Consider the following 72,089-nt stretch of genomic DNA (forward strand, 5'->3'; position numbering starts at 1 on the left):
TTTTTCACAAGTTCAAGGAGTTGACTACGATGAGACATTCTCACCCGTAGCGATGCTTAAGTCCGTCAGAATCATGTTAGCAATAGCTGCATTTTTCGTTTATGAAATCTGGCAGATGGATGTCAAAACGGCATTCCTTAACGGTTTCCTTAAGGAAGAGTTGTATATGATGCAACCCGAAGGTTTTGTCGATCCTAAAAATGCTAAAAAGGTATGCAAGCTCCATCGATCCATTTATAGACTGGTGCAAGCATCTCGGAGTTGGAATAAACGCTTTGATGAGGTGATCAAAGCATTTGGGTTTATACAAGTGGTTGGAGAATCTTGTATTTACAATGAAGTGAGTGGGAGCTCTGTGGCGTTTCTAATATTATATGTGGATGACATATTGCTGATTGGAAACAACGTATAGTTTTTGGAGAGCATAAATGATTACTTGAATAAAAGTTTCTCTATGAAGGACCTAGGAGAAGTTGCTTACATTCTAGGCATTAAGATCAATAGGGATAGATCGAAACGCCTGATAGGAAATTCACAAAGCACATACCTTGATAAAGTTTTGAAAAGGTTCAAAATGGAACAGTCCAAGAAGGGGTTCTTGCCAGTTTTACAAGTTACGAGATTGAGTAAGACTCAGTGCCCAGCAACTGATAAAGATAGAGAGCATATGAGCACCGTCCCCTATGCTTCAGCCATAGGATCTATCATGTATGCAATGCTGTGCACTAGACCGGACGTTAGCCTGGCCATAAGTATGGCACGCAGGTTCGAGAGTAATCCAGGAGTGGATCACTGGAGGCGGTCAAGAATATCCTGAAGTACCTGATAAGGACTAAGGAGATGTTTCTCGTGTATGGAGGTCACGAAGAGCTCGCCGTAAAGGGTTACGTCGATGCAAGGTTTGACACAGATCCGAACAACTCTAAGTCGCAGACCGGATACGTATTTATTCTTAATGGGGGTGCGGTAAGCTGGTGTTGTTCCAAGCAAAGCGTCGTAGCTGATTCTACATGTGAAGCAGAGTACATGGCCGCCTCGGAGGCGGCTAAGGAGTGTGTCTGGATGAAGCAGTTCATGACGGATCTTGGAGTGGTGCCAAGCGCACTCAATCCAATAACCCTGTTCTATGACAACACGGGTGCCATTGCCTTAGCAAAGGAACCACAGTTTCACAAGAAGACCAGACACATCAAACGACGCTTCAACCTCATCCGCGACTACGTCGAAGGGGAGGACGTAAATATATGCAAAGTGCATACGGATCTGAATGTAGCAGACCCGTTGACTAAACCTCTTTCACGGGCAAAGCATGATCAACACCAGAACTGTATGGGTGCTAGATTTATTACAATGTAATTCGCATGGTGATGTGAGGGCTAGATTATTGACTCTAGTGCAAGTGGGAGACTGTTGGAATTATGCCCTAGAGGAACTAATTAATATATTTATTATTATAATTCCTGTATCAATATAATTGTTTATTATCCATGCTATAATTGTATTGAATGAAGACTTATATGCATGTGTGGATACATAGACAAAACACTGTCCCTAGCAAGCCTCTGGTTGGCTAGCGAGTTGATCAAAGATAGTCAGGGTCTTCTGACTATGTACAAGGTGTTGTTGCTTGATAACTGGACCACATCATTAGGAGAATCACGTGATGAACTAGACAAAAACAAATAGACGTAGCATGTTGATCGTGTCATTTTGTTGCTACTGTTTTCTGCGTGTCAAGTATTTGTTCCTATGACCATGAGATCCTATAACTCACTGACACCGGAGGAATGCTTTGTGTGTATCAAACGTCGCAACGTAACTGGGTGACTATAAAGATGCTCTACAGGTATTTCTGGAGGTGTTTGTTGAGTTAGTACGGTTCGAGACTGGGATTTGTCACTCCGTGTGACGGAGAGGTATCTCGGGGCCCACTCGGTAATACAACATCACACACAAGCCTTGCAAGCAATGTAACTTAGTGTAAGTTGCAGGATCTTGTATTACGGAACGAGTAAAGAGACTTGCCAGTGAACGATATTGAAATAGGTATGCGGATACTGACGATTGAATCTCGGGCAAGTAAGATACCGAAGGACAAAGGGAATGACATACGGGATTATATGAATCCTACGCACTGAGGTTCAAACGATAAGATCTTCGTAGAATATGTAGGATCCAATATGGGCATCCGGATCCCGCTGTTGGATAATGACCGAGGAGTCACTCGAGTCATGTCTACATAGTTCTCGAACCCGCAGGGTCTGCACACTTAAGGTCCGACGTTGTTTTATTTGTATTTGAGTCATATGGTTGGTTACCGAATGTTGTTCGGAGTCCAAGATGAGATCACAGACGTCACAACGGTTTCCGGAATGGTCCGGAAACGAAGATTGATATATAGTATGACCTCATTTGATTACCGGAAGGTTTTCGGAGTTACCAGGAATGTACCGGGAATGACGAATGGGTTTCGGATGTTCACCGGGGGGGGGGGGGCAGCCCACCCCAGGGAAGCCCATAGGCCTTGGGGGTGGCGCACCAGCCCTTGGTGGGTTGGTGGGACAGCCCAAGAAGGCCCTATGCGCCATAGATAGAAAATCAAAGAGAAAAGAAAAAAAGGAGGTGGGAAGGAAGAGAAGGACTCCACCTTCCAATCCTAGTTGGACTAGGATTGGAGGAGGGCTCCTCCTCCCCTTGGTGTGCAGCCCTTGGGTCACCTTGAGCCTCAAGGCAAGCCTCCCGTCCCTTCTCCTATATATATGGAGCTATTAGGGCTGATTTGAGACAACTTTTCCAAGGCAGCCCGACCACATACCACCACGGTTTTACCTCTAGATCGCGTTTCTGCGGAGCTCGGGCGGAGCCCTGCTGAGATTAGATCACCACCAACCTCCGGAGCGCCGTCACGCTGCCGAGAACTCATCTACCTCTCCGTCTCTCTTGCTGGATCAAGAAGGCCGAGATCATCATCGAGGTGTATGTGTGCTGAACGCGGAGGTGCCGTCCGTTCGGCACTAGATCGTTGGACGGATCGCGGGACGGTTCGTGGGACGGTTTGCGGGGCAGATAGAGGGACGCGAGGACGTTCCACTACATCAACCGCGTTCACTAACGCTTCTGGTGTGCGATCTACAAGGGTACGTAGATCGGAAATCCCGTCTCGTGGATGGACATCACCATGATAGGTCTTCGTGCGCGTAGGAAACTTTTTTGTTTCCCATGTGACGTTCCCCAATAGCCCCTCCCCCCGGTCCTCCTCCGGTCCGCCACCGGCTCCCGTGTCCCGTGACGCCACCGCCGCTTCACGGTGGCACCCCTACGTCATCGGTCAACACCTCGACCACCGTGCCGGCTCCTCCGTCGCCCCGGGCTTCTTACTGCACCACCGCACCTCCGTTCGTCGTCGAGCCCCCATCGAGCCCACGGTTCACACCTACAGGGGTCGGTGAGCTACCCCGTTTCCTTCTTTCCCCTCCCCGGTTCCATTCCGGCAACTATCGCCGCGTTCCGACGCCGTTAGGTTCCTATAGGAGGAGGTGGAGTTTTCCTCCTCTCTCTGTGTTGAGAGGCTCATGTGGGACAAGTCCAGGAGGTTGGATATGAGAGAGATGTTTGGAACAAAAAAAAAGAATTATTTATAATGCTTGTATGTATTGCGTATGTAAGTATCCCGTATTGATGTATGAAATATTATGGTGTAGGCATGTATGTAAGGGAAATACTTTATGTATATGTGTGGTTAGTGGCCTATGTCACTTACCGGTGGGGCCAAACCCCGCACTCCCACTTACACGGAGGCCCCACACACTATTTAGAAAAATGAAAATGAAAATATAAAAATAACAATATGTTCTATTAAATAAATAAATAGATATATTATTGAATTATTTAGTTAATTAATTAAATAGGTAATTAGAATAATTAGAGCATGCCACGTGGGTCCCACACTAAATTAATCTGGTTAATTAATAATTAAACCTAATTAAAAACTTGTGTTTATGACGCTCGGGACCCACTGGTCAGTTGACCAGTCAACTGCTGATGTCAGCGTGACATCGTGCTGATGTGATAAGAGCTTTTAATTAAATTAATTAAATCTACTTTTAATTAGTAAATAATGAATAAAACTTTTAAAATTAATATGAATTAATCCGTAAGTCAGATCAAATTTTTTTCAACATGAAAGTTGATCAGCAGAACGAGATGAACGCCGATACACGATCCATTCGTTTGTCACGCGTCCCTAGCATAGCAAATGTGGAACATTTCCATTGTGTTCCATCTGACCGGTAGTAGCCAGAGACCCGGAAAATATCGTGAGATATTCTTCCGACCTGTCTATGACGGATGTTGCTGCGTTAGCTCATGTCTACCCTGCATCTTGCCATGTCATGCATTGCGTTGCACCGTTGCTATTATTTATTGTTTCTTCCCCTTCTTCTTATCGGTAGATCCCGAGACTAACGCTGCTGTCGGGTACATCTACGACCCTGCCGATCAGTCCTTTGCCACAGAGCAGCAAGGCAAGCAAACCCCACTTGATCTTTCCTATATCGCCTATGTCTTTCTTCCTACTGCTTGCATTAGTATTTTGCTACTATTATAGATAGCTCCTATATCTGATGCATATCCTGTTTTTGATGAACTGCGACTTTCAGTATTGTACTTTAAATCTACTTAGTGTAGGTGGAGCAGTCATCCCCTCTGACCCCGTAGTCCAGTTGCCCCGCTTGTTTTCAAATCTCGATCCCTGATCGACGAGCGAGACCCGGCATAGCACATACACCCCCCTTAGTTGTACGACGTTATAGAGATACCATCGAGTAACGAGGGTGACACCTCGCTAAGTACTCCTGATAATATCTCTGTAGTATAACTAGTCGGTCGTAGTTATCGAGTGCGATTCCTCTTTCACCATTCCTGACGATGCCTCTGTCGCGTAACCCCTCAAGTGTGGGACCCCCGAGTGTGATTCCTCTAAGCCCACCTTGACGGATACATCGTTCGGAATCCAACGTGGGTGATACCTTGGATTCCCCCCAATATTACAACCAGGCAGTTACTCGACCATGTTACTGGGATCATTGGTGATTAGTTGATAAGACGGGTGGATTCCCGCGAGATTGTGTCGATGGCCTAATTAAAATGATAATGGATTTGGGAATTTGATCTGGGTTGGTCAGAAGGCCTTATTACGCACTAACCGTGTGCGTGGGAAGAATTATGGGTACTCGACGTTGTGGTATCAGCCGAAGCTCTTCAGACGTCACCGATGTAGCAACGCGCGCCCGAGTGGTCCCGAGATGCATCACGCTTGTGATTAAGGGGTGCTAGGAATGACAGCGGCCGCCCTCGCATCGTGCAGTAGTGGGAGGGGAACTGGGCCCATGAACCCTTTGTGCTTAGAATTTAGACCGGTAGGCTGGCCTCTCTGTTGAGCTTAGGTGGGGCTGCGACATGTTGATATTCTGAGGCCGGCAGGACCGAGAAAAGTGTGTCCGGCCAGAGTGTTATGGATCGCGTCGGGACATGTGGTGCACCCCTGCAGGGATGAAAATTAACTATTCGAATAGCCATGTCCATGGTTACAGGACGACTTGGAGTTGTGCCCTGATCTTATAGAACTACAATTGTTACTTAACTGGAAATTAGTTGCCTCGGGATTGCTTCCTCGCAGGGGGTCGAGGGGGGATCTCTGGGTGTGACCTTACTTTAATATTGCTGCAACAATATGACTATTAATTGTGTTACCTTGCACTATTCTCGTCTACTGCTGCAAGAGCCTGAAGATGCTAGTCTTCGATAGGACTAGGCCTTCTCTCTCTCTTCTTGCATTGTTCCAGTCAGTGCACATATAACCACCCCCTTCTTTGATACTGATGCATACTTAGAATAGTTCTAATGTAAGACTTGCAAGTAGTTTGGATGAGTACTCACCGTTGCTTTGCTCCCCTTTGTCCCCTTGATCCGTTGCTGCGACCAGATGATGGAGCCCAGGAGATGGAGTTTCCTGCCAACGACTGCCACCCCATTGGTGACTTCTTCGTGGAGGCCGCTGAAGAATAGAAGTAGTTAGGAGGTTCCCAGGCAGGAGGCCTCGCCTTGTTCGATCGTGTTCCTTTTGTGCTAGCCTTCTCTAAGTTGTCTTGTAATATGAAGCTTGTTTTATTTTTAGTTGTGTCCAGAGTTGTGTTGTGATATGTTCCCGTGAGTCCTTGGGTTTGATCGTACGCATTTGCGTGTATGCTTAGCGTATGATTAAACCGAGGGCATCACAAGTTGGTATCAGAGTCGACTGCCTGTAGGTAGCCCCCTTCCCAACTTCTTGGCGAAGTTGAGTCTAGTGTTTGAAAAGCCTTACTAACACTGATGTTGTGGCTTAGGAGCCCACGTCTCAATCGGGTGGTATAAGTATGTTTTACTCCTTTCCTACACTCTGGGTTCTACTCTCTATTCTCTTTCGGGTTAAAGATTTTGCTAACTCTAACACTAGGTTCTCGTAACTAATTCCTCCCAGAGAGCCCCGTATTACGGACGATGGCTTTCTCCGTCAGAAGAATTGCAGTTACTCTTCGATGTTCTCTTAAGAACTTGTGCTCATCGCTTATGCGATTTCCCTTCCTCCGTCAACCCCTATGGATAACAACATACAAATGTCGTTCATAGTTTCTTCTCCAATTGCTCTTGTTTTACGAGATGCAACAAACTATCTTATCGGGGATTCGTCCATTATCATTTGTCATGGGTTTCGAAAGTTCTTCGAATGTCCATTCGATCTTTCGGAACCCCAGGAACCTTACTCACCTTCTTGTGCTATGGTTAAATCCGTATGTCTCGCAGCATCCACTAAAATCCTTTGTGATTTTCCTGTGATCTTATTGATTCTACATTTGTGTGCCTGCACACAATCATATGTTGTGTCTCATAAATTATCTGCCGGCTCAGACGTCCTTCCAGACAGAGCTGGTTCTCGAAAAAGCAACTTTGGTTGGTGATGGGGTTATAGTCCCAGGGTAGGGTCATAGGTCTGCTCTATAGGTCCTATCCAAGGACTACCCTTCATAGAAGACAAGGCCCTTAGACAGTTCCGACTGAACTAAGGACGCCCCCATCATCGAGTCGGCGACGATCCACTTGGAGCGTATCTAACGTACCGACTAGAATCCACTCGATACATCGTAACCTCTCACGAGGACAACGGTCATACGTTTTCATACACCATTATTAGCATTTAAAGCTTACGTTACTTGTAACATAAGCGTTACTCGCCACTATTCCACCCCTGTCTACCGGGCCATTATGAAGGGCAGCGCACTCTATATAAGCCGCCCTTCACCACTGGTACGGGGGTAGGCACTTGCTGTAATCTCACAATTCACTCGACACAAAGCTCCCAAGAGCACTGAGACGTAGGGCTTTTACCTCCACCGTAGAGGGGCCTGAACTCATACATCCTCGCCGTAGCTAAGGCTCTGCCCATATACTTTCGTACCCCATACTTCTACTGTCAGACTTATACCCACGACAGTTGGCGCCCACCATGGTGCAGGTGTCTAAGCGACTTCCGGCGAGTTTGTGATTTCATATTTTCGTCATGTCATCCGGCGGAGATCTGTGCATGGGTCGTGAGATCCTCTTCGGTGCACTCTCCTTCATCGCCGACGATTCGGCATGGCTTCGGGATGCGCCCCTCGACGTCAAGATGCTTCCGAGTCGCGGGGCTACGCACTTCCGTGCCAGCACCTGCGGCGTTCTTCTCCTCCAGCCATCGACCCCGGTGTCGACCTTCGCCCCCATCACGCGCCGCAATAGGCGATCCGGTCGTTCGCGGCTCCAGCGTTGGGTGCGACACGCCTTAGCGCGACAAAACGCGTCCTCTCAAGTGGCGGTGCTCGAGTCGGTTGTGGTCCCGCCATCATCCCAGTGCTTGGAGTCAGTTCCGACTGAACTACCTTCCGAGTATCACGGTCACGGGCCTGCAGCCGAAGTACTCATGGCCGATTCCCACGAAAGTCCCCTCGGGACTGGTCGGAACGAGCGTGAGTTCGGAGAATTATTCGGCGCTCGTCGTCAGCATCATGGTTCTTCCAGTAGACGCACTCGCCAGAGCAACGCCGAGGTGTTCCGTACACCCATCCTCAACTTGGCTTCAGCCGCCAGGATAGCTGATTCTCTCCAGCCGACTGATTCGGAGGCTGGTAGAGGAATCGAGCAGATCCGTGCCTTGTTGCACACGGCGCAGCAGCAAAACTCAGCAGTCTTCCAGTCGCACAATAAGATCCACAAAAATTTCGTTCAGGCGAACACACATCGGTCGGTTTTTAGTACCGACTCTCACCAGCGACGCAGAGGGGGCAACCGTTCCAGGGACCCGAGTCGGAATACGCTTTCCATTCGGTCTCATCCCGAAGATCGTCGCCGTTCACGTACTCCTCCGCGGAGTGGACCTTACGGACCCCGACATTACGATGATCGTTGTTCGGGCGGTGGGGCGCATGATCCAAGGCCTGATGCAAGAGGGTACATCGCTCAGAAGAAGGTCGATAGAAGTCGAGCCCACCGTGATGGTCACGATAGAGACCGTCCGAGTGGAAGCAGGACCGTTGTTTCTGGTCCCGAGTGCTTCAGTCGGGCCATCTGCTCGGTTGATATCCCTCCCAACTTCCGATTGGCGACGGGAATCAGCAAATTCATAGGAGAGTCCAAACCAGAAACTTGGTTAGACGACTACAGAGTGGCGGTCCAGATCGGTGGCGGAGATGACCATGTCGCCATGAAACATCTCCCACTGATGCTCGACGGTTCGGCTCGAGCTTGGCTAATCCAGTTAGCCCCTTCAAGCATTTACAGTTGGGCAGATCTGTCCCGAGTCTTCATCAGGACCTTCGAGGGTATGTGCAAACGCCCTGCTGGCCTCGTAGAGCTTCAGCACTGTGTCCAGAAGCAGAACGAGCCCTTGCGCGATTTCATCTAGCGTTGGACGACCCTCTACCACATGGTGGAGAATGTTACAGAGCACCAAGCAGTCTGCGCCTTCAAGGCAGGCGTTCGGTACAGAGATCTGTACCTGAAGTTTGGTCGGACAGGCGACATCTCCATGAGCAAGAAGATGGAGATAGCCGCGCGCTATGCAAATGGCGAAGAGGAGGACCGCATACGTAACGGCAAGCATAAGACAGTCGCCGATGGAGATGGGAACAACAGTCGGAAGCAGAAACAGAAAGCTCAATCCACTTCGCAAGCAGAGGCAGCAGTCGTTACAAATGCTAAGTTCAAAGGCAAGGGGAAGCACAGTACACCCCCAAAAGTTGACTAAAGCTGGTCAACAGGGAGGTAAACATGGCAACCCCATCCACTCCCACGTTCCTCAAGTGGTCACAGACTGCAATCACCTTTCATCAGTCAGACCACCCAGCACACGTACCCACCCCAAGGAGGCAAGCTCTGGTCGTCGACCCGGTGGTGGAAGGAGTTAGGCTGCGCAAAGTCCTCATGGACGGCGGCAACGGCTTGAATATCATGTACGCCGATACTCTCAAGGGAATGGGTATTCCGATGTCCAGACTTAGCGAGAGCAGTATGCAGTTCCACGGAGTCGTCCCATGAAGAAAGGCCAAATCACTCGGCCAGATTGCGTTGGATGTTATTTTCGGCTCCGACAAGAACTTCCTCAAAGAGAAGTTAACATTCGAGGTGGTAGACTTCCAGAGTGCATACCATGCGATTCTGGGTCGTCCGGCATATGCGCGTTTCATGGCCCGTCCATGTTACGTCTATTTGAAGCTGAAGATGCCCGGTCCCAAAGGTGTGATTATTGTCACAGGCAATCGGCAGCGGGCCGAGGAGTGTTTGCAGTAGGTGTCGAGAATTGCAGATCATCAGATGGCGGTACTCGAGTTGGATGAGTACAAGAAGACTGCCGACCACGCTGACCTGATGCATTCAAAGAAGCCAGCTTCCGAGTCCGCATTCCAGTCGGCGGGAGACACGAAGAAAGTAAGCATCCACCCGACGGATGCCACCGCCACCCCAACAAACATCTCCACCACCCTCGATCCAAAATAGGAAGCCGAGCTCATCCAATTCCTCCATGAGAACTAGGACATTTTTGCATGGAAGCTTGCTGACATGCCAGGTGTACCCAGGGAGTTGGCTAAGCACCGACTGCATGTGGATCCTGCCGCTCGGCCCGTCCGAGAACGCCTGCGTCGGTCCGCTGCGCACAAGAGGAAAGCAATTGGAGAGGAGGTGGCTAACTTTTCGCAGCCAACTTCATTCGCGAGGTACACCACTCCGAGTGGCTCGCTAATGTTGTCATGGTGCCCAAGAAGGACAAGTCTCTCCGTATGTGCATCGATTTCAAGCATCTTAATAAGGTTTGTCCGAAAGACCACTTCCAGCTCCCCCGCATTGATCAAATCGTTCATTCGACTGCGGGTTGCGAGCGCTTATCCTTCCTTGATGTTTATTCGGGTTATCATCAGATCTGTCTGTATGGTCCAGATGAATTAAAAACAGCCTTCATCACCCCATTCGGGTGTTTCTGTTACATCACTATGCCGTTCAGTTTGAAGAATGCAGGAGCAACTTTTATGCGAATGATCCAAAAATGCCTCCTAGACCAGATCGGTCCAAATGTGGAGGCATATATGGACGATATCGTAGTCAAGTCACGCAAAGGTTCCGACCTGTTTTCTGACTTAGCAGAAACATTCGCCAACCTACGAAGGTACAATATCAAGCTCAACCCAGCCAAGTGTTCATTCGGCGTTCCCAGTGGGAAGTTACTCGGTTTCTTCATTTCCGAATGAGGGATGGATGTCAACCCCGAAAAGATTGGGACCATTGTTCGAATGGAGCGGCCGGTAAGACTACATGATGTTCAAAATCTCACAGGTTGCCTAGCGGCTTTGAGCAGGTTTATCGCTCGACTCGTCGAGAAGGCGTTACCTCTGTACCGGCTCATGAAGAAGTCAGATACCTTCGAGTGGACAGACGAAGCCCAAATCGCATTCGACGACCTCAAAGCCCTGCTTTCCACCCAGCCGGTTCTTACTGCCCCGCTCAGTAAAGAACCCCTTCTTTTGTACATCGCGGCTACAAATCAAGTCGTCAACACCGTTCTGACAGTCGAACGCGAAGAAGAAGGCAAAGCGTACAAGGTTGAGCGGCCAGTATATTATGTTTCCGAATTCCTCACTCCTTCCAAGCAGAGGTATCCCCATTATCAGAAGCTTATTTATGGGATCTACATGACTGCAAAGAAGGTGGCTCATTATTTCCAAGACCACTCGGTATCAGTCATATCTGATGCTCCATTGTCAGAAATTCTCCACAATCGGGACGCATCAAGCCGAGTGGCGAAGTGGGCAATGGAGATGCTATACTGCGACATCAAGTTCGAAGCCAAGAAAGCTATAAAGTCTCAAGCTCTTGCTGACTTCATAGTAGAATGGGTAGAACAACAGCAACCGACTCACATCTACTCGGCTCATTGGACCATGTTCTTCGATGGGTCCAAGATGTTGAATGGCTCCGGCGCCGGCGTAGTGCTCATATCCCTGAAAGGTGATAAACTCAAGTATGTGTTGCAGATCCATTTTGATTCTTCCAACAACGAAGCAGAGTACGAAGCCCTCCTTTACGGGTTGCGCATGGCCATCACACTCGGCGTCCGTCGCCTGATGGTCTATGGCGACTCAGATCTTGTGGTTAATCAGGTAATGAAGGAGTGGGATGTAAGGAACCCCACCATGACTGCATACTGCAACGCAATAAGGAAGCTCGAGAAGAAGTTAGAAGGTCTGGAACTTCACCATGTTCCCCGATTGAAAAACCAAGCAGCAGATGAATTGGCAAAACTTGGATCCACACGGAGACCGGTCCCGAGTGATGTCTGCCTCGAGCACCTACACCTCCCCTCAATAAAAGAAGATCCTTTTACAGAGGAACCTGTACAACCGAAGAGCTCAACAGGTCAGACTGAAGTCGAGGTTCCCGCTGTGGTTGACTTGATCATGGAGATTCTAGCTCTCATTCCCGAATGAACTGTGCCATTCATTGCGTATATCATGAGGCAAGAGTTACCGGAAGATGAAGTCCAAGCTAGGCAGATCGTTCGCAGGTCGAAGTCCTTCACCGTCATTGATGACCAGTTATACAGGGAAAGTGTTTCAGGCGTCCTTCAGCGGTGTATCTCTCCTGAGGAAGGGCAGTTAGTTTTGGAAGAAATTCATTCGGGAATCTGTGGCCATCATGCCTCCTCAAGGGCAATCGTCGCCAAAGCATTCAGAGCTGGTTTCTTCTGGTTGCAGGCGAATGAAATGGCAAAAGATATAGTCGACCATTGCGAAGGTTGTCAGTTCTATTCAAACAAGTCCCACAAGCCAACGTCTGCGCTGAAGACAATTCCTCTTGCTTGGCCATTCGCCGTGTGGGGATTAGATACAGTCGGACCATTCAGAACAGGCCAAGGAGGATTCACCCATCAGCTGGTAGCAGTCGACAAATTTACCAGGTGGACTGAAGCCAAACATATCAAGAAGCTTGATGCCCTTACGGCCAACAAATTTATCAGAGACATCATCGCCATATACGGGGGTTCCACACAACATAATCACCGACAATGGCACAAACTTTGACTCGAACAGGTTCAAAAGTTTTTGCGCAGGCCAAGATATCCGAGTGGATTTTGCATCCGTTGCAAACCCCCAAACAAACGGGCAATCGGAGCGGGAGAATGGACTTATTCTTCAAGGGTTGAAGCCTCGACTCCAGCGGGAAGTTGGGCATGCCGCCGGCTCATGGGTCACCGAGCTGCCTTCGGTGTTGTGGAGCCTCCGAACAACTCGGAATAGATCAACAGGGCGATCCCCATTTTTCCTCGTTTATGGAGCAGAGGCAGTCCTTCCGAGTGACTTGCTTCACAACTCTCCACGAGTCGAACTCTTCTCCGAAGCCGAAGCAGAGCAAGCCAGGCAAGACGGAGTGGACCTTTTAGAAGAGGAGCGCGAGATGGCACTGATCCATTCAACAATTTATCAACCAGATGTGCGGCGATCTCATGCGTGGCACGTCAGGAGCCGCACGTTCCAAGCAGGCGACCTGGTGCTCCGAGTGGATCAACAGAGACCACACAAGTTGGCTCCCGCCTGGGAAGGACCGTTCATCATTTCTAAGGTGCTGAACAATGGAGCATATCGACTCTACAACCTCGATAGGGAAACGGACGAGCCGCGAGCATGGAATGGAGATCTACTGAAGCGCTTCTACACATAACCGCCGACAGATACAATGTAAAGAACAAGTATCATCGAAGTAATACAAAGCGGATTAATTTCTTGCCGATTCAAAATTCTTCCGCGTTTGCAGACTCCGGTCTAAAAAACTAACTCCGAGTGTGCGCGAAAATCACACTCGGGGACTTAGCTACGACCCAGAGTCGCCTAAGTAAAAACTCGCTCCGAGTGTGCACTAAAAGTCACACTCGGGGACTTAGCTGCAACCCAGAGTCGCCTAAGTAAAAAACTAACTCCGAGTGTGCGCCAACAGTTACACTCGGAGACTTAGCTGCGACCCGGAGTCGCCTAAGTAAAAAATCGCTCCGAGTGTGCACTAGAAGTCACACTCGGGGACTTAGCTGCGACGCAGAGTCGCCTAAGTAAGAACTCGCTCCGAGTGTGCACTAAAAGTCACACTCGGGGACTTAGCTGCGACCCAGTGTCGCCTAAGTAAAACAACTCGCTCCGAGTGTGCACTAAAAGTCACACTCGGGGACTTAGCTGCGACCCAGAGTCGCCTAAGTAAAAACTCGCTCGGAGTGTGCACTAAATGTCACATTCGGGGACTTAGTTGCGACCCAGAGTGGCCTAAGTAAAAAACTAACTCCGAGCGTGCGCCAAAAGTCACACTCGGAGACTTGGTTGCGACCCAGAGTCGCTTAAGTAAAAACTCGCTCCGAGTGTGCACTAAAAGGCACACTCGGGGACTGAGCTGCGACCCAGAGTCGTCTAAGTAAAAAACTAACTCCGAGTGTGTGCCAAAAGTCACACTCGTAGACTTAGCTGTGACCCAGAGTCGCCTAAGTAAAAACTCACTCTGAGTGTGCACTAAAAGTAACACTCGGGGACTTAGCTGCGACCCAGAGTCGCCTAAGTAAAAATTTGCTCCGAGCGTGCACTAAAAGTCACACTCAGGGACTTAGCTGCGACCCAGAGTCGCCTAAGTAAAAGCTCGCTCCGAGTGTGCACCGAAAGTCACACTCGGAGACTTAGCTCCGACCCAGAGTCGCCTAAGTAAAAACTCGCTCCGAGTGTGCACCAAAAGTCACACTCGGGGACTTAGCTACGACTCACGGTCGCCTAAGTAAACAACTCACTCCGAGTGTGCATTTCAAGTCACACTCGGAGACTTAGCTGTGAACCAGAGTCGCCTAAGTAAAAAGCTTCCTCCGAGTGGGCACTCGAGATACACTCGGAGGCTTAGCAGACCCTCATTGAGGCTCATGTGGATGTGAAGACAACTGACAACTACATGCTCCGCATGTTTGCCATTGGCTTCACCAGGAGACGCCCAAACAAAAACCACGAGTCAAAAGCGTGTCAAAAAAACTCAGCGAAAGAAGAGCAAAAGATCCGGTTCGAATTCGAATTGGTTCTACGACCAGTCGGCTCGGTGTGAATCAAGTTTATCCACACCGAGCCAAGAATGTACCAGCCAACAACAGTGGCCAAAGTTTAATACAGACTACACTCGGCATACCGAGGTAAATGCACGTTCAGCATAAAGTTTATCAAGCGTCGCCGGGGCTGGCAGGCTCCACAAAGGTGTCGAGGTCGATTCCATCTGCAATCCGAGTGGCTGTGTCGAGGAAGGTCTCCATGAAATCTTCAAATCGAAGCTTCTTGGTGTTGGCGACCTGCAACGTCTTCAGCTTGTCTTCACGGGCTTCCTTGCAGTGCACTCGGACCAGAGACAGCGCCACGTCCGCGCCACACCGAGCGGCAGACGTCTTCCATGCCTGCACTCTGCTTGGAACGTCCTCCAGTCGAGTCATCAACCCCTCTATCTTGTTTCGGGAGTCATCTTCAGGCCACAGCTCTTTGTCGATTCAGCCGACAACTCCTCTTAGGCGACCAATGAAGGGACCCACCTTGTTAAGGCGGGAATTCACTCGGAACATGTCCCAGTTAGCTTCATCTCCAAGTGGAACATTCGGTTGCCCAAGCGACCGTTCCATTTCAGCAGTTTCGGCTTCAACGTCCCGACAGAAATCTGCAAAGAAAAGACAGGGAGAAAATAAGCGCGAAGTGAACTCCAAAGTCAAAGAGCACTCGGCAAGCAACTTACCCCCAAGCAGTGCGACCATCTTCTTCGCCCAGTCGCCGACGTAATTCTCCTGCGCTCTGCACTGAGTGTTCATTAACTTCAGCTGGCCCATCCAGTCAGATCTCTCTTCTTCATTTTTTCTACCTCGGCTACCAGTGCCTTGTTAGTCTCCCGAGATTCCTCCAAAGATTTCTCTCATTCAGCGAGAGCCTTCTTCATGCCAGTCAGATCATTCACAGCCTCGAAGTCCGCAGCAAGTTGAGTCTTCTCAGCCTTCAGAGCATTACAGGCCGATCCCATTTCACAAGTCTTCTGTCGAAGAGACACAAAAGGAGCATCAGCCATATTCAACAAGGAAAAAGTCTCGACAGATATGACAAAACAATCAAAACTCGAAATTCTTCAGAGCCCTGACGATGCAAGCAATCGACAGCGGTCTCGGGGACTACACCCAGTGGGTTCACTGAGAGTGACCCCACTGGTATGAAGCTCGAACATGTTGGTCCCGTTGAGCTCCATAGCGAACAAACAACACTATGAGATTACTATTACTCGACCCGAGTGACACTAATCTCGGAGACTACACATAGTGGGTGCACCCGGCGTGCCCCCATTGGTACCATTCGGGCAGATCAGCTCTAATCTGTAGATATTATGGAAAGTACATATAAAGACAACTGCCAGTGCAAGCACTCCACAGATGTCTCGGGGACTACACCCACTGGGTTCACATGGAGTGAACCCACTTGAAAATCAACCTACTGTATCCGAGTATCTCGCTGAAACACCCAGTGGGTTCCAAGAGGAATGTAAACACTTACTAGCACACTTACTCGGATATCATCCCGAAGCTCCCAGCTCTTCTTGTAGAGGGACGCGATGGAGTCATATGCTCCCTTGGCATCGCCCACCATCAGGTCCACTTGCATAAAGGCGTCCTTGGCGGCTCCTACCTGATCTTCCGGGAGGCGTCGGGCGTCATATTGAACAGCCGACGGACCCGGCGTGGCAGAAGGCTCCCTGGGCATCCCGAGCTCTGCTCCAGTCGGTTCCGCCTTGAGGTCCACCGTCTCAGTCGGCGGCACGTTCATGGCGGGATTGGCAGCAGGTTGGATGACCCGAGGGATAGGCGCCAAAGCTGGTTCCGACCTCCATTGGTCGTCGTCGTCCAGATGGATCACCTCCGAAGGAAGCTCGACTGAACAAAATAAAAATGCAGAAAAAGGTCAAGATCAAAGACAACGTACCTTGTTGGGACATTGCGGCGTTATCAGTGTCCGTGGGATCATCATCCTGACGTGGCAGAGAGGTGGCGGAGGTAGCAGCTCTGTTTAGTGAATTCCACTCGACGGGTAAATATGAATTCCCGAAAAGAAGAGTCCAATCGCATACTGAAGGAAGTTGGAAGAGCAAAGACACTTACGCTGAGGCGACCAGAACAGCGATCCTCATCCGGGGCAAGGCTTTCTGAGGTTTAGACCCGCTAGGTTTAGCCACCTTGGACGGCTGGTTCACGGGCTCGGCAGAAGCACCCCTAGTTCTCTTCACACTCTGGGCACTCGGAGCCACGGGAGGAGCGCCGGAGCAGTGGGGTCATGACGGCGCTTGGTTCGGTGTTCTGGTCGTGAGGGTGACGAGCTCTGCTCTCCACTCTCCTCCTCCTCCTCTTCTGTCTCCTCCTCCGTCTCCCCACTATAAGAGACGTACTCGGCGCTATCCGCACTGCCCTACATGCTGCCTTCCTCTTCCTCGACTGAGTTCCCATTCGAGACTTCAGAATGCCAGTTCGTCCACTCCTGCACAAAACACAGTCGGTAACGTCAGCCAGCGAGACAAGAAAAGCAATAAAACTGAGAAGGTTAAAAGCACTCGACGACATGTACTCACCTCATTCGGAGGAGGATTTTCGGCGCGGAAGGACTTCACCCGTCGAGCTCCCACGAGGTTATCACATGTGCCCGTGATGCTGCGGACCCAGGCGCTCATAGTCTCCTCGTTCACGTCTTCAGGATGAGACCGAGTGGTATCCGAAGGCCCCGTGTAATGCCACATAGCGTGGTCTCGGGCCTGCAGTGGCTGGATGCGCCGACCCAGAAAAGTCTCCAGCAAGTCCATGTCGGTGACTCCCCTCCGAACGACGGCTATCAGCGCGTTAACCAAAGTCTAGATCTGGGTTCTTTCTCCCTTAGAGAGCGCTAGCTTCCTAGGAGGTCCCGGACGGTCTAAACTAAAAGGTGGCAACCCACTCGAGGCATTCGGGCAGGCAATGTCCTGGCAATAGAACCAGGACGATTACCAGTTCCCAACCGACTCGGATAGCTGGAGGGAGGGATGAATGCGGAAAGATGAGCTATCGCATTCGGAGGAAAGTGATGGAGATGCGCCCCAAAGTAATTCATGATACCTCGGAAGAAAGGATGGGGAGGCAAGGAGAAACCTCTGGCCACGTGGCTGAGCAGCAGAACACGCTCCCCCTCCTTAGGCGCCGGCTCCGTCTCGCCTTCCGGCAGCCTCCAGGACTTGTTGACGACCATGTCGTGCTCCACCAGCTCCAGCACGTCGTTCTTCGTCACCGAGGAGGGGAGGAAATCCCCCTGAATCCAGCCCGCCGGCAACGCCCGCTGCCACCGCTCAGTGGAGGCCGCCCCCTTCTTCTTCTTCTTCGCCTGGAGCTTGCTGGTCTGTCCCTTCGTCATGGCGAGGGCGACGGATCCGCAGAGGAGGAGAGGAAGGAGGTGGCTAGAGGTGCACAAGGAGTTGCGGGAGAGGGCGAGATTAACGGGAGGAGGATGAGCAACGCAACACGAAGGTCCGCCGGGGAAGCTTTAATAGGCCTCCGACTGAGTCACCTACAGGTGGGCCCAGGATCTTATCCCCCCAACCAGCCGCTGCAAGATTAGTGGAGGAGATAACGGTGCTGTCAGTATGACCGGTCACGTCGAAAGATTCCGCGGAAGCATTCGGTCCCTCACGGTTCGTTTCACTGGCATATTCACTTGGATCACTAGCTGAAAAGATAAAATGGATCGAGCCAAACAACGCTAAAGTCACCTCAATACCAGGCTTTTCCAAACTCCAGACATCACTTCATCGTTCCAACCCCGATCCATTCGGGGACTAATGTTGGGCATATAGTCCCATGGTAGGGTCATAGGTCTGCCCTATAGGTCCTACCCAAGGACTACCCTTCATAGAAGACAAGGCCCTTAGATAGTTCCGCTTGAACTAAGGACACCCCCATCATCCAGTCGGCGACGATCCACTCGGAGCGTATCTAACGTACCAACTGGAATCCACTCTGTACATCGTAACCTCCCAGGAGGACAACGGTCATACGTTTTCATACACCATTATTAGCATTTAAAGCTTACATTACTTGTAACGTAAGCGTTACCCGCAACTATTCCACCCCTGTCCACCGGGCCATTATGAAGGGCAGCGCGAGTACATCGATAACTGAATCAAGTATGCACTACGGTTCAGCAACTTTTCGTAATCTTCCTTGTTTACGAGTTTTACTCGATCATGTCATTCCAAGCTGTTGAGCTACATCATCGTCATGTTGGAGCTCGACCATGCTATCTATACCCTTCATCCCTCAAACACAATTCCAACTATGTGTTAATCTTGCATCGAGATTTCAACATCTTGCTGGTTGTTGTGAAAGGCAATCATAATTCTAAGCTACCAGCCTTATCTGTGATTCCGACAACCTCTTGCTTCATCATTCCCTCGCTTGATGTCGTCACTGAACGATTACATCTTCGTGAAGTTTCTCGACAAAAGTGTCGTGCTCATCATCAACATTCTGAGCTCTTGCAGGGTATCCATTGAATGCATGATGAGAAAACACCATCCTTGCCCCTCGATGGTTTGTGTTTTCATCGGCAACCTTTTTGCCTTCCCTCCAACACAAACATGTTCATGTTTTGTGTTGTCCCTTGAGTTCCTTGCTAGTTCAGCTTATGTTATGTTCTACCTTGGAGTATTACTATCTTTTATGTCAAGGATGTCGTGCAACTTGCACACGTCTTAAGAATTCTTGATATAGTAATACTTCTCGCCATCACCCTTCATTTCTTGGTCCCATGTTGTTTCAAACCGGAATACCAACAAGTGAACTCTGATGTGTGATCCCAATACTTCTGGCAACCCTTTTTCCTTGAGGTTAACAACTGATTGTTTCATTCATAGTGTGTTGGGTGTTAACTCATCATTTTTTATATTGGTTATGCTACTCCGTCCTTATTTCCGAGTGCACCCTTCAATCAATGTTTAATTGTTATTGTTCCCTCGAGCATATGACATTAGACCAATTGATTTGACAAATGCTATCTCCTTGATATTATAATTTTGGGAATTCAACCCTATCTAAACCTTGAGGGATTGTTGTTGAGCCCATCAGCCACACCCTCCCCTGCTCCATGTTTCATGATGAAGCTCTTGAAAGCATTATCCTTGTGCCTAGCTCATGAAGAATATGTTGGATAGAAGAAGTGTATTTCCCAATGTTCACGTGCACTTTTTTCCGCCGTGAATTTGTGAAATACCAAATCATTCATGCATGTGCGAAGTGTTATATGTTTTGAAGATTTGTTATCTTCACTCCATATAACTTCTCTTAGCACGCCAAACAACTAACTGATTTGATCAAGGGAAAAGAAGTTCCTTCATAAGAGCTAATCCAGACTTACACATGGAGCCTTGTTATTCTCGATGATGGTTTCCAAATGAGAACTCAGTTGCACTTTGACGTAAGAATTCTATGTGGGCACGAATGTCTTTTCATTGTGTTCATATGTCTTACATGTGAACTCATGATTTAAGAATTGCTTGTGCAACTCAGATCATGAAAATCTTGCATCTTCATTTTCTTCTCGCGCATCCTGAGTCCGAGGGTCCCGACACCAATCAAATCTGAATCTCGGGCATATATGATGGTTGGAACATTTCCCAATAATTATAACTTTGGTCTTTAGGTAAACCAGTGCGGTGCTATCTTTCCAACACACTGGGTCGAAGGACCTATTGTTATACATTCTCCCATATGTAGGATTCACCATATTCCATGCGGAAACTATATGATTTATTTTATAAGTTGTTTTTGGTGGATCCCCTTGTGTACCCCAAAGTCCACCCCTTACGTGATGACCATGTCGATGCTACACTGAAGCACGGATGTGGTACTTCAAATTTCAACAGGAACATTTGAAGCGCCATGCTAAATTGTTCCGGATCAATTATCTAGACCGCGTGGTATGGGTAAACATCATGATTCTCTTTGCCTTTTAGTCTTAATGGTTATGTACTTGATGACCTATCATGCATACCATACTCTATGTTTTCCTCGGGAATGGTATACTTTAAATTCTTGTGTGCTTGAACACATTCTCATTCCCATTGGTCTGTTAGACCTTTCTTGTGGCATTACTTTTCTAAGCAGTGTTAATTCCCTGCTTAGGTAAAAAACTTTGGGTACAACTCTGTCGGTAAGACCCTCTTACTATTGTGGATAACATTCCGGTGGCCACCGGTGGACGAGAGCCTTGCCTATTGGCCCGCGTCGTTGTAACGACGAGGAATATGGTTCTATTCGTTTCCCGCCCTTGGTACCGACGTTGATGCCAACATAACTGACAGACTACCTCTAACATGTCTTGCTACCAAGACCGTATAATATGTCACCCATCTGCCTACTTTCGGCCCACATGGTGGACCCATAACCCAAAGTTCCACAGGATTGAAACCAGACTCTCCTGTACATCTTTGACTATAAAGTATCCTTACACTTGGCTTCGTATGGAATTCCAGAGCCACCGTTCAATGGACCAATCACTCTTCGGTCCGGATATCATCCAACATACTATATATCAAGTCTGCATTATTCATGCGAATCTGAAGGCTGCTCAGTTTCATTAGAAGAGTCAGTATGACCGTCATCATCAAGATATGGTCTATCAACCTGGCGAAAAGGCTTATCTTCATGTCACACCAATGAGAGGTGCACATCGTTTTGAGATCAACGGCGAGTTAGCACCTTGCTATATTGGTCCTATTCACTGTTCTCAAAAAGCGTGGAAGGGTGGCATATCAATTGGAACTCCCGACGAACCTTTCTCAGGTTCACGATGTCTTCCATGTTTCTCAGCTCCGCCGCTGCTTCAAGGATCATAGTCGTGCAGTGGATCATGATATGCTTGAGATGCAACAAGACCTCTCTTACAAAGAGCATCCGGTCCGCATTCTCGACCAAGCTGAACGTAAGACTCGTCGAAAAGTCACCAAGTTCCTTGAAGTGCAGTGGTCAAATCATTTTGAAGCTGAAGCCACTTGGGAACGCGAGGATCATCTTTGTGATGAATACCACGAGCTATTTCCTGTTACATCTTAATTCTCGGGACGGGAATTCTTGTTAGTAGGGGAGAGTTGTGACATCCTCGACCTTTGCTAGTGTGATGATTGTAATTAAGTGACAGTGATCCCGCGCTAATGGTGCCACGTCACCGTTAATTATATTAATGATATCGTGTTAGTTGAAACCGAATCAAAATTCGAAACTTAAAATTAAAGTCGAACGAGAGAGGTTTTATGTTGTTAAAATAAAGACGTCAGGGAGTTCTAAAAATCTTCTAACGAATTATAAATGTGAATCGGGCGCTTTTGAAATTATTAGGTAATCCCTATATATTTAAAAGAGGAGCTTTGAATAAAATAAATAAAGGAAATATAGTAAATAAAAATAAATAAATAAAACAAATTATTAAAAAAATTGTAAAATAATATTGTGAATAAAAGTAAATAATCAAAAAAGGGAAAAAGACCCCCTGGCCCGAATTGGGCCTACCAGCCCACTCCCATTCGGCCCACCCTTCCGTGGGGTATAAAGCCTCCCAGGGGGGCTAACCCTAATCGGCTCCCTGCCCATCCCACTGGCCGCCGCGACTCTTCCACCCCGTCGGCCCCCCACCTACCGCAACACTCCACTCCCACCTACCGGGCCACCCCCGCACCAACCCCCCCCCCCCCGCGAGACCCCTTCCTCCCCACGACAGCACGCCCACCTCCCTCTCTCTTGGTCTCTCTCCCTTTCTCTCGTCCTCCCAGAGACCGAGGGCCTCACCCTCCTGCTCCCCACCGAGAGCCCAGATCCCTCCCGTCGGCCTCGCCCTCCTCTCGCCTCCCTCCCATCACCTGCCGGCAGTCTCCGCATCTCGCCGGCCCCCACCTCTCCTCCCGCCTCGGTCTCCCTCTCCCCCTCCCCACCGGCCCGAGCACATCCCCCCTCCGGAACCGGGCGGCCCCCTCCTCCTCGGCGAGCACCTCCCCGGTGGACGCCCCTCCCATGCCTCAGCCGGGGCCCCATCGGCCACGGCGGCCCTGCCACCGGGCCCCTCCCCGTCGGTCCTCCTTCGGTCCGCCACCGGCTCCCGCGCCCCGTGACACCACCGCCGCTTCACCGGCGGCACCCCTACGTCATCGGTCAACACCTCGACCACCGCGCTGGCTCCTCCGTCGCCCCGGGCTTCTTACTGCACCACCGCACCTCTGTTCGTTGTCAACATGTCGCTCCACCGAGCCCCCCTCGAGCCCACGTTGCACACCTACAGGGCTCGGTGAGCTACCCTATTTCCTTCTTTCCCCGCCCCGGTTCCATTCCGGCAACTATCGCCGCGTTCCGACACCGTTAGGTTCGTGTAGGAGGAGGTGGAGTTTTCCTCCTCTCTCTCTGTTGAGAAGCTCGTGTGAGACATGTCCACGAGGTTGGAGATCAGAGAGATGTTTGGAAAAAAATAGAATTATGTATAATGCCTGTATGTATTGCATATGTATGTATCCCGTATTGATGTATGAAATATTATGTTGCATGCATGTATATAAGGGAAAAACTTTATGTATATGTGTGGTTTGTGGCCTATGTCACTTACCGGTGGGGCCAAACCCCCCACTCCCACTTACAAGGAGGACCCACACGCTATTCAGAAAAATGATAATTAATATATAAAAATGAAAATATGTCTTATTAAATAAATAAATTGATATATTATTTAATTATTTAGTTAATTCATTAAATAGTTAATTAGAATAATTAGAGCATGCCTCGTGGGTCCCCCACTAAATTAATCTGGATAATTAATAATCAAACATAATAAAAAACTTGTGTCTATGACGCTCGGGGCCAACTAGTGAGTTGACAAGTCAATTGCTAATGTCAGCGTGACATCATGCTGATGTCATAATAGCTTTTAATTAAATTAATTAAATCTGTTTTGAATTACTAAATAATGAATAAAACTTTCAAAATTAATATAAATTAATCCATAAGTCAGATGAGATTATTTTCAACGTGAAAGTTGATCATCAGAACGAGACGAACCCGGATACACGGTCCATTCGTTTATCACGCGTCCCTAGCATAGCAAACGTGGAACATTTCCATCGTTTTCCATCTGACCGGTAGTAGCCAGAGACCCGAAAAATATCATGAGATATTCTTCCGACCCGTCTATGACGGATGTTGCTGCGTTAGCTCATGTCTAGCCTACATCTTGCGATGTCACGCGTTGTGTGGCACCGTTGCTATTATTTATTGTTTCTTCCCCCTCTTCTTACCGGTAGACCCCGAGACTGACGCTGCTCTCGGGTACATCTACGACCCTGTCAATCAGTTCTTTGCCGCAGAAAAGCAAGGCAAGCAAACCTCACTTGATCATTCCTATATCGCCTATGTCTTTCTTCCTACTGCTTGCATTCGTATTTTGCTACTGTTGTAGATAGCTCCTATATCTGATGCATAGCCCGTTTTTGATGAACTGCTACTTTCAGTACTGTACTTTAAATCTGCTTAGTATAGGTGGAGCAGTCATCCCCTCTAACCCCGTAGTCCAGTTGCCCCGCTTGTTTTCATATCTCGATCCCTGGTCATTGAGCCAGCCCCGACATAGCACATACACCCCCTTAGTTGTAAGACGCTATAGGGATAGTCTCGAGTACCAAGGGGGACACCTCGCTATGTACTCCTGATGATATCTCTGTAGTATAGCTAGTCGGTCGTGGGTATCGAGGGTGATTCCTCTTTCACCATTCCCAATGATACCTCTGTCCCGCAACCCCTCAAGTGTGGGACCCCCGAGGGTGATTCCTCTAAGCCCATCTTGACGGATACATCGTTCGGAATCCAACGAGGGTGATACCTCGGATTCCCCCCGATGTTACAACCACACAGTTACTGGACCATGTTACTGGGATCATAGGTGATTAGTTGATAAGACGGGTGGATTCCCATGAGATTGTGTCGACGACCTAATTAACATGATAATGGATTTGGGTATTTGATCTGGGTTGGTCGGAAGGCCTTATTACGCACTAACCATCTTCTTGGGAAGAATTATGGGTACTCGACGTCGCGGTATCAGCCGAAGCTCTTCAGACGTCAGCGATGTAGCGGCGCGTGCCCGAGTGGTCCCGAGATGCATCGGGCTTGTGATTAAGGGGTGCTAGGACTGACGTCGGCCGCCTTCACATCATGTAGGAGCACGGAGGGGAACTGGGCCCACGAACCCTTTGCGCTTAGGATTTAGACCGGCGGGCTGGCCTCTCTGCTCAGCTTAGGTGGAACTGCGACGTGTCGATATTCAGAGGACGGGCAGGACCTAGAAAAGTGTGTCCGGCCAGAGTGTTATCGAGCACGTCGGGACATGTGGCACACCCCTGCAGGGATGAAAATTAACTATTTGAATAGCCGTGTCCACAGTTACAGGACGACTTGGACTTGTGCCCTGATCTTATACAAGTACAATTGTTACTTAACTATAAATTAGTTGCCTCGGGGTTGCTTCCTCGCAGGGAGTCGAGGGAGGATCTCTCGGCGTGACCGCAATTTAATATTGCTGCAACAATATGACTATTAATTGTGTTACCTTGCTCTGTTCTCGTCTATTGCTGCAAGACCCTGAAGATGCTAGTCTTCGATAGGACTAGGCCTTCTCTCTCTCTTCTCGCATTGTTGCAGTCTGTCCACATATAACCACCCCCCTTCTTTGATACTGATGCATACTTAGAATAGTTCTGATGTAAGACTTGCGAGTACTTTGGATGAGTACTCACCGTTCCTTTGCTCCCCCTTTGTCCCCTTGATCCGTTGTTGCGACCAGATGATGGAGCCCAGGAGATGGAGTTTCCTACCGACGCCTGCCACCCCGTTGGTGACTTCTTCGTGGAGGCCGCTGAAGAATAGGAGTAGTTAGGAGGTTCCCAGGCAGGAGGCCTCGCCTCGTTCGATCGTGTTTCTTTTGTGCTAGCCTTCTCTAAGGCACCCCATGTTTTATGTATGTACTCAGATATTGTTGCTTCCGCTGACTCTTGTTTTTATCGAGCTTCTGTATTATAGCCCTCGAGGCCCCTGGCTTGTAATATGAAGCTTGTTTTATTTTTATTTGTGTCTAGAATTGTGTTGTGATATCTTCCCATGAGTCCTTGGATTCAATCGTACGCATTTGCGTGTATGATTAGCCTAGTATTAAACCGACGGCGTGACATTAGCTAAGTATGTCTTTTTGGAGCTAAATGGATATGAAACATACTTATTTCTTCTCCTCTTCATCTAGTCTTCTTCTTCTAACTTGCTTATTTCCCATTTTGCAGATTACATTCAATTCACGGAAGCTTGGATTATATTGATGGAGTGCTTCAATATGGTTTCTTCTAAAATGGCTTCACAAAAGCTTGGATTGAAACTATTGTAGTAAATGGATATGAAACTTTGTATGGATGGATGAAAGTAGTGTAATATATGGTTTGGTATGGATGAAATTTGCATAATATGTACGGATTATGGATGAAACTTATTTTAATATGGTTATGAGTATGGGTAGTTTGTGTGAAATATATTATGTCCTTTGGGGAAGTTTGTGTGAAATATATTCCTGATTTGTGTGAAAATTGCTGGATATAATTAATAATAAAATAAACAGTGGCAGTTTGGAGCCTTTGCCGTGTGCCCACCAACGGCAAACGAGCTACAACAGACAGCAAAGGGTCCAAACTGGCCTGTTGACTCAAATTTGGTGCCCCCTTTGCCGTCTGCCGTGCTGGTGGGCGGACAACAAAGGTTAAAAGGGCATACGGCAAAGGGGCAAGTGAGAGGGGCTTTGCTGGTACCTTTACCGTCAGCCCACCAGCACGACGGACGACAAAGGGTCAAAGGGCATACGACAAAGGGTCAAAGGGCAGATGGCAAAGGTGCAAATGAGAGATGCATTGGGTGTACCTTTGCCGTCAGTCCACCATCACGGCAAACGGCAAATTATCTGTGGGCCCAGCATGCCGCCGTTAGCACTTGACGGAGGTGCCCGCAGATGTGCCGTGACCCCCTCACGGCAAAGATCCTTTGCCGTCAGCTATCCCAATGCAGACAGCAAAGAGGCCCTTCACCGGATTTTTGTTTGCCATCCAGTTTGTCATCTGCTGATGGACGAAAAAGGCCTTTGCCGTCCGGGGTGGCCCCCTTTGCCGTCCGCCATGAAAGACGGCAAAGTCTTAGATTCCTGTAGTGTAAAGGACCTGATCACCTAGCTCGTGTATATAACCGTACAATTTTGAATGGATATTTTTTCGGAATTCCTATATGGAGAAGGACTTGAGTACCCAAAATAATGGCGTCATAGTTAAGGGCGATGCAACCATGGCCAATATTGATTATTACGGGGTGATCAAGAAAATCATATTTCTTTACTTTCCTCCTGATAAGGTGGTTGTTCTATTCCACCGTGATTGGTTTGATCTGCCTCCTTCCAATAGAACTGAGAGTAAGGGGTATAAGAAGGACAACAAATATGGAATTATTGATCTCGACACTACTCTACACAGATTCAAGGCGGACCCTTACATTCTAGGCCTCCAAGCTCAACAGGTTTTCTATGTGAGAGATGTGAAGAACCCTGATTGGGCAGCTGTTACTAAAATGAATCGATGCAATTTGTTTGCTCCTTTTGTTTTAAATGGTATAGGCCTTGATGAAGCTGTTGAAGACGATGAAGGTGGTGAGGCAGATGTAATGGATGTCATAGATGGAGAAATTACAATGCCAAAGATTACACTACGTGAAGAGATCACTAGTTGGAGTAGACATGATGACGAAGGATCAAGCGTTGATGTTTCAGTCATAAAAAATATATAACCTGTTGAGTTTGAAGATGTTCAATTCGAATCTGATGATGAGGCTTACGTAAATGATGGCCATGTTGCTCCTTTGGGAGATGAAGAATTGGATTATGACGAGGGGTTCTTTGTGTAGGCTTAAATCTCTTGGTAAGGTGCTTTTCACATGTTTAAGCCATGAATATAAATTCCTGAACTTTTTTATGGTTACCTACGAGTGGTATCTCTCCTGAAGTTTGATCTGATGTGAAAGAGGTTCAAACACGGCGCACATGCATAGTGTCATCTGCTGTGGTGAATGGGAACAAAAGCTAGTGCTGAGCGCAAACAGTTTGGTGATGAAGGGAAGAGAAGAGTAGTTGCCAATGTGTAATATCATGGATGTTTTTATTGTAGTGTTGTTGCTATTTTGATAGTGATACTATGTACACACTGTTGCTATGAACTTTTGGTTTGTTGGTGTTGTTACTATTTTCATTATTTTGCCGTGAACTTATGGTGTTTTGTGTGAACCATCTATACAAGTATGGCTGCTAAATCTTGTGTCTTGTAATGCTGAAAGATGAGTTACTATGACACCCTCGATTTAATCATACGCTAAACATACACGCGAATGCGTACGATCAAACTCAAAGACTCACGGGAAGATATCACAACACAACACTAGACACAAATAAAACAATATCAGCTTCATATTACAAGCCACGGGCCTCGAGGGCTAGAATACGGAAGCTCCATAAACAAACCAGTCAGCGGAAGCAAAAAATATCTGAGTACAGACATAAAACATGGCGTGCCTTAGAGAAGGCTAGCACAAAAGATACAACGATCGAACGAGGAGAGGCCTCCTGCCTGGGAACCTCCTAACTACTCCTGGTCTCCAACGACCTCCACGTAGTAGTAGGCAGCGTCGGGTACCATTCGTCATCGGCAGGAACCTCCATCTCGTGGGATCCATCATCTAGTCGCAGCAATGGATCAAGGTGACAAAGGGAGAGAAAAGCAATGGTGAGTACTCATCCAAAGTACTCGCAGGTCTTACACTAGAACTATTCTAAGTATGCATTACTATTCTAAGTTACATTGGAAAAAATAAGAGAGAAGGCCTAGTCCTATCGAAGACTAGCATCTTCAGGGTCTTGCAGCAATGGACGAGAGTAGAAAAGGTGTAACACAGTTAATAGTCATACTGTTGCAGCAATATTAATATGAGGTCACCCCCTGAGATCCTCCTTCGACTCCCTCCGAGGAAGCAATCTCGGGGCAACTAAATCCAGTTAAGTAACAGTTGTAGTTCTATAAGATCAGGCCACAACTCCAAGTCGTCCTGTAACCGTGGACACAGCTATTCGAATAAATAGGTTCTTCCCTGCAGGGGTGAACAACATATTCCCCGACGCGCTCGATAACACTCTTGCCAGACACACTTTTCTGGGTTATGCCCGGCCTTGGAATATCGACACGTCGCAGCCCCACCTAAGCTTAGTAGATAGGTCAGCCCGCCGGTCTAACTCCTAAGTACGAAGGTTTCGTGGGCCCACTTGCCCTCCGCAATCCTGCACGATGCGAAGGCGGCCGATGTCAGTCCTAGCACCCCTTAATACAACAGAGATGCATCTCGGGACCACTCGGGCGCGCGCTGCTAAATCGCTGCCGTTTGAAGAGCTTCGGCTGATACCATGACGTCGAGTACCCATAATTCTTCCCACGCTGACGGTTAGTGCGTAATAAGGCCTTCCCACTAACCCAGATCAAATACCCAAATCCATTATCATTTTAATTAGGCCATCGACACAAACACGCGGGAATCCACCCGCCTAACATCTAAGCACCAATGATCCCAGTAACATGGTCATGTAACTGTGTGGTTGTAACATCGGGGGGGGGGGGAATCCGAGGTATCACCCTCGTTGAATTCTGAACAATGTATCCGTCAAGGTGGGATTAGAGGAATCACCCTCGGGGGTCCCACACTTGAGGGGTTGCACGACAGAGGCATCGTCAGGAATGGTGAAAGAGGAATCACCCTCGATAACCACGACCGACTAGTTATACTACACAAATATTATCAGGAGTACTTAGCGAGGTGTCACCCTCGGTACCCGATAGTATATGCGTAGCGTCGTACAATTAAGGGGGGTGTATGTGTTGTGTCGGGTGTGGCTCGTCTATCAGTGATCGAGATTTGAAAGCAAAGCGGGGCAACTGGACTACGGGTCAGAGGGGAAGACTGCTCCACCTATACTAAACAGGTTAAAAGTACAGTATTGAAAGTAGCAGTTCATCAAAAATAGGCTATGCGTGAGATATAGGAGCTAACTACAACACCAACAAAATACTAATGGAAGCATGAGGGGGAAAGACATAAGCGATATAGGGATGATCAAGGGGTTTGCTTGCCTTGTTGCTCTGCGGTAAAGGGCTAGTCGGCAGGGTCGTAGATGTACCCGGCTGCAGCGTCAGTCTTGGGGTCTACCGGTAAGAAGAGGGGGAAGAAACAATAAATAATAGGAACACATGCAACAGTAAGCATGACATGGCAATATGCAGACTAGGCATGAGCTAACGCAGCAACATCCTTCATAGACTGGTCGGAAGAATATCTGACGATATTTTCTGTGTCTCGGGCTACTACCGGTCAGACTAAAAATGATGGAAAAGTTCAATGTTTGCTATGCTAGGGACGCATGATAGACGAATGGACCGTGTATCCCGGTTCGTCTCGTTCTGCTGATCAACTTTCATGTTGAAAATATTTTGATATGACTTATGGATTATTTTATATTAGTTTTTAAAGCTTTAGTCAATACTTAGGAATTGAAAACAGATTTAATTAATTTGATTAATTGCAATCATGACATCAGCAGTTGACTGGTCAGCTGACTTGTGGGTCCCGTGTGTCGTAGACACAAGTTTTTAATTAGGTTTAATATTAATTAATTAGATTAATTTAGTGGGGGACCCACGTGTCATACTCTAATTATCCTAATTACTTATTTATCCATTTAATTAATTAACTAATTAATTAAATAATATATCTAATTCATTAATTATTTATTTATTTAAGAAACATATTTTTATATTTTATTTTTATTATCATTTTTGTTTAACAGCGTGTGGGGCCTCCTTGTGATAGACAGTGGGTGGGGCTGGCCCCACCGGTAAGTGGCACAATGGCCACACACACACAAAACGCACACACATCCACATATATTTATATAAATGCATTATTTTATATACATGCATACATACATAATAATAGATACATACCTATCTAATACATACACACATGCACATCTATACATACAAAATACATCTTTTCATTTTTTTATTTTCCCTCTAACATCTCTCTCTCTCTCAACACCTGTGTGCTATGTCTCACACCTCTCTCAACACACAGAAAGGAGACAACTCCAACTACACCTACACGAGCACGACGCCGGAACGAAGCGGTGATTGCCAAAATGGAACCGTGACGGTGAAAGGAAGAAGACGGTGGGAGGAGCCCGAAATAGGGCTCAACGGCGTTAACGGGAAGGCCAGATGTAGCCGGAGTTCTCGGGGAGGGGCGGAGGAGACCGGTGGGTGTCGAATCCGGCGAGGAGGAGGTCAAGGTGGCGGTGCTGATGAGGTGGTGGAGATGACGCCGGTGGTGGTGTTGCCAGTGATGGGGCGGTGCGATGGAGGGCCTTCATGGCCGGAGGGGCCTCGGCCGAGGGCGCCGGTGAAGGGCCCCTGGCCGGCCGGCGATGTAGGAGGCCGGTGGGGCGGCCGAGGGGAGCTCTGGGCGGCGCTGGGATCGGGGATGTTGGGCAGGCCGACGGGAGTAGAGGCAGGGATGACGGGACGATGGTAGCGCGGTGGGGAGAAGCGCTCGCGGTCCACGGGGAAGAGGGGAGGGAGAGGGCGATGGGGAGAGATGGGATCTGGGGCACGGTAGGTGGGGAGGTGGCCCGAGTCGCTGGATCGAGCGAGAGGGACGAATGGGAAGGTCGGGCGAGGCGGTTGGTGGACGGTAGCGACGGGGTAGTGGGGTGCTAGGGCGTCGTGCGGTAGGTGGGACGAGGGAGTTACCCTCGTCCCTGGCGGCGGACAGGGAGACGAGAGGAGGTAGGGGGCTCTAGAGTTTGGCGCCCCCGGGGGTGGGCCGGCAGTTGGGGGAGTGGGCCGACATGGGGGGGAAAGGCCCTGGCTGAGGGGAGGAAGTGGGGGGTTTTGTTTTTTCTTCTTTTTCTTTTACTATTTTCTGTTTTAAATATATAGGGTTTTAACCAATTTTAAAATGCTCGATTTATTTTTATAAATCATGACGGGATATGCATTCGAAACTTTCCCCGTTTGACTTTATTTTCAAATTTCGAATCCGAATTGTTTTGAACTAACGCGAGATCAACGATAGGGAACCACGGTGATGTGGCATCATTAGCGTGTGATCGATATAGCTTAATTACAATTATTACTGTAGCAAAAGTTGAGGATGTCACAACTCTCCCCTACTAACAAGAATTCTCATCCCAAGAATTAAGATTTAGAAGGAAAGAGCTCGGGGTATTCATCACGAAGATGATCCTCACGTTCCCAAGTGGCTTCATCTTGAGAATGATTTGACCACTACACTTTGAGGAACTTGGTGACTTTGCGACGAGTCTTACGTTCAGCTTGGTTGAGAATGCGGACCGGATTCTCTTTATAAGAGAGGTCTTGTTGCAGCTCAAGCATATCATGATCCACTGCTCGAATAGGATCCTTGAAGCAGCGACGGAGCTGAGAAACATGGAAGACATCGTGAACCTAAGAAAGGTTCGCCGGCAGTTCCAATTGATAAGCCACTCTTCCACGCCTTTCGACAACAGTGAAAGGACCAATATAGCGAGCAGCTAACTTGCCGTTGATCCCATAATGATGTGCACCTCTCATTAGTGTGACATGCAGATAAGCCTTTTCGTCAGGTTGATACACCATATCTTGAAAATGACGGTCATACTGACTCTTCTGACGGGACTGAGCAACCTTCAGATTCTCATGAATAATGCGGACTGGATCTTCGGCATGTTGAATAATATTCGGACCAAAGAGTGATCGTTCCCCAGTTTTTGACCAATTCAGAGGAGTTCGGGACCTTCTTCCAAACAACACTTCAAAAGGGGCCATCTTCAGACTAGCTAGATAGCTATTGTTGTAAGAGAACTCGACATACGGGAGAGATTCCTCCCATTTCTTACCGAAAGAAATCACACAAGCTCGAAGCATGTCCTCGAGAATTTGGTTGGCTCGTTCAACTTGTCCCTGGGATAGAGGATGAAATGCCCTGCATAAGGACAGATGAGTCCCCATAGCCTTCTGAAAACTTTCCCAGAATTTTGAAGTGAACAAGCTGCCATGGTCCGAGCTGATTACCAATGAATATGGTGAAGTGAAACAACCCTTGACATAGAAAGATCTGCCAGCTGACTAGCATTAATTGTTTCTTTGACGGCCAGGAAATGTTCAACTTTGGACAATCGGTCAATGACGACAAGAATAGCATCACCACCTTTCTGAGATTTGAGAAAACCAGTGACAAAGTCCATTTCAACATGGTCCACTTCCACTCAGGAATAGAGATAGGTTGCAGTGTCCTAGCAGGCTTTTGATGTTCTGCTTTGATCCGCCGGCAAATATCACATTCTGCCACATATCATGCAATGTCTTGTTTCATATTGGGCCACCAGAATCTTTATCGGATGTCTTGGTACATCATGGTACTACCTGGGGGAATAGACAATGGTGTGTCGTGAGCTTCTTTCATCACCTTTCCGGTCATCCTGAGATTTTCCTTCTTATTTGGGACGAGTAGGCGACCATTGAAGTACAAGGCACCATCTTCAGCAACAGTGAAAAAGGATTGTTTACCCGTGGCGACATAGCTCTTAATCATGTCGACATCGTCGTCAAAGCCTTGCAGATTTTTGATGGGGCCCACAAGATCTGGTTCAACAACTAGGTTACTGAGGGAACCTTGATTAACAACACGAAGGTTCATCTTTCTATACTCTTCAGGAGGGGGAGCAAGGTAACCCTGAGGAACAATATGGAGGTTCAGCTTACGGAATTCCTCTTGCAAACGATCGTCAACCTTATGAACTTGGAGGTGGTTGCAGTATGACTTGCGACTCAAGGTATCAGCCATTACGTTAGCCTTGCCAGGGGTATATGATATACTACAGTCAAAATCTTCTATATGCTCCATCCATCTTTGTTGACGTAGATTCAGCTCCGGTTGAGTGAACAAGTACTTCAGACTTTGATGATCGGTGTAGATTTCACAGCGATTACCGACAAGGTATTGTCGCCATTCTTTCAGTGCATGAATAACTGCGGAAAGCTCGAGATCATGAAATCGGTAGTTCTCTTCATGAGCACGCAGCTGATGTGAAGCATAAGAAATCACCTTACGATCCTGCATCAGGACACAACCTATTCCTTGACGAGAAGCGTCACAATATATGAAGAAATCCCTTTTCGTATCCAGAGGAGCGAGTACCGGAGCGGATGTCAGTTTGTCCTTGAGTGCCTGGAAACTTTCCTGACATTTATCAGTCCACTCATGCTTAACACTTTTGTGAAGCAGGTTGGTTAAGGGCTTCACAATCTTGGAGAAGTTCTCGACGAATCGATGGCATAGCTGGCGAGTCCGAGAAATCTTCTGACTTCCTTGACATTCTTCGGGGGAGTCTAGTCAAGAATTTCTTGAATTCGGTTGGGGTTGACTGCAATACCATCCTTGGAAATCACATGACCAAGGTAAGTCACTTCGTCTAGCCAGAATTCACATTTGGAATACTTCGCATAGAATTTATGCTCCCGAAGTTTAGCCAGTACAAGACGAACATGTTGAGCATGCTCTTCTTTATTCTTCGAAAATACCTGAATATCATCCAGATATACCACAACGAATTTTTCGAGGTAGTCGATGAATATATAATTCATCAATAGAGAGAAGGTTCCCGGTGTATTGCTTAAGCTGAAGGACATGACGGTGTACTTGTATGATCCATAACGAGTAACAAAGGCGGTCTTTGGAATATCCTTTTTGTGAACACGGATCTGGTGGTATCCCAACCTCAAGTCGAGCTTAGAGAAGACGGTGGAACCAACAAGTTGATCATAGAGATCATTTATCCGAGGGAGAGGATATTTGTTTTGAATAGTGGCCTCGTTTATAGGACGATAGTCTTGAACCAATCGATTTGTCCCATCCTTCTTCTTAACAAAGAGAGAAGGTGCTCCCCAAGCACAAGAACTCGGATGAATGAAACCCAGACGAAGCGAGTTTTCAAATTCTTGCTTAAGTTCAAGAAGTTCATGTGGTGGCATTTTATAAGGACGCTTAGCAATAGGACTGGTACCGGGTACCAAGTCAATGACAAACTCGATAGTCGAGCAGGGGGAATCCCCGGAAGTTCTTCTGGAAAGACATATTGGAATTCTCGAACCACAGGAACGTTTTCAATCCCTTCAGGAGGTGACACATTTAATGCATTCAAGGCATATAGCCGTGCCTCGGCATCTCGGACGAGATGAGCATGGTAGCTTATTAATTCATATGAAGGGTGTAGGAGGTGGACGGTCTTGGTGGCACAAGCGATTGATGCCATAAGAGCTTTCAACCATTCCATCCCCAGTATGAGATCAATGTTGGAAAAACACAATAACATGGGGAGGCAAGGAATTCCAATCCTTCAATTTCAATGGGGACATTAGGGCAGACCATGGAGGGTCGGCACTGGCCCGAGGGGGTGCTTACCACTATTGGGACGTTCATCTCTTTGTACTTAATGCCATGCATGAATGCAAAATTTTCCGACATAAAGGAATGCGATGACACTGTATCAAACAATAAAGAAGCAGGTACTGAGTTAACGAGAAGTGTACCCATCACGGTAGCAGGCTGGCCTTGAGCTTGACCCATATCAATGTTGTTGGCCTGACCACGAACATAAGCAGGCTTAGCGTTGAAGTTGCGGTTCTCCTTGTTGCCACTGCCAGTTGAGGGAAGTGTCAGCTGATTCGAATTCTGCCTGCAGTCTCTATCATGGTGACCTGCACGGCCACACTTGAAGCACAGCCCGTCCTCAGGACGAGAAGGAGGAACTCGAGGCGGTGGAGCTGGAAGCCTCGGCTGCCTAGGTGGTGGAGGAGGCACGCGACGTGCGGCATAGGAAGGCCTCGGAGCAGGAGCAGGTGCATGGTACATGTTGTTGGGAATCCAGATCTTCTGCTTTTGTGTAGATGAGCCCGAAGATGGGACCTTATCACAGTTGCGCTTGCTGCTATCCTTGTATTCCTGTAGACCAGTCTCAACATAAATACCCTTGTTCACCAGGGTGGCGAAATCAGCATAGTCCTGAACGAGGAGTGTCAGCTTGATATCAGGGTGAAGGCCTTCACGGAACTTCTCCTGTCTGTGTGCATCAGTTGCAATGTCCTCTTCAGCATAGTGAGATAAGTCTAGAAATTCCTGCTGATAAGCATCCAAAGGCTTGTTGCCTTGGACAAGGTTACGGAACTCACGCTTCTTCCGGTCCATGATTCCCCGAGGAATGTAGCGAGCACGGAAAGCAGCCTTGAAATCTGCCCAAGTGATGACAGTTCCAGCGGGCTGAGAGCGTCTGTGGCTGTCCCACAATTAAGGAGTGGGACCCTTCAGGAAGTAGGCGACAAAGTTTACATAGCTCGCCAGGGGCACATTGGCAGATTCCAGCTCATAAGCAATGTCACGGAGCCAGTCATCAGCATCAAGAGGCTGAGTTGAGCTGTGGTAGATCACAAGGTTGAGGCGGGAGAAGTCTTGCAGTGTCACGCCTTGCTGTTGGTTCATGTTTGGCCTTTGGAACTGATCCATGTGCCCTTGCATAAACTGACGGTTCAGTTCAAACTGTTGGATCATCCCCGCCATATACTCAGGAGGCGGGGGTGGTGCATCGTTGGCAGGGCCACGTGGGCGGCCAACTGGTCTAACCATCCTGCTAAATATTTAACAGGGTAGCTTAGCATAAAGTAATTGCAAAGGCATCGCACGCATTCATGAAGAAATCAAGCATGATGGAAGGGAACCGCGATAGATACTTCATAATAGTTGAGTTCGACATAGAGACCCATACATAAGTTCGATTACAGACTAACGATTACAAATTCGAAATTTGGCGATAGCCTGCATGCATTAGATGATACCCTGGACTCACTAGGCGGCACGCAGGCACGCGGTGGAAGAGTGCCACAACGAGATATAGCGATAAGGCTACATCAACGTCGTAGAGGACGAACGATTCTTGGTAGCTGATGGTGATAGAATGTAGGAACACGACCGTGTGTCCCGTGGTGACTCTGGTGAGGGTACCGCATCCACTCGAGGAGCTGAGGTCCAAGTGCAGGGGGTCTACCCCCAACATCAGTCCACTCAAGACCTGATGGTAGCTTTGTCCTGCTCGGCTCTAGGATGTGCATATGGGGAACCCTCGGGTGGTGTGCTGGCTCCAGCTCTGTCAACGCGTCGTAAAGACGAGCACGCGTAGCGTACAGCTCCACATTCAGAGCTTGAAAAGCACGATCCAGCGCCTCAGTGTACTGCACCAGAACCCGCGCGTCGTAGCGACCCGTAACGTAGGGGGCGCAGACAACGATGTAGAATCGGTTATTGCGCTGCCGAATGCTAGCAATGCAGGCAGTGAGATCAGACCCAGTCTCATCCCCAGCAGGAGCATGCGGGATGTATCTGAAAGAACTCTCCTCGAGGTGAGGGTACGCTCCAGGGAGACGGGTGATAGCGATGTAGGCCGCATTATGGACGGCCATCTCGATCTATACTCCAATACTGCAGAAGACGTGGCGCTCGAGGGTGTCGCCGCCCATCTGGTCGAAGATGCGAACCTCAGCCTGATACTGGTACCGGTTGTAATCGCGGAAGTCCTCGTACACAGTGTACTCGGTGTACCAGCGATATCCCAGCCTGGTCAGGAGGTCGACCAAAATGGCCGGGAACCCAGTCGCCTCAGTGGCCTGTGTTAGGCGCACGTGCTATCTTGCGGGACACATCTGAAAATAAGATTGACGGATGTCAAATGATAGTGGGTGTAATATAAATTCAGAAGAACAGAGTAGATAGTCCAGCACTCCGGGTCGATACGATTACGAGAACCTAAGCTAGAGTTACTAAATTCTTTATCCCGAAAGAGAAGAGAGAGTGGAGCCCACAGTATAGGAAAGGAGTAAAAGATACTAATACCACCCAATTGAGATGTGGGCCCGTAAGCCACAACATCAGTGTTAGTAAAGTTTTTCAAACACTAGACTCAACTTCTGCCAAGTAGTTGGAAAGGGGGCTACCTACAGGTGGTCGGCTCTGATACCAACTTGTGACGCCCTCGATTTAATCATACGCTAAACATACACGCAAATGTGTACGATCGAACTCAAAGACTCATGGGAAGATATCACAACACAACACTAGACATAAATAAAACAATATCAGCTTCATATTACAAGCCAGGGGCCTCGAGGGCTAGAATAGGAAATCTCGATAAACACACGAGTCAGCGGAAGCAAAAAATATCTGAGTACAGACATAAAACGTCGGGTACCTTAGAGAAGGGTAGCACAAAAGATACAACGATCGAACGAGGCGAGGCCTCCTGCCTCGGAACCTCCTAACTACTCCTGGTCCTCAGCAGCCTCGACGTAGTAGTAGGCACCGTCAGGGTAGTAGTCGTCGTCGGCGGGAACCTCCATCTCCTGGGCTCCATCATCTGGTTGCAACAATGGATTAAGGGGACAAAGGGGGAGCAAAGCAATGGTGAGTACTCATCCAAAGTACTCACAAGTCTTACATCGGAACTATTCTAAGTATGCATCAGTATCAAAGAAGGGGGTGGTTATATGTGGACTGACTGCAACAATGCGAGAAAATGAGAGAGAAGGCCTAGTCCTATCGAAGACTAGCATCTTTCGGGTCTTGCAGTAATACACGAGAGTAGAACAGGTGTAGCACAATTAATAGTCATATTGTTGCAGCAATATTAATATGAGGTCACGCCCTGACATCCTTCCTCAACTCCCTGCGAGGATGCAATCCCGGGACAACTAAATCCAGTTAAGTAACAGTTGGAGTTGTATAATATCAGGGCACAACTCCAAGTCGTCATGTAACCGTGGACATGGCTATTCGAATAGAGAAGTTCTTCCCTGCAGGGGTGCACAACATATTCCCCGACGCGCTCGATAACACTCTAGCCGGACACACTTTTCTGGGTCCTGCCCGGCCTCGGAATATCGACACGTCGCAGCCCCACCTAAGCTCAATAGAGAGGGCTGCCCGCCGGTCTTAATCCTAAGCACAAAGGGTTCGTGGGCCCACTTTCCCTCCGCGCTCCTGCATGATGCGAGGGCGGTCGATGTCAGTCCTAGCACCCCTTAATATAAGAGCGATGCATCTCAGGACCACTCGGGCATGTGCTGCTACATCACTGACGTCTAAAGAGCTTCGGCTGATACAGCGACATCGAGTACCCATAATTCTTCCCACGCACACGGTTAGTGCGTAATAAGGCCTTCCGACCAACCCAGATCAAGTAGCCAAATCCATTATCATTTTAATTAGGCCATCAACACAAACACGTGGGAATCCACGTGCCTAACATCAAAACACCAATGATGCCAGTAACATGGCCAAGTAACTGTGTGGTTGTAAAATCGGGGGGGGGGGTCTGAGGTATCACCCTCGTTGGATTCCGAACGATGAATCGATTAAGGTGGGCTTAGAGGAATCACCCACGGGGGTCCCACACTTGAGGGGTTGCACGACAGAGGCATCGTCGGAAATGGTGAAAGAGGAATCAACCTCGATAACCACGACCGACCAGCTATACTACCGAGATATCATCAGGAGTACTTAGCGAGGTATCACCCTCCGTACCCGATAGTATCTCTGTAGCGTCTTACAACTAAGGGGGGGTGTATGTGTTGTGTCGGGTCTGGCTCGTTGATCAGGGATCGAGATTTGAAAGCAAAGCGGGGCAACTTGACTACGGAGTCAGAGGGTAAGACTGCTGCACCTATACTAAATAGGTTAAAAGTACAATACTGAAAGAAGCAGTTCATGAAAAATAGGCTATGCATCAGATATAGGAGCTAACTACAACAGTAGCGAAATACTAATGCAAGCATGAGGGAGAAAGACATAGGCGATATAGGGATGATCAAGGGGGTTTGCTTGCCTTGTTGCTCTGTGGCAAAGGGCTGGTCGGCAGGGTCATAGATGTACCCGACAATAGCGTCAGTCTCGGGGTCTACCGGTAAGAGGAGGGGAAGAAACAATGAATAATAGCAACAGGTGCAACACTAAGCATGACATGGCAATATGCAGACTAGGCATGAGCTAACATAGCAACATCCGTCATAGATGGGTCGGAAGAATATCCGACGATATTTTCTGAGTCTCGGGCTACTACTGGTCAGACTGAAAACGATGGAAAAGTTCCATGTTTTCTATGCTAGGGACGAGTGACACACGAATGGACCGTGTATCCGGGTTCGTCTCGTTCTACTGATCAACTTTCATGTTGAAAATATTTTGATCTGACTTACAGATTATTTTATATTAATTTTTAAAGTTTTATTCAATATTTAGGAATTAAAAACATATTTAATTAATTTGATTAATTGCAATTATGACATCAGCATGATGTCATACTGACATCAGCACTTGATTGGTCAACTGACCAGTGGGTCCCGTGTGTCATAGACACAAGTTTTAATTAGGTTTAATATTAATTAATGAGATTGATTTAGTGGGGGACCAACGTGTCATACTCTAATTATCCTAATTACTTAATTGTCCATTTGATTAATTAACTAATTAAATAAACAATATATCTAATTATTTAATTATTTATTTAATAAAAACATATTTTTATTTTTATATTTTATTTTTATTATCATTTTTACTTAACAGCGTGTGGGGCCTCCCTATCATAGACAGTGGGTGGGGTTGTCCCCACCGGTATGTGGCACAATGGCCACACACGCACAAAACACACACAAAACCACATGTATTTATATAAATGCATTATTTTATATACCTGCATACATACATAATAATACATACATACCTATTTAATACATACACACATGCACATCTATACATACAAAATACATCTTTTCATTTTTTATATTTTCCATCTAACACATCTCTCTGTCAACACCTCTGTGCTATCTCTCACACCTCTCTCAACACAGAGAAAGGAGACAACGCCAACTACACCTACACGAGCACAACGATGCCGGAACAAAGTTGTGATTGCCGGAACGGAAACCGTGACGGTGAAAGGAAGAAGACGGTGGGAGGAGCCCGAAAAATGGCCCACCGGCGTTGACGGGAAGGCCCGATGTAGCCGGAGTTCTCCGGGAGGGGCAGAGGAGACCGGTGGTTGTCGAATCCGGCGAGGAGGAGGTCGAGGTTGCGGTGCCGTTGAGGTGGTGGAGATGATGTCGGTGGTGGTGTCGCCGGTGACGGGGCGGCGCGCAGGTGGGCCGCCGTGGCCGGAGGGGCCCCGGCCGAAGGCTCCGGTGAAGGACCCGAGGCCGGCCGACGATGTAGGAGGCCGGTGGGGGGCCGAGGTGAGCTCCGGGCGGCGTTGGAATCTCGGATAGTGGGGAGGGCGACGGTAGTAGAGACAGGGTGACGAGACGGTGGTAGCGCGATGGGGAGGAGCGCTCGCGGTCCAGGGGGATGAGGGAAGGGAGAGGTCGACGGGGAGAGATGGGATCTGGGTCGTGGTAGGTGGGGAGGTGGCCGAGGCGCTGGATCGAGCGAGCGGGACGAATGGGAAGGTCGGGCGAGGAGGTTGGTGGAGGGTAGCGATGGGGTTGTGGGGTGCTGGGGCGTCGTGCGCTAGGTGGGACGAGGGAGTTACCCTCGTCCCTGGCGGGGGACAGGGAGACGGAGGAGGTAAGGGGCGCTTGGGTTTGCCCCCCCGGGGGTGGGCTGACGGTTGGGTGGAGTGGGCCGGCCTAGGGGGGAAAGGCCATGGTCGAGGGTTAGGACTATAAAGTAAAGATGGATCTTTAAAATAAAGACAAACGATGATGGTGAAAAGTCACCATTAAGAAAAGCTCGATTTGTCGCAAAGATGTTTCCGACAAGTTCAAAGAGTTGACTATGATGATACTTTCTCAATCGTAGCGGTGGTAAAAGTTTGTTGGGATTAGGGTAGTAGTTGCTGCATTATTTATGAAATATTGCACATAGGATGTAAAAAGATTGTTTCCTCGACGGTTTCCTTGAGGAAAGGTTGTATGTGATACAACCAGAAGGTTTTTTCGATCCTAAGGATGCTAACAAGTGTGCAAGCTCCAACGATCCTACTGTGGACTAGTGCAAGCATCTCGGAGTTGGAATATACGATTTGAGGAGATGATCAAAGCTTTTGGTTTTGTACAAGGTTTATGAGAAACTTTTATTTCCAAAGAAGTGAGTGGGAGCACTATAGAATTTGTGATAAGTATATGTGGTAGACATATTGTTGATCGGAAGTTATGTAGAATTTCTGTAAACCATAAAGGTTGTTTGAAAGTGGTTTTTCCAAGGAAGACCTGGAAAGAGCTACTTGAACCATGAGCATCAAGATCTATGGAGATAGATCAAAATGCTAAACAGAACTTTCAAATGAAATGCATACCTTGACAAGTTTTTGAAGGAGTTCAAAATAGATCAGCAAAGAAGGAGTTCTTGGCTGTGTCGTAAGGTGTGAATTTGAGTAAGACTCAAAAGCCCGACCACGGGAGAAGAAAGAGAAAGGACGAAGGTCGTCCCCTATGCCTTAGCCGTAGACTCTTAAGTATGCCATGTTGTGTGTCGCACCTGATGTGTGCCTTACCAAAAGTCCGTTAAGAGGTACAGAGAGTGATACATGATTGAATCACTGAACAACGGTCAAAGTTATCCTTAGTAAATAATGAACTAAGGAATTTTTCTCGATTATGTAGGTGGTTAAAGAGTTCGTCGTATAGGGTTACGTTGATGCAAGCTTTTACACTAATCCGAATAACTATGAGTAGTAAAACGGTTCGTATAATAGATAAGATATTTGGAGTATTTCCGAATAGCACGTAGTAGCAGCATCTATAAGATGACTGATGGGGTTATAGTCCTAAGGTAGGGTCATAGGCCTGCCCTGTAGGTCCTACCCAAGCACTACCCCTCACAAAGGACAAGGCCCTTAGTCAGCTCCGACTGAATTAAGGAGTCCCCATCATCCAGTCGGTAACAGGTCCTCGATCATCCAGTCAGTGACTAGCATTCGGAGGATATCAAGCTAACCGACTGGATACCACTCGGTACATCGTACCCCCCTCGAGGGAAACGGTCGTACGTTTCCAGGTGCATTTATTAGCTTTTAGGGCGTACGTTACCTGTAACATACGCATTCAATCGCCACTGCTCCACCCCTGTACCGGAACCGTTGTGGAGGGCAGCGCACTCTATATAAGCCACCCTCCCGCGCTGGTAGAGGGGTTAGCAACTCATTGTATTCCATATTTCCACTCGACAACAAGCTCCCTGAGCACTGTGACGTAGGGCTATTACCTCCACCGCAGAGGGGCCTGAACTCATACAACCTCGCCATAGCTAAGGCTCTGCCCATCCTTTTCATACCCTATACATCTACTGTCAGGCTTACACCCACGACAATGACATAAAGATTTGTAAAGCACACACGGATCTAAAAGATTCAGAACCGTTGACTAAAACCTCTCTCACGAGCAAGACGTTATCAAACCCGAGAACTATATGGGTGTTGGATTCGTTAAAATCACATGGTGATGTGAACTAGATTATTGACTCTAGTGCAAGTGGGAGACTGTTGGAAATATGCCCTAGAGGCAATAATAAGTTAGTTATTATTATATTTCCTTGTTCATAATAATAGTTTATTATCCATGCTAGAATTGTATTGATTGGAAACTCAAATACATGTGTGTATACATAGACAACACACTCTCCCTAGTGAGCCTCTAGTTGACTAGTTCGTTGATCAAAGATGGTCAAGGTTTCCTGGCCATAGGCAAGTGTTGTCACTTGATAACAGGATCACATCATTAGGAGAATCATGTGATGGACAAGACCCAAATTATAAATGTAGGATGTGATCGTGTTATTTTGTTGCTATTGTTTTCTACGTGTCAAGTATTCATTCCTATGACCTTGAGATCATGTAACTTACTGGCACCGGAGGAATACCTTGTGTGTATCAAACATCGCAACGTAACTGGGTGACTATAAGGTGCTCTACAAGTATCTCCGAAGGTGTCCGTTGAGTTAGCATGGATCAAGACTTGGATTTGTCACTCCGTGTGATGGAGAGGTATCTCGGGGCCCATCGGTAATACAACATCACATATAAGCCTTGCAAGCAATGTGACTCAAGTGTGAGTCACGGGGATTTTGTATTACGGAACGAGTAAAGAGACTTGCCGGTAACGAGATAGAAATAGGTATAGGGATACCGACGATCAAATCTCGGGCAAGTAACATACCAAAGGACAAAGGGAATGTTATACGGGATTATATGAAACCTTGGCACAGAGGTTCAATCTATAAGATCTTCGTAGAATATGTAGAATCCAGTATGGGCATCCAGGTCCCGCTATTGGATATTGACCGAGGAGTGTCTCGGCTCATGTCTACATAGTTCTCGAACCCGCAGGGTCTACACACTTAAGGTTCGATGGTATTTTAGTATAGTTGAGTTATATGTGTTGGTGACTGAAGGTTGTTCGGAGTCCAGGATGAGATCACCGACGCCACGATGGTTTCAGGAATGGTCCGGAAACGAAGATTGATATATAGTTAGTTGGTGTTTGGATTCCGAAAAGTTTTCGGGCATTGTCGGCAGTGTACCGGGAGTGAGGAATGGGTTCCAATGGCCCACTAGGTGGGCCACCACGCCCCAAGGGGTACACGTGGGTTTATTGGATGTACAATAAGGTATAATGGGCTGACAAAGTCATCCAAGGAAAGCCCATGAGGAAAAGGTGGAAAATCCTAAAGAGGCGGGAAAATAAGGAAGGAGTCCTAATCCAACTAGGATTGGAGAATGACTCCTCAATCTCTCCCACTTCTGCCGACTCAAGAAGGACTCCTTGGTGCGCCAAGGCTGCCTAGGGTTGCCTCTTCCCTCCTCCTATATATACTAGAGGTTTATGGCTTTTGAGACACAACTTTGTCACGCGCAACTCAAACCTACACCTCGTAGTTCTTCCTCTAGATTAGATTTCTGCGGAGCTCTGAAGGAGCCCTGCAGGAATAGTTCATCACCAACACTTGCGCGCCGTCACGCTGCCACAGAACTCATCTACTTCTCCGTCTCTCTTGCTGGATCAAGAAGGCCGAGATCGTCATCGAGCTGTACGTGTGCTGAACGCGGAGGTGCCGTCCGTTCGGCACTAGATCAGCACGGATCGTGGGACGGATCGCGAGATGGTTCGTTGGACGGATCGAGGGACAGTTCGTGGGACGGTTCGACGGACGTGAAGACGTTCCACTACATCAACCACGTTTCTTAACGCTTCCTGTTGTGCGATCTACAATGGCACGTAGATCTAATCTCCACTCATAGATAGACATCACCATGATAGGTCTTCGTGTGCGTAGGAAATTTTTTGTTTCCCATGCAACGTTCCCCAACATCATCTTCACCTTCTTCTTCTCCTCCTCCTTCTAGTCTTCTCCTCTTCCTCCTCCTTCTTCTTCTTCAAGTGTTATTCTCCAAAATGACATACTTAGCTAATTATCCTCCAAAATGACATAATTAGCTTATTTAGTTAATTTATGACATAATTAACTTAGTTAGTTCAAAAATAGCACAAGAACCTTGGTTACCTCAAAACTTAGTGGATCTTCCTCCAAAATGACGTAATAAGCTGAAAACAAGATAAGTAATCCACTTCACCATCTTCTTCTCCTTCTTCTTCTTTTTCTCTCCGTCTTCTAGTCTTCTCCATATTGTCCTTCTTTTTCTTCTAGTTTATTCTCTAAAATGACATACTTAGATTATGATCCTCCCAATTGACATAATTAGATTATTTAGTATATTTATGACATAATTAGCTTAGTTAGGTCAAAAATAGCACCAGAACCTTGGTTAGCTCGTAAGTTAGCGTATCTTTCTCCAAAATGACATAATAAGCTCAAAACAAGACAAGTAATCATCTTCACCTTCTTCTCCTCCTTCTAGTCTTGTCCCCCTCCTCGTCCTCGTCCTTCTTCTTCTAGTTGTATTGTCCAAAAGGACATACTTAGGTAATTAGCCTCCAAAATGACATAATTACCTTAGTTAGGTCAAAATTACAAGAACCTTGGTTAGCACATAACTTAGCGTTTCTTCCTCCAAAATGACATAATAATCTCATCAAAAATAAGTAACCATCTTCACCTTCTTCTTCTCGTCCTCCTTCTAGTCTTCTTCTCCTCCTCCTCCTCTTCCTTCTTATTCTAGTTTTATTCTCCAAAATGACATACTTATCTAATTATCCTCCAAAATGGAATAATTAGCTTATTAAGTTTATTTATGACATAATTAGCTTATTTAGGTCAAAAATAGCACAAGAACCTTGGTTAGCTCATAACTTAGCGTATGTTCCTCCAAAATGACAAAATAAGCTCAAAATAAGATAAATAATCATCTTCACCTTCTTCTTCTTTTTCTTCTCCTTCTTCTAGTCTTCTTTGCGTCCTCTTCCTTCTTCTAGTTTTATTCTATAAAATAACTTAGCTAATTATCCTCCAAATAATGAAATTAGCTTATTTTGTATATTTATGCCATAATTAGCTTAGTTAGGTTAAAAATATCACAAGAACCTTGCTAAGCTCATATCTTTGTGTATCTTCCTCCAAACTGTCATACTAAGCTCAAAACAAGATAAGTAATCATCTTCACCTTGTACTTCTTTTTCTCCTCCTTCTAGTCTTCTCGTCCTTCTCCTTCTTCTTGTTCTAGTTTGTTCTCCAAAATGACATACTTAGATAATTATCCTCCAAAATGAATTGATTAGCTAAGTTAGCTCAAACATTGTACAAGAACTTTGGTTAGCTCATAACTTAGTGTATCTTCCTCCAAGATGACATAATAAGCTCAAAAGGTAAGTAATCATCTTCACCTTCTTCTTATTCTCATCCTTCTTCTAGTCTTCTCCTCCTCCTCATTCTTCTTCTTACAGTTTTATTCTCCAAAATGACATACTTAGCTAGTTATCCTCCAAAATGGCAGAATGAGCTTATTTAGTTTATTTATGACATAATTAGCTTACTGTATCTTCCTCCAAAATGACATCATAATCTCAAAACAAGATAAATAATCAAATTCACCTTCTTCTTCTCCCCCTTCTTCTTTTTCACGTCCTTCTTCTAGTCTTCTCCTCCTCCACCTTCTTCTTCTAGATTTATTCACCAAAATGACATACTTAGCTTATTATCTTCCAAAATGACAAAATTAGATTATTTAGTTCATTTATGACATAATTAGTTTGTTAGGTCAAGAATAGCACAAGAACCTTGGTTATCTCATAACTTAGTGTATCTTCCTCTAAAATGACATAATAAGCTCAAAAAAGATAAGTAACGATGTTCACTTTTTCTTCTTCTCCTTCTTCTTCTCATCCTCCTTCTTCTAGTCTTCTCCTCCTCCTCCTCCTTCTTCTTCTTATAGTTTTATTCTCGAAAATGACATATCTAGATAATTAGCATCTAGAATAACATAATTAGCATATTTTTTTCATTTATGACATAATTAGCTTAGTTAGGTCAAAAATAGCACAAGAACCTTGGCTAGCTCATAAGTTAGTCTATGTTCCTCCAAAATGACAAAAATAAGCTCAAAACAAGATAAGTACTCATCTTCACCTTCTTCTTCTTCTCCTTCTTCTCATTTTCCTCCTCCTTCTTCTAGTCTTCTCTGCCTCCTCCTCCCCCTTCTTCTAGTTTTATTCCGCAAAATGACATACTTATCTTATTATCTTCCAAAATAACATAATAAGCTTATTTAGTTCATTTATGACATAATTAGCTTAGTTAGGTCAAAAATCGCACAAGGACCTTGGTGAGCTCATAACTTAGCGTATCTTCCTCCAAAATGACAAAATAAGCTCAAAACAAGATAACTAATCATCTTCTCCTTCTTCTTCTTTTCTCCTACTTCTTCTTATCTTCTCCGCCTCCTCCTCCTCCTAGTTTTCTTCTCCAAAATGACAAACTTAGCTAATTATCCTCCACAATGACATAATTAGCTTATTTAGTTCATTTATGACATAATTATCTTAGTTTGGTCAGAAATAGCACAAGAACCATGGTTAGCTCATAACTTAGTGTATCTTACTCCAAAATGAGATATTAAGCTCAAATCAAGATAAGTGATCATCTTCACCTTCTTCTTCTCCTTGTTCTTCTTTTTCTCCTCCTTCTAGTATCCTCCTCCTTCTCCTTCTTGTTGTTCTAGTTTTATTCTCCAAAATGACATACTTAGCTAATTATCATCCAAATTTACATAATAAGCTTATTTAGTTCATTTTTGACACGATTAACTAAGTTAGGTCAAAAATAGTGCAAGAACCTTGGTTAACTCATAACTTAGGGTATCTTCCTCCAAAATGACGTAATAAGCTCAAAATACAGTAAGTAATCATCTTCACCTTCTTCTTCTTGTTCTCCTACTTCTGCTAGTGTTCTCCTTCTCCTCCTTCTTCTAGTCTTATTCTCCAAAATGACATACTTAGCTAATTATCCTCCAAAACAACATAATTGGCCTATTTAGTTCATTTGTGACATAATTAGCTTAGTTAGGTCAAAAATAGCAGAAGAACCTTGGTTAGCTCATAACTTAGTGTATCTTCCTCAAAAAGGACATAATAAGCTCAAAACATGATAAGTCATCATCCTCACCTTCTACTTCTCCTTCTTGTTCTTTTTCTAGTCCTTCTTGTAGTCTTCTCCTCCTCCTCCTCCTTATTCTTCTAGTTTTATTCTCCAAAATCACATACTTAGGTTATTATCCTCCGAAATGACATAATTAGTTTATTTAGTTCATTTATGACTTAATTAGCTTAGTTAGGTTAAAAATAGCACCAGAACTTTGGTTAGCTCATAACTTAGAGTATCTTACTCCAAAATGACATAATAAGCTCAAAACAAGATAAGTAATCATCTTCATGTTCTTCTTCTCCTTCTTCGTCTTCTCCTCCTCCTTATTCTAGTCTTCTCCTCCTCCTCTTCCTCCTCCTTCTTCTTATAGTTTTATTCTCGAAAATGACAAACGCAGCTAATTTGCCTCCAAATAACATAATTAGCTTATGTATTTCATTTATGACATAATTAGCTTAGTTAGGTCAAAAATAGCACAAGTACCTTGGTTAGCTCATAACTTGGTGTATCTTCCTACAAAACAAGATAAGTAATCATCTTCACCTTCGTCTTATCCTTCTTCTTTTTCTTCTCCTTCTTATAGTCTTCTCCTCCTCCTCCTCCTTCTTCTTCTAGTTTTATTCTCCAAAATGACATACTTAGCTAATTATCCTCCAAAATAACATAATTAGCTTATTTAGTTCATTTATGAGATAGTTATCTTAGTTAGGTCGAAAATGGACCAAGAACCTTGGTTAGCTCATAACTTAGCGTATATTCGTCCAAAATGACATAATAAACTCAAAACAAGATAAGTAATCATCTTCACCTTCTTCTTCTCTTTGTACTTCTTTTTCTCCTCCTTCTATTAAGTCTTCTCCTCCTCCTCCTTCTTCTTGTTATAGTTTTATTCTCCAAAATGATACACTTAGCTAATTATCCGCCAAAATGACATAATTAGCTTATTTACTTCATTTATGACATGATTATCTTAGTTGGGTCAAAAATATTACAAGAACCTTGGTCAGCTTATAACTTAGCGTATCTTCCTCCAAACTCACATAATAAGCTCAAAAAGATAAGTAATCATCTTTACTTTCTACTTCTTCCCCTCCTTCTTCTAGTCTTCTCTTCCTCCTCCTTCTTCTTCTTGTTTTATTTTCCAAAATGACATACTTAGCTATTTATCGTCCAATTTTTTTTTACCTTATTTAGTTCATTTATGACATAATTACCTTAGTTTGGTCAGAAATAGCACAAGAACATTCGCTAGCTCATAACTCAGCGCATCTTCCTCCAAAATAACATACTAGGCTCAAAACAAGAAAAGTAATCATCTTCACCTTCTTCTCCTTCTTCTTCTTTTTCTCCACCTTCTAGTCTTGTCCTCCTTCTCTTCCTTCTTATTCTAGTTTTATTCTCGGAAATGACATACTTAGCTAATTATCCTCCAAATGACATTATAAGCTTAATTAGTTCATTTATGACATGATTAGCCAAGTTAGGTGAAAAATAGTACAAGAACCTTGGTTAGCTCATAAGTTAGCGTATCTTCCTCCTTCTCCTTCTTATTCTAGTTCTATTCTCGAAAATGAAATACTTACGTAATTAGCCTCCTAAATGACATAATTAGCTTATTTAGTTCATTTATGACATAATTAGCTGAGTTAGGTCGAAAATAGCACAAGAACCTTGGTAGCTAATAACTTGGCGTATCTTCCTCCAAAATGACAAAATAAGCTCAAAACAAGATAAGTAATCATCTTCACCTTCTTCTTCTTTTTCTCCTTCTTCTAGTCTTCTCCGGCTCCCCTCCTTCTTCTTCGAGTTTTATTCTCCAAAATGATATACTTGGCTAATTATCCTCCAAAATAACATAATTAGGTTATTTAATTCATTTATGACATAGTTAGCTTAGTTATGTCAAAAATAGAACAATAACCTTGGTTAGCTCATAACTTAGCATATCTTCCTCCAAAATCACATAATAAAGTCAAAACAAAAATAAGCAATCATCTTCACCTTCTTCGTCTCTTTGTTTTTCTTTTTCAACTCCTTCTAGTTGCTACTTCTCAAACAACAGCGCCAAAATTTGACACGTTGACGGAGGCTTGCTTGCGTCGGTTTTTCCCTTGAAGAGGAAATGGTGATGCAGCACAAGAGCAGTAAGTATTTCCCTCAGTTTGAGAACCAAGGTATCAATCCAGTAGCAGAATCTCGTCAAGTCCAGAGTACCTACAGAAACACAAAGAGGTTTCACCCAACGCTATAATGGGGTTGTCAATCCCTTCAAGATTGATTGCAAAGTGAGATCAGAAGGCGGAAAGTGCAACGAAGAAAAAGTGTAAGGATGAAAATATGGTGTGGAGTAGACCTGGGGGCCATTTTGTTCACTAGAGGTTTCTCTCAAAATAGCAAATATTACAATGGGTGAACAAATTACTGCCGAGTAATTGATTGAACCGCGCAAAGTCATGACGATATCTAAGGCAATGATCATACCTATAGGCATCATGTCCGAGACAAGTAGACCGATACTTTCTGCATCTACTACTATTACTCCACACATCGACCGCTATCGAGCATGCATCTAGTGTATTGAGTTCATGACGAATAGAGTAACGCCTTAAGCAAGATGACATGATGTAGATGGATAATCTCAAACCAATGATGAAAACCCCATCTTTTTACCCTTGAGGGCAACAACACGATGCGTGCCTCGCTACCCCTTCTGTCACTGCGTGAGGTCACCACACGGTATGAACCCAAAACCAAGCACTTCTCCCATTTCAAGAATCATAGATCTAGTTGGCTAAACAATACCCACAACTCGAAGAGAATTACAAGGATATGGAATCATGCATAAGAGAGATCAGAAGAAACTCAAATAAGATTCATAGATAATCTGATCATAAATCCACAATTCATCGGATCTCGACAGACACACCGCAAAAGAAGATTAAATCGGATAGATCTCCATGAAGATCATCGAGAACTTTGTATTGAAGATACAAGAGAGAGAAGAAGCCATCTAGCTACTAGCTATGGACCCATAGGTCTATGGTGAACTACTCACGCATCATCGGAGAGGTCATGGTGTTGATGAAGAAGCCCTCCATGTTCGAGTCCCCCTCCGACAGGGCACCAGAACGTGCCCCAGATGGGATCTTGCGGAGACAGAAGCTTGCGGTGGCGGAAAAGTACTTTCGATGATCTCCTGTTTTTTTCTGGGATTTTAGGGAATTTATAGGCGAAAGGGGTCAAAAACATGGAAAAAACAGGAACTGGCACTTGCCACTGAGTTAATAAGTTACTCCCAAAAACTATATTAAAGGCATGCAAAACATCCAAAGTTTGACAAGATAATAGCATGAAACCATAAAAAATTATAGATACGTTGGAGACATATCAAGCATCCCCAAGCTTAACTCCTGCTCGTCCTCGAGTAGGGAAGTGATAAAGAATGAATTTTTTATGTGGAATGCTACTTAGCATAGTTGTCCTTTGCAACTTCTTTCATGTGACATGAGTGTTCAGATCCATGAGATTCAAAACAATAGTTTGCTATTGACACACTACTGGAATCTGCTAGTTTGCCGACAGCTTTAAGCTTTGCCGTCAGCAATTTTACGGGGCTGACGGCAAAGAGACTTTGCCCTCAGCCAAAATAAATGCTGACGGCATAGGAGGGGCTGACGGCAAATAAAATCTATGTCGTCCGCTTTATCTAAGCCGGTAGCCAGCTGACGGCAAAGGACAAAAAAGCAGTCGGCATAGGAAGGCTGACGGCATAGGGGCTAACCCAGTCGCCGCCTCGGCCAGAAAAAAAAACGGGGGACTTCTTTGCCGACAACCAGCTGAGGGCAAAGACTACCGGCTGTCTTTGCCGACAGCTTGCTGAGGGCAAAGAGGCTAACCCCATACACCTGCCTTATCCCCCGTGCCTTCTCTCTCTCACCGCGCCTTCTCTCTCTCACCGTCCCGTGCAAGCGCGCCCTGCTCTCCCACACCGCCCCTCGCCCGCCCCGCGCCGCCCCTCGCCCACCCCGCCCCGCGCTGCCCTGCGTCGCCCCTCCGGCTCGGGCCCTGCCCCACCCCCTCCGGCCCGCCGCCAGCCGCCGGACGACGAGGCGCCGCCGGCCCCGGCCCCCGCCCCGCGCAGCCCTGCCTCGCCCCTCCAGCTTGGGCCCTGCGCCGCCCCCTCCGGCCCGCCGCCAGCTGCCGGACGACGAGGCACCGCCGGCCCCGGCCCCCGCTGCCCCCCCACCCGACGCCGCCGGAGTCCTCTCCTCCTCCCCTCCTCCGCGGCCCCCGCCTCTCCCTCCCGCCGGTCCGTCCGCGCCAGATTCGGTATAATACTTGTACGTGAATATGCAGGGAAACAGAATACATGAAGTTAGGTTAGATTTTGTTTTGGAGTATAAAATCTCACGTTAGAGTTTGTTCTTACTATGTTTTGTATACCAAAATCGGTATATTAAATCGGGACAGTTAACGTAGGTTGATCGAACAAATCAATTTTTTTTGTAAGCTAATATATGGGAAGTTTTAGATTGATTGAGATAATAGTTAATTAAAATCAAGGTTTTTAATATGAAGGATGAGCTGGTCGTTCCATATTATACTCGCCTGCACTACTATACATTATGTAAAAGCTATGGCCGTGCCAAAACAGAGAAGATTGACTGAGAGGGGAACAAATTCAGAGAGCAGAAGGTAATTAATTTTGTTTCCTGGTACTACTGAGATGAAGAAATAATTAGCTTTGAGAGCCTACCCAGCGTACATGCTCACATGTCGCATATATGATCTGCATCATAGTAGAGCACAACACATCAATGATCGAATTGCCAAAATTCGCATCCATGCATTATGAAGTGTGATCTAATCATCTAAATAGGAATAAAGCAAGGATAAAATTATAAGTAGATCAAACGTGGATTAATCTTTCCCTACCCCAAGGTGACAGCCCGCCTAGGATAGAATGTGTGCTGGAGAGGAGTGCGTGAGGCGGAGGATCAGAGCAGCCTATATTTGTCTCCAGGAGAGAGAAGGCGCTATTGTACTGGCTGGACTATGTTTGATGTAGAACGTGGTGCAGTTGTAAAAAACTTATACTATATGTTAAGAGAGAGAGATACGTTAGAGATATTATTTTTTGAGATAGAGATACGTGAGGGATGCGTAACTGACAAAAACGGATATGTGAGAGATTGAATTGGAAATATCTGGTATTTCCATAGTATAAAAATAACATAATATATACTGCAAACTTCATATTATATAGAGTAATCTACACCGTAATAACTTGGTCCCACCAGATTAACAGCTCCTAATTTCTAATTAATGTAGGAATTTCTTGGGAGCCCCTAATTAGTATAAGTATAGATTACTCAAAGAACTTTATTAATCTACAAAATAGGGGAAGTAATATTAGCTCTACACAACAAACCTGAATGCATCACACTCAAAGTAGTTTTGGAGAACTCTATGAATTATGCCCCCGAAGATCACAATTTACCAGTGAAATTTAAGTATTTCGTATGTAAAGATATAGAGATTCAGAGTTTTAGAAAAATGCATTTAAATGATAGATGTTAGTATTAGTTAGCTTAATTACCGCGAGGGCGTATTTGTGTTGATTGAGTGCATTTAAATGTGGAGTAGCTTCTCCGCGAGGGATTGGTTTTCGACGACCTCCCCTGCATTCGAAAGTGAGCACATTTGTTAACTCCTCATCCACCCCCTTTATTTTGCTCTGTTCCGGCCCAAATGAAGACGATTATGAACCTCAAATTGACCCAATAACATATGATGGAGAATTTTTCCAAGAATCATGTGGTGTCTGACGTCGTACCCGAAACTGCTCTACGTCCACCCTGAACACGGAGGAACAAGACTCATGTGATGATGAGGAAGAAGTGGAAGTAGAAGAAGTTACCAATTCCGATGAGCTATCAATGCTTGATCGGTTACAAAAAGGCCTTCCACATGATGTCCTTGAACCCGATGACGATATCAGTCATGACGACACGTGTGATACTGATGATGATTTTGCTTCAATTGACCATGGAGAAGAGATAGATGATCCAGACTATTAGTACTTTGTATGCATCCAAACATTGTTGTTTAATTATTCAATTATTAGTTGAATTGTTCATGTATTTATTATTGTTCACTTAATTATTTTCCTTGAATTTGTACTAATTATTTAACTATTTATCGTTACAGGTGGTGAGACATGGCAGGCGGGGATAAGTTGAGGATAACACCTAGGCAGCTACGGAGAACTTTATTGCAGAGCTTTGCCGAGGAGCCCCGTGGGAGAGGTGTAGGAAAGAAGAGAGGCAGAGGACGTGGTCGTGGGAGAGGGAGGCTGCATGATAGGAGCCAGTCGCCACCACCCTCGGCCACTTCACCCTTGCAGACGAGGGTGTCGCCGGTGCGGGATCCTACCGTCCAGGAGGAGACACCGATGCAGGGGGCTCAGGCGGAGGCTGAGGCGGAGGGTGCTGAGGAGGAGGCTGATGCGGAGGGTGCTGAGGCGAAGGGTGCTGAGGCGGAGGGTGCTGAGGCGGAGGCTGAGGCGGATGCTGAGGGGGCTGCCAGCAAGTCGGTCTACCAACGTGGTATGACACGAGTTCCAGACCGATTGGACTTGGAGCACAGGCCGTTAATTAAGCCAGAAGGCGAGAAGTAAGTTGATATATATTGTGTACCTTATATCATTATATTTCACCAAGTAGCTAATGTCTTTGCCTTATCATTATGTAGGGGGTGGGATTACCCGCAGAATACCTGGAATCCAAACTGCCTCCTTGGTGCTTTACTTAGGGAGCACTTCCCCGGGATAGTGCAGTTGCCCGGTGAGGGTATGGTTCCCGAGCCAGGACTCAACTGGGAGCACTACCAAGCTGCTCTGCTCCCGGAAAACACACATGTCAATGGTGTTGTTTGCGTGAGCGTGGTCGACAAGGTGTTGGCTGATTTTTGGGTAACTATTATTTTACCCAATAAAAAGTATACAATGTTATATATTGTTATTTCCTTCCAAATCATTTCACTATTCATCTGTGCATCTATTTGGCATAATTGCAGAGTCACTTTAGGGTCGAGGAGGGGATGGAGGAGGCGGCCAAGAAGAACCTCGTGAAAGAGTGCAAGAGTTTATTGAATAACACGAGGCACGAAATGCGTGTTCAGGCTGTTCGAGATTGGTACGCCAAGCAAGGGGAGCCGAAGACAAAGACTGAATGTCGAAAGATTTTCCTTGATAATACCGAGTACATGGAGGTATGTACATTCCAAAGATCAATTCTTAGGGCTACTTAGGTCTATTTAGTTATAATACTTAGTTTCATTCTTCATTAACTTACATTCATAGGTGCCCCCGAGATGGTTGGCCGATAAGATGGATTGTTGGGAGATGATAGCGGACAGGTGGTACACTATGGCCAAGGACCGTCGTGCCCAATTGTTTGGTGTGACACACCACCAAGGCAATGCCAACATCAAGCAATACGCCGAAAAATGGGTATGTGTGCCTTGTTTTCTTTCATCAATGATTCGTTCGTTCATGATTTTTGTTGTACTAATTCTTTGTCTTTTCGAGTAGGCCAAACACAATAACCAGCCCGAGCCTGAGGGATACGCCGCGTTTAGCATGGCCCATAAGGGCTCGTACAAGACGGCGAAGGCATATTCTGAGGGGGACGGGCCGTCGGCGTACACAAGCCTGTCCGCCTACAGCAAGATGACGTCTTATTCTGAGGTGGTCAAACAGCTGCGCGGGCCTGACTTTGACCCGAGCCAGAATCCTATCGATCCAGAGGCGTTAATGATCTCTGGTGGCGGTAAGAGTCATGGCACGCTGGCCATGTGTGATGGCTTCGTCCCTATCACTGAGACTCTATCTCAGATCAAGTCGAGGCAAACGAGCTCCGCTCCTGCAATACGGCAACGCGCGAGTCCAGTTGATCTTGCCATCGAGGTTAGTTTTCTTCATTAGTTCTTTCGTTCTTTTGTCCTTGGACGGATGATGAAAATTCCTTTTGAGGAGTGGTTGCAGGCCGCACTTATGAAGGAGAGGGACACCAGGCTCTTGTTGGAGGAGAGGGACCGGAATACGCAGAGGTTGCTTGACGAGGAGAGGGCACGCAATAATGCCCATGCGAAGGCCATGCACGACTTCTGTGCGGTAAGTCAGTTGTGTGAGAAGCAAGGCCATGTGTGAGACGCAACAAGGCTATTTCTTTGACTCCTCGAAAACTAATTTGCAGGCTATGTGTGAGAAGCAACGTTTGCCGCCCCCTCCGCCGAGGCCTTCTCTGGTGGGAACGTTCAGTTCCCTTTCAATGACCAACCTTGCACGGTCTTATACCATTGTCTGTTGCGGTGCTAACCACATATTTTAACTCTTGCCTTCTTGCAGCATCATTCAAGAGTTGAATCCCACGATCCCTTTACTTCTCCTGGTGAGAGCCCTAGCAACCCAGCGACCAACGGAGATGCAGCTTCTCCTTTGTTTCCTGGCATTTGGTAAGTTATTCCTTTCCTTCTTATTCTCCTTATTGTTTAGATCAACTTAGATTATGCCAGGCTTTAGTTAGCTTAGTAAATTCTAGTTGATATTAGCCATGGTTTAGTTAGCTTAGTAAATTCTAGTTGATATTAGAGCTCAAAAATGACATAATTAGTTTAGAAAGTTTTAAAAGAAACCAGAAGAGAAGAACAAACAAGAGATGAAGAAATAAGAGAAGAAGAAAGAGGAGAAAATAATAACTTCTCTTCTTTCTTTTTCTCTATCTTCTTCATCTTCTTCTTCCACTTCTTCCACTTCCTCTTCTTGTTCTTCTTGTTCTTCTTCCACTTCTTCTAATTGCTTAGCTTAATTTAGATAACTTCTTTCTTATTGTATTCTTCTTCTAAATTCTTTCTCATTATGCAGATTTTGATAAAGCAGCATGGCATATGGATGGATGCTCGAGACTTTGTAATGCACTTGTGTAGTCCTAGATGAACTTTGTAATGCAATTGTATTTGTGGATGCACTTGTGATGCTTTGTGATACTTTGTGATCTTGTTTGCACTTTAATGACATATATTCGTGTTGTTTGCACTTGTGTTGTGCTGTTTGCACTTTGTGATGCACTTGTGGTGCTGTTTAGGGGCAGATTCAATATATATATGTTGCTGTTTGTATCTATGTTTTGCAAATGCAGGGAATTAACAGAAAACAAATATGAAAAAAAAGCAAAGAGGGTCTTTTCCTACAGCTCACTGACGGCAAAGGCTTTGCCATCGGTGGGTTGTCGGCAAAGAAGACACGTGGCGGCACCCTGTGCATTCTGGCAACTCTGGGAATACCAATTTTTCGGCTTTGTTGTCAGCTGGGACAAAGCTGTCGGCAAAGAGGCGGCCAAGGGGACCCAGGGGTAGGCACTGCCGTCAGCTGGGCTCTAGCTGTCGGCAAAGAGGCGGCCAAGGGGACCCAGGTGTTTGGGCTTTGCCGTCAGCTCTGCTACGGCTGTGGGCAAAGAGGGGAGGCTTTGCCGTCAGCTTTCCTACGGCTCTGGGAAAAGCCTGCCGTTAACCTTCTAACGGAGCTCGGCCTGCGCCGTTGCCGCCACTGCTCTTTGCCGTCAGCCCATGCCACAAAGCTGATGGCAAAGTCTTTGCCGTCGGTGGAGCTCCGGCTGTCGACAAAGAAGGTGATTGCCGATAAAATCTTGGCCGACACCTTTGCCGACAGTTCACTGACGGCAAAGCCTTTGCCATCAGTTAAACTGTCCTTTGCCGTCAGCTCTGGCTGTCAGCAAACCAGCAGATTCCAGTAGTGACATGAAAACAATAATACTTCAAGCAAACTAGCAAGATAATCATGAACTTTCAAAATAACAAGGCCAAGGAAAGTTATCCGTACAAAATCATATAGTCTGGCTATGCTCCATCATCCTCACACAACTAACGTAAATCATGCACAACCCTGCTATTGGCCAAGTAATAGTTTTCGCACTCTTACTTTCTCAAACGTTTTATAACTATCACGCAATACATGAGCGTGAGCCATGGATATAGCACTATAAGTGAAATAGAGTGTGGTGGTGGTTGTGAGACAAAAAGGAGAAGATGGTCACATTGACTCGGCATATCAAAGGGCTATGGATATGCCCATTAATAGATATCAATGTGAATGAGTAGGGATTTCCATACAAAGGATACACTAGAGCTATAAGTATGTGAAAGCTCAAAAGGAAAACTAGTGGGTGTGCATCCAACTTGCTTGCTCACGGAGACCTAGGGCAATTTTGAGGAAGCCCATCATTGGAATATACAAGCCAAGTTATATAATGAAGATTCCCACAAGTATATGGTAGTGACGAAACGAGAGGCTCTCAATCATGAAGAACATGGTGCTATTATGAAGCACAAGTGTGGAAAAAATAGTAGCATTGTCCCTTCTCTCTTTTTCTCTCTTCCCTTTTTTTATTTGGGCTCTTAGGCCTATTTTTTCTCTTTTTTCTTCTTCTATTTTTTATGGGCTCTTTGGCCTCTTATTTTATATTTCCTCACATGGGACAATGCTCTAATAATGATGATCATCACACTTGTATTTACTCATAGCTCAAAGCTTAGAAATGACTTCTATAGGAAATGCCTCCGGAAGTGTACCGGGATGTGCAACGATCTAGCTTCGCGTATGACGTTGAATCATCTTGCTAGCTATCTTTCGATCATGCAATGGCAATATAAGAGTGACGGCACAAGTCATGAGAAAAAACGGTGGGAGTTGCATGGCAATATATCTCGGAATTGCTATGAAAATGCCATAGTAGGTAGATATGGTGGCTGTTTTGAAGAAGACATTTGGTGGGTTTGTGTACTGGCGAGAATTGCGCGGCACTAGAGAGGTTAGCAATGGTGGAAGGGAAAAGTGCATCTATACCATGGACTCACATTAGTCATGAAGAACCCTCACATACATGTTGCGAAAGTTTTTATTAGTAATTGAAACAAAGTGCTAAACGCATACTCCTACGGGAAGGGTTGGTAGGTGTTAACCATCGCGCGATCCTGACCTCAACACAAAGGATGACAATCAATAGATCAATTATGCTCTGACTTCCTAACATAGCGGTTCACCATACGTGCATTCCACGGGAATCACTAACTTCAACACCAGTATTTGTAGATTCACAACACCCTACTAACATAACTCTTAATATTACCAAATTCACGCCTCAAAACTAATTGAGAGGAATCAAAACTTCTCTTTCTACCCAATACACATGAATATGGAGGTTTTTGTATCCTCTTTGGGTACCTATCACCTTTGGGACTACTTTCATAGCATAAGCCAACTACCAAATCACGCACCGCCGTGCTCTAACAGATCTAAGTGAAGCACATAGAGCAAAATTATCTAGCTCAAAAGATATAAGTGAAGCACAATGAGCATTCTAGAAAAATCACGATGAGTGCATGTCTCTCTCTAAAGGTGTGCAGCAACGATGATCGTGACACAACAAAAAGAAAAGACTCCTAAGATACAAGACGCTCCAAGCAAAACACATATCATGTGGTGAATAAAAATATAGCTCCATGTAATGTTACCGATGGATTGAAGACGAAAGAGGGGATGCCTTCCCGGGGCATCCCCAAGCTTAGGCTTTTTGGTGTCCTTGAATTTGGCTTGGGATGCCTTGGGCATCCCCAAGCTTGAGCTCTTTCCACTCCTTATCTCTTTGTCCATGAGAACATCACCCAAAACTTGAAAACTTCACAACACAAAACTTAAACAGAAACTCGTGATATCATTAGCACAAGAAAAAAAACTACCACCTCTTTAGGTACTGTAGTGTAACACCCCGTTTTTGGCCTTCCTCACTAAATAACTTACTTGAAAAATTAGGACCAATTATAAATTTTTGTGAATGCTTGTGATGCTTGGAGTGACTATTGTTTGCTTGTTGGCTTGAATGCTTGTGATTGCTCCCCATTAATTCTTGCCATCCTCCTAATCACCTCCTCATCCCATGTTCCCCTGCCTAATGCTCATGCCATGTGTTTAGGACATATATCTACTTTTACCAAATATTATTTTCACCAAAAAGCATTTCCTGAATTAAACCTTAAAACCCCTGAGATGAGACTTGTACTACAAGACCTCAAATTAGGGAATTTATTTCGCACCAATTATTTTATTTAAAACCTATTATAAAAATGTCTTCCAAAAACCACAATATTATTATTTTAAAGGTTATTTTATTATTTTATTTAAATGCCTTTTTGTGAGGCCAGAAATGGTCTCCTAAGAAGGAAAGTTATTTTTATTGCCTTCAAAATATTTAACAAAATTTAGGCAAACTCAGTGGTTATATTTATTCCATATATATGAGTTTCAAAACATGGTCATGTTCAAAATATTGGGCAAAACCCTCCAAAACCCTTCCTGTCTATTTCAAGCTTTTGAAATATTTCTATTAGAAATATTCTCAATAAATTCAAGTAAAATCCTAGCATGTCATCTATGATATTGTTGATGATCCTGCCAAATTTCATCTCAATACAAGTTGATTTGACCCCCCTAATTATCCTAAAATCCTATCTGTCCAGATTCAAATTTGAGGAACTCTACATTGTGAAGTGTGTCGAATTGTGCTCAAATTTGGTGGACATGTTCTAATGTTCCAATAATGCATCCACACCAAGTGGTACATCAAGGACAATAGAAGAACTTGTCCTAAGACCCTCAAAATCCTCTTTGTTGATTTCTGACTTTGGTAAACTTTACATTATAAAGTTTCTCCAATTAATCTCAAACTTTGTGTGCATGCCTTAATGCTCAAATAATGCCCCTACACCAAATATTGGATTTCTGGGAATTGATTTGAATAGGATTGTATGCAGAAATCCATTTCTACCCATTTTAGGGGTTTTACAAGTCTACATTGGAAAACTTCTCCAGCAAATCCCAAATTTGGTGTGCATGCTTATTTTCATCTACTATTTGATCCTGTTAAGTTTCATAGCCATTGGGATCCATATGGTAGCCTAACCACAGATCAAACACCTTGTGTGCACTCACTAAATTGGCTTCTTATGCCCATTCCACTTTTACCCTTGAGCTCAATTTTCTACCACAGCCTCACATAGTTACATTTTACCTCCAGTAACCTCCCCATGGCCACTGGTCAATTACTGGAGAAGGAACCTATGTAACTACCTCTCATTTTCACCCTTGGCAGCACTGTTTTACCTCTCTTCCATACTTCTGCTTAACTCAAGGCTCCCAATTCTTTCCAGAGCCTATCTAGTGTGTCAATGCTCCATCTCAAACCAAGAGATGGCATGCTCATGTGGAGAAAATGAGCAGCACATCTACAACTTCATCTCTGGCTAAAATATAGGATTGCACTACAAGTACTAGCTAGGCTCATTTCCCTGAGCTGAAATTTGACAGGCTAGTAGTCCTGCTATAAACAAGAGTGATGGACATGGTTTTCGCTGAATCCACTCTTTGTGCAAACCACTTTTGTTGGTCTTAAGTTAACTGTTGCAAGCTTAATCATAGTCAAAACCCATTCAAACCTAATCCACTTGGCTCCAAACTCCTCCACTGACCTCTAGCAAGCATGCCTTGCACGAGAGACATCTTTGACGGGTCAAACGGTCACCCTGGACACGCGTAGCCATGGTGACCATGCTGGCTGCATGCACTAATGGTGCTCTGCGCCATTTCTTAGTCTCCTAGCTCGTGTCCCGCAGCTGCAGTATGCCCCAGAGCGCCAGAGCATCCCCTGTTCCACCTTGACTCCCTCCACGATGCTAGCTAGATTCCAATGCCCCTCTGGGACGTGTGGCACCCATGCCCACGCGAGCTCCAGGAGCTCCCGAGCTCTCTCGGCCTCCCCCTCCCTTAACTCCTCACTCCCGGGCATCTCTGGCTCCCTCAAACCCTCCTCCTCTATCCCTGGAACCCCTCTCGAGCCTCCCTTCTTCCTCCCGAGACTTCTCTTCCACTCCTTTCTCTACGGCAACCATGGCCGCTGCCATGCCCCGCGGGTCGCGTGCCTCCCCGGCCCCTTCCCCCCCATAGAGCGTCTCTCGGGCACCCAGCTCATCCGTAGGGCCCTCTCCAATCGATATCCCTCCTCCCACCGGCAGGTGCGCCATTCTTCCCGGTTATCGGCGCCGGCTCCTCTCGGAGATATCCCGCGCGCATCGGAGCTCCCCGGCGAGGACCGACCAGCCAGGCAGGCTTTCCTTGTCGCTCCGCGCGCTGGTGGCCGCTGCGACGCCAGGGGACGACCGGAGCCGCCGGAGCTACGCCGGGCGCTGCCCTGTTCTGCCTCCCCACTATCCCAGCTCGAGCGGGAGGTGCGAGAAGAACCTGGCAGTTGGACCCCGCTCGTCAGTGGCAGACAGATCGGGCCCAGCCCTGTGAGTGGAGATGTCCCAGCCGGGCTGCGCCTCTCCGTGGTAGAAGCGTAAAGCTTGGTTTACGCCTTCGACGTGACCGGTCTGCCGCGTGGTGGAGCACCTGGGCCAGCCCATTGCCGATCTAACAGTCGAGCGCGTTATAAGCCCTGAAGGTTCCCCTTTCCTTTTTATTTCACCAGATATTTCAAAAATCTATATTAAATCCATTCTAACTCCAAAATTGATGTTTCAAAAATGTGCTGGTTTCAAAAATCCTGTTCTATCCAGATCCGAGCATTGCACCTTTTTCCAAAAATATTTTCCTGTGATAATAATATCGAAATGCCCATTTAGGTATTTTAAATCATCTTTACAAATTCCTAGAGGGTCCAAACCAACTTCAAATGGAGTGCTTCCAGAGCATTCTAAAATCATTACCTATTTTTAGAACCTTGGTCAACATTTTTGTGTGACTTACTTCTATTGCCATAAATAAATAGCTTCCTATTTCTATTTATTCCATATTAGAAAACTCCTAGAATATTCATCTCAAGTCCGAATCCAGTGAAACAACTTCCTAAATATTTCTAAAATCATGCTCTGTTTATTGAGTGCCTCCACTCATTTTTAAGAGAATGATTTCTGTAGGCTTCTTTAATAATCACTTATTCCTCCTTTCCTCCCTTCAAAAATCCTTGATGATTCAAATCTCCTATGGAAAGCTTCAGGTATTTTTCTTATGATCAGAGAGGTCCATGAAAAATAAAACTTCTATTTTTGTGGCACTTTTATTTTCTACTTGCTGTGTGGCTTACCGTGGTTGATCCCAATGATAGTTAACGGGTGGATGGAGTATCCGGCGTTGGAGCGGAAGACCTTGAAGACCCCGAGGACTTACGTGAGCAAGGCAAGCAGCCCTTTGACCATGACTGAGCATATGTTACTTTGCATGTTAAAATAGCAAGTATTCTCGTTGCATATGATCATAAGTACCGGTAATCATTTGATATGATTTTACCGAAGGCTCCCCCGGGGCACATGCATCGAGCTTGACCCTACCCCTTGAGGGTCATGCTAATACCATGTTGACAAGTAAATATAGAAGTAGTATTATCATGAGCATGTTGTTGACATAAAACAAGAGTTTATGAAAACCCCGTCGGGTTTCACTAATGACCGAGGGTGATGATGAGTTAGGTGGTCACTTTTGGTGAAGTGATGCACCCGGTATTTGTGTGAGTATGGTTTCGGAAATGGGAATAGATTTATGATGTGTCGACTGTCCCAAACTTACCAGTACGACCACGGTACCCCTTATGAGACGGGGCTATGTTAATTACTCTGGTCAGTGCTACAAAAGAGCCACATTACTAGTGGCAGCAGTGATGTGTGTCCGCTCTCATGATGGGGTCGTGTCGGGTAGGACGACTATGCCATTTTTATGAATTCCAGTCACACCGTTGGTCCCCGCATGGTTGGTACTGTCCAGAGTTGGTGCTCGTAAGATGTACAACATGTGGGATCGGTACCAATCGAGTGGACCTCTTTGTCTAGTACCGTAAGGGGAAAGGCATTGATCGGGTACTTACCTCGGGTATGTGATATACCGCGAGTCGTGGATGACATGGAAGTTTCCCGGATCTCCTGGGTCCAGCGTACTACCTCCGCAGAGTGTAAACTATTAGAATAGCCGTGTCCACGATCAAGGACAGTTGGGTAATCCTGTTTAAACTACGTCCAGTTGTTTCCGCATAAACCAAGTGTGTGTGAGTGTGTGTGTGTGGTGATGACAAAGGTGTTGCTATGATAGCAATGATATGACCAAGTTCGGTGACTTGGCATACAGGGGGGACCCGGACGGTTCAGCCCTCGACAGATATATTGATGTCTGTCACATGTTCTTCAAAACTAATTATTTAACTTGATGCATATTCATGATCATTACACAAAGATGAGTTACACCAAAGATACAAGATATTGTTATCCTTCACTTTCATTGTTCTTGTCATGGGTTGTTTGCAAGTACATTCAAAGTACTCATTGGCTTGCCAGTGGTTATATCATTGACCAGGTATGAAAGAACAGGATATGGTGAAGATTAACTCGATGAGGTTCCTGCGAGCTAGGACGCTTCCCAGTCAGAATGCCAGTAGGATAAGGATGATGGCATGGGTTCACGCTTTCAACCAATAATTCCGCTATTGGTCCAGTTTGGAGTGTAGGCCTTAAGGCCCTATATATGTAAAACTCGACCGAGGTAGCCATTTATTGTATCAAACGGTATGTATGGATGTATGACTCTTTTACTGGGTATTTGTGTTCGGTGAGCCTTGATCTCTGGGATCACTGAGCACGGCGGTCTCGAGTCGTAAGTCTTGGTCCCCACATGTAGCAATTTTGATTTATATTCGTATTGGTGTTGGGCTACTGTATTCTCACTTTTCCATGGCTAGTACCCCCCGATACTAACCATAGTTTCATCAAAACAAGGAACCAACTCAACAAAAACATAATCTGTCAAAAACAGACTAGTCTGCAGAAATCTGTATACTTCGTATACTTATGGTACCTAAAAAATTCTGAACAATTACGACTGCCTGGGCAAAAGCCATATCAACCAGCATAAAACAGAATCAACTCAAAAGCTCTTTCTGAATAAAAATGAAAAATCATCTCGTGAGCGAAAAGTTTCTGCCTTTTTCCAGTAGGATCAAACATCCATTACCAAGACTAGTCATAAAGGTTTTGCTTTGCTCAAACACAAAAAGAAACACAAAAGACACAATCACAACATAATTATGATAGTGTGGACGCAACAAAATAGAAAGAAAAAGAAATAAATTCATTGGGTTGCCTCCCAACAAGCGCTATTGTTTAACGCCCCTAGCTAGGCATAAAAGCGATAGAGTCACGTATCGTCGTCTTTGGTGCTCAAACCGTAAGTGGACCTTATCATGGATTCATAAGGCAATCTTATTTTCTTTCTAGTAAAGTGCTCCATGCCCTACTTTAAAGGAAATTGAAATATAATATTCCCTTCCTTCATATCGATGATAGCAGTGATAGTCCTTAGGAAAGGTCTACCAAGAATAATAGGGCATGTAGGATTGCAATCAATGTCAAGCACAATGAAATCCACGGGTACATAGTTCCTATTTGCAATAATAAGAACATCATTGATCCTTCCCATGGGTTTCTTGACAGTAGAATCCGCAAGATGCAAATTAATAGAACACTCTTCAATCTCATTAAAACCCAGAACATCACATAAAGACTTTGGAATCGCGGAAACACTAGCACCCAAATCACACAAAGCATTGCATTCGTAGTTTTTGATTTTTATTTTGATAGTAGGTTCCCACTCATCATGAAGATTTCTAGGGATAGAGACTTCCAATTCAAGTTTCTCTTCAAGACATTTTATCATGGCTTCGACGATATGATCGGTAAAGGCCTTGTTTTGGCTATAAGCGTGTGGAGAGTTTAACATGGATTGCATCAAGGAAATGAATTCAATCAAGGAGCAACTATCATAATTGAATTCCTTGAAATCCAAGGTAGTAATTTCGTTACTACTCAAAGTTTTAATATCTTCTACTCCACTTTCAATGCTTTTAGCATCAAGATAGATGGACTCCGAATCATTGGGGCACTTTTCAACCAAAGTGGATTCATATCCAGCCCCATCATCATTAGGTTTGACACAAGAAAACAAAGATTCAATGGGAGTCACACCAAGCACTTTAAGATCTTCGTGATTCTTATCACGAGAACACGCCTTTTTAAGGCATTCATGTCTAGCATGAATTTGGGCGGTTCTTTCTTTGCTCTCAATCATGGAAACACACATAGCTTTCAATGTTTCATCCATATTGATCTTGGGAGGAGCACATCTAACTTTCAAAGCATCAACATCACTAGACATTCTATCAACGCTCTTAGCCAAATCGTCAATAGTTTTTCCACTATGGATGCATTGAAAATCTTTTGTGAGTTCATAAACTCTTTGATATTACTCTCTAGATGAGAGCCTAATCTATTGTAATTTCCATGAGTATTGTTGTAGGAGTTGCCAAAATTTTTAAAGGAGTTACTAGGAAAAGGCCTAGGAACATAGTTTCCCCTAAAAGCATTATTGTTTCCAAAATTACTCCTACCAACAAAATCAACGTCCAAGCTAGCGTTGCTACTCTCAATCAAGCAAGACAACGGCATATCATTAGGATCTAAAGGAGCACTTCTACTAGCAACCAAATTCATTAACTCATCCATCTTAGCACTCAACTAGTTAATTTCTTCTTTAACGTGTACTTTCTTACTAGTTCGTGACCTTTTAGTGTGCCACTGAGAGTAGTTCGTCATGATATTGTCTAAGAGCTTCGTGGCTTCTCCTAATGTGATTTCCATGAACGTTCCACCTGAGGCGGAGTCCAACATACTTCACTAGGAAGGCCGAAGAATTGCTCTTTCATAACAAGAATCAACAAAGTGGCATTGATTTCCTGTGACTCTGCACTAGTGGCGGGAGCAATCAGAGTACTAATAAAATCATTATTATTAGTATTCAAGAAGTCACAAAGTTTGGTGTTTTCAGTCATGGTGACTTCGGCAAGAAAGCAAGCCCACAAGCGAACAAAGAGCAAGCGATAAAAAGGGCGAACGAAAAGGCGAACGAAAAAGGCAAATGAAAAAGGCAAATTGGTGAAGTAGGGGTGAGGAAAACGAGAGGCAACTAGCAAACAAAGTAAATGCAAGAGCTGAGTTAGCGACACTTTCTTGGATGAGTTCTTGACTTGATCCTCCCCAGCAACGGAGCCAGAAATTCATCTTGCTACTTCTCAAACATGAGCGCCAAAAATTGACACACTGACGGAGACTTGCTTGCGTCGGTTTTTCCCTTGAAGAGGAAAGGGTGATGCAACACAGGAGCAGTAACTATTTCCCTCAGTTTGAGAACCAAGGTATCAATTCAGTAGGAGAATTTCGTCAAGTCCAGAGTACCTACACAAACACAAAGAGCATGCACCCAACGCTATAAAGGGCTTGTCAGTCCCTTCAAGATTGATTGCAAAGTGAGATCTGAAGGCCGGAAAGTGCAACAAAGAAAAATTGTAACGCTGACAATATGGTGTGGAGTGGACCAGGGGTCCATAGAGTTCACTATAAGCTTCTCTCAATATAGCAATTATTATGGTGGGTGAACAAATTACTGTCGAGCAATTCATAGAACCGCGCAAAGTCATGATGATATCTAAGGCACTGGTCATACATATAGGCATCACTTCCGAGACAAGTACACCTATACTTTCTGCATCTACTACTATTACTCCACGTACACATTGACCACTATCCAGCATGCATCTAGTGTATTGAGTTCATGACGAACAGAGTAACGCCTTAAGCAAGATGACATGATGTCGAGGGATAATCTCAAACCAATGATGAAAACCCCATCTTTTTACCCTTGATGGAAACAACACGATGCGTGCCTCGCTACCCCCTCTGTCACTGGGTGAGGTCAACGCACGGTATGAACCCAAAACCAAGCACTTCTCCCATTGCAAGAATCATAGATCTAGTGGGCCAAACAAAACCCACAACTCGAAGAGAATTACAAGGATATGAAATCATGCATAAGAGAGATCAGAAGAAACTCAAATAAGATTCATAAATAATCTGATCATAAATCCACAATTCATCGGATCTTGACAAACACACCGCAAAAGAAGATTACATCGGATATATCTCCAAGAAGATCATGGAGAACTTTGTATTGAAGATCCAAGAGAGAGAAGGAACCATCTAGCTACTAGCTATGGACCCGTAGGTCTATGGTGAAATACACACGCATCATCGGAGAGGTCATGGTGTTGATGAAGAAGCCCTCCGTGTCCGAATCCCCCCTCCGGCAGGGCACCAGAACGTGCTCCAGATGGGATCTTGTGAAGACAGAAGCTTGCGGCGGCGGAAAAGTACTTTCCATGATCTCTTGATTTTTTTGGGATATTAGGGAATTTATAGGCGAAAGGGGTCAAAAACATGGAAAAAATAGGAACTGGGACTTGGCACTAAGTTAACAAGTTAGTCCCAAAAAATATATATAAGGCATGCAAAACATCCAAAGTTTCACAAGATAATACCATAAAACCATCAAAAATTATAGATACGTTGGAGACGTATCACTAGTCTTCTCCTCATCGTCCTGCTTCTTGTTCTAGTTTGATTCTCCAAATTGACATAATTAGATAATTACCTCCAAAATGACATAATTAGCTTATTTATTTCATTTATGAAATGATTAGCTTATTTAGGTCAAAAATATTACAAGAACCTTGGTTAGCTCATAACTTAGCGTATCTTCCTCCAAAATGACATAATAAGCTCGAAAAAGATAAATAATCATCTTCACCTTCTTCTTCTCCTCCTCCTTCTAGTCTTCTCCTCCTCCTCGTTCTTCTTCTTCTAGTTTTATTCTCCACAATGACATACTTAGCGAATTATCCTCCAAAACAACATAATTAGCTTATTTAGATCATGTATGACATAATTAACTTAGTTGGGTCAAAAATAGCATAAGAACCTTGGTTAGCTCATAACTTAGCGTATCTCCCACCAAAATGACATCATCTTCACCTTATTCTTCTCATCCTTCTTGTTCTTCTCCTTTTTATTCTAGTCTTATCCTCCTCCTCCTCCTTCTTATTCAAGTTTTATTATTGAAAATGACATAGTTAGCTAATTAGCCTCCAAAATGACATAATTAGTTTATTTAGTTAATTTACGACATAATTAGCTTAGTTAGATCAAAAATAGCACAAGAACCTTGGTTAGCTCATAACTTAGTGCATCTTACTCCAAAATGAAAAAAATAAGCTCAAAACAAGATAACTAATCATCTTCACCTTCCTCTTCTCCTTCTTCTTCTTTTTCTCCACCTTCTTCTAGGCTTCTACGCCTCCTCCTCCTCCTTCTTCTATTTTTATTATCCAAAATGACATACTTAGCTAATTATACTCCAAAGTGACATAATAAGCTTATCTAGTTCATTTATGACATATTAGCATAGTTAGGTCAAAAATAGCACAAGAACCTTGGTTAGCTCATAACTTAGCGTATCTTCCTCCAAAATGACATAATAAGCTCAAAACAAGATAAGTAATTATCTTCACCTTCTTCTTCTCCTTATTTTTCTCTTTATCCTCCATCTTCTAGTCTTCCATTCCTCCTCTTTCTTCTTATTGTAGTTTTATTCTCCAAAATGACATACTTAGCTAATTACTCTTCAAAATGACATAATTATCTTATTTACTTCATTTATGACATGATTAGCTTAGTTAGGTCAAAAATAGTACAAGAACCATAGTTAGCTCATAATTTAGCGTATCTTCCTCCAAAATGACATAATAATCTCATAGAGATAAGTAATCATCTTAACCTTCTTCTTTTCCTCCTTCTTCTAATCTTCTCCTCCTCCTCCTTCTTCATCTTCTGGTTTTATTCTGCTAAATAACATACTTAGCTAATTATCCTCCAAAATGACATAATTAGCTTATTTAGTTCATTAATGACATAATTAGCTTAGTTAGGTCAAAAATAGTACACGAACCTTTGTTAGCTTATAACTTAGTGTATCTTCCTCCAAAATGACATAATAGGCTCAAAAAGATAAGTAATCATATTCACCTTCTTCTTCTCCTTCTTCTATTTCTACTCCTTCTTCTATTCTTCTCCACCTCCTCCTCCTTCTTCTTCTAGTTTTGTTCTCCAAAACGACATACTTAGCTAATTATCCTCCAAAATGACATAATGAGCTTATTTAGTTCATTTATGACATAATTAGCTTAGTTAGGTCAAAAATAGCGCAAGAACCTTAGTTAGTTCATAACTTAGCGTACCTTCCTCCAAAATTACATAATAATCTCAAAACAAGATAAGTAATCATCTTCACCTTCTTGTTCTCCTTCTTCTTATTTTTCTCCTCCTTCTAGTCTTATCCTCGTTCTCCCTCTTCTTCTTCTAGTTTTATTCTCCAAAATGACATACTTAGCTAATTATCCTCCAAAATGACATAATGAGCTTATTTAGTTCATTTATGACATAGTTATCTTATTTAGGTCAAATATAGCACAAGAACCTTGGTTAGATCATACCTTAGCGTATCTTCCTCCAAAATGACATAATAAACTCAAAACAAGATAAGTAATCATCTTCATTTTGTTCTTCTCCTCCTTCTCCTTTTTCTCCTCCTTCTTCTTTTTCTAATTTTATTCTCCAAAATTACATACTTAGCTAATTATCCTCCAAAATGACATAATTATCTTATTTAGTTCATTTTTTACATAATTAACTTAGTTAGGTCAAAAGTAGCACAAGAACCTTGGTTAGCTCATAACTTAGAGTATCTACCTCCAGAATGACATCGTAAGGCCAAAACAAGATAATAAATCATCTTCACCTTCTTCTTCTTTTTCTCCTCTTTGGTCTACTCTTCCCCTCCTTTTTCTCCTTCTTCTAGTTTTATTATCCAAAATGACATACTTAGCTAATTATCCTCCAAAATGACATAATTAGCTTATTCAGTTCATTTATGACATAATCATCTTAATTAGGTCAAAATAGCACAAGAACCTTGGTTAGCTCATAACTTAGCATATCGTCCTCCAAAATGACATAATAAGCTCACAAAAGATAACTAATCATCTTCACATTATTATTCTACTTCTTCTTGTTCTTCTCCTCCTTCTTCTAGCCTTCTCCCCCTCCTCCTTCTTCTTCTTCTAGTTTTGTTCTCCAAAATGACATACATAGCTAATTATCCTCCAAAATGACATAATTAGCTTATTTAGTTAATTTATGACATATTAGGTTAGTTAGGTCAAAAATAGCACAAGAACCTTGGTAGCTCATAACTTAGCGTATCTTCCTCCAAAATGACATAGTAAGTTTACAAAAGATAAGTAATCATCTTCACCTTCTTCTTCTCCTCCTCCTTATTCTAGTCTTGCCCTCCACCTCCTTCTTCTAGTTTTATTCTTGAAAATGACATACTTAGTTGATTTAGTTCATTTGACATAATTAGCTTAGTTCGGTCCAAAGTAGCACAACAACCTTGGCTAGCTCATAACTTAGCGTATCTTCCTCCAAAATGACATAATAAGCTCAAAACAAGATAAGTAATCATGTTCACCTTCTTCTTCTCCTTGTTCTTCTTTTTATCCTCCTTGTTCTAGTCTTCTACTCCTCCTTCTTATTCATC

This window comes from Hordeum vulgare, chromosome 3H (assembly GCF_904849725.1).
Source record: "Hordeum vulgare subsp. vulgare chromosome 3H, MorexV3_pseudomolecules_assembly, whole genome shotgun sequence".
Taxonomy (NCBI): Eukaryota; Viridiplantae; Streptophyta; class Magnoliopsida; order Poales; family Poaceae; genus Hordeum; species Hordeum vulgare.